Source organism: Elaeis guineensis, chromosome 6, assembly GCF_000442705.2.
Source record: "Elaeis guineensis isolate ETL-2024a chromosome 6, EG11, whole genome shotgun sequence".
Classification (NCBI taxonomy): domain Eukaryota; kingdom Viridiplantae; phylum Streptophyta; class Magnoliopsida; order Arecales; family Arecaceae; genus Elaeis; species Elaeis guineensis.
Window position 1 is genome coordinate 132,670,995 of NC_025998.2, and position 72,089 is coordinate 132,743,083.

The 72,089-nt window shown below is 36.9% G+C and overlaps 3 protein-coding genes and 1 pseudogene across 5 annotated transcripts; 3 read left to right on the top strand and 1 right to left on the bottom strand.

Moving 5' to 3' along the window:
- The first annotated feature begins 13,183 nt into the window (after nucleotides 1–13,183).
- Nucleotides 13,184–13,996, top strand: LOC105046417 (thioredoxin H2-2). Its single transcript, XM_010924995.4, has 3 exons — nucleotides 13,184–13,363; nucleotides 13,480–13,602; nucleotides 13,735–13,996. Exons 1-3 carry the CDS (start codon nucleotides 13,238–13,240, stop codon nucleotides 13,864–13,866), a joined length of 381 nt encoding a protein of 126 aa, XP_010923297.1. The 5' UTR covers nucleotides 13,184–13,237; the 3' UTR covers nucleotides 13,867–13,996.
- A 2,787-nt stretch (nucleotides 13,997–16,783) lies between these two features.
- LOC105046477 (uncharacterized) lies at nucleotides 16,784–21,260 on the bottom strand (annotated as a pseudogene).
- A 26,703-nt stretch (nucleotides 21,261–47,963) lies between these two features.
- LOC105046416 (protein NRT1/ PTR FAMILY 2.11) lies at nucleotides 47,964–53,303 on the top strand. Its single transcript, XM_010924994.3, has 4 exons — nucleotides 47,964–48,174; nucleotides 48,517–48,734; nucleotides 51,427–51,980; nucleotides 52,292–53,303. Exons 1-4 carry the CDS (start codon nucleotides 48,063–48,065, stop codon nucleotides 53,187–53,189), a joined length of 1,782 nt encoding a protein of 593 aa, XP_010923296.1. The 5' UTR covers nucleotides 47,964–48,062; the 3' UTR covers nucleotides 53,190–53,303.
- A 7,644-nt stretch (nucleotides 53,304–60,947) lies between these two features.
- LOC105046414 (protein NRT1/ PTR FAMILY 2.11) lies at nucleotides 60,948–65,086 on the top strand. 3 transcript variants are annotated; one of them, XM_029264957.2, is made up of 4 exons: nucleotides 60,948–61,173; nucleotides 61,535–61,752; nucleotides 63,142–63,710; nucleotides 64,082–65,086. In XM_029264957.2, exons 1-4 carry the CDS (start codon nucleotides 61,065–61,067, stop codon nucleotides 64,992–64,994), a joined length of 1,809 nt encoding a protein of 602 aa, XP_029120790.1. In that variant the 5' UTR covers nucleotides 60,948–61,064; the 3' UTR covers nucleotides 64,995–65,086. The 3 variants fall into 3 exon arrangements, with proteins under 3 accessions (XP_029120790.1, XP_010923294.1, XP_073116015.1); XM_010924992.4 differs by having other exon boundaries at nucleotides 60,949–61,173; nucleotides 63,157–63,710; XM_073259914.1 differs by lacking the exons at nucleotides 60,948–61,173; nucleotides 61,535–61,752 and adding an exon at nucleotides 61,782–62,815 and having other exon boundaries at nucleotides 63,157–63,710.
- Nucleotides 65,087–72,089: the final 7,003 nt, after the last annotated feature.

The window sequence follows — 72,089 nt, forward strand, 5'->3', positions numbered from 1 at the left end:
TTCTTTTCAATGAATGAATGGAAGAAAATTTTTCTAAATTCCAACTCTCTTTTCTGTGTTTGCAATGTCATAGTTTTACTATTTAACTATCGAACATCGATCGACAAGCCGAACGTTCATTAGTACTTGTAGAATTCATTTGTTAGTCGAATGTTAATATACATACTTTACTTTTAGGTATTAGAATAAACAGTAATAAACCAAATATCCTTCGACCGACCATAGTCAAGTCGATATAATTTCAATATGTCTGGATCGTATTAGCATAATATTTTGCTTAGTTAAAACTAAGTCGGCATAATAATCATTCGACTAAAGTCAGCTTTTACCGTAAAAAGTTGAGATATAGTCGGTATTGAGATACAGTTGGTATTTTAATTTTTATAGTGAAAGCTGAAATATAATCAATATATCAATTTTTACAGTGAAAAATCGAAATATAATCGATAGGTGCTGACCGTCTATCTATCGGTCTAAAATCACTTTATAGTTGGTCGAAACTTTTGTGATTCTGAAATTCAATATTTTATTCTGAATACTGTATATATGAACAGCTTTATTGATAATATATCTTTATGTTGTCAGCATTTCATGTTTGAGGAATAACTGCTCCCTCAAGGGTTTCTAGCCGATATACATCCGGTCTAAGTATTTCGATTATTCTGTAAGGTCCTTCCCAATTTGGAGATAATTTTCTCTGATTCAGAGATAATTTTCTTTGGTTCAGAGATTTTGAGACTTCGACTTTTTTAGGATCAGATCTCTTAGACAGAAGACCCTCGGCTAACTTTTACATTATAATACCAGTTTCTCTTTGCCGATATACTGCCATCCGAACTTGAGCTTGCCGTTGGACTTTTGAAAGCAAGTTTAGATTAGCTCTCCGACATTCTGAATTGCTCGGCTCATTGTATTGTTCTACTCTTGTTAATGGTAGTTCGATCTCAAATGAGATCATCGCTTTTGTTCCATAAGCTAGATTGAATGGCGATTCTCTTGTTGGTATGTGAGGAGTCATTCAGTATGCCCATAAGATCGGATATAATTTTTCTATCCAGAGGTCTTTAGTTTTATTTAGTATGATTTTGAGTCCATAAAGAATTATTCAGTTTGTTACCTCCATCTCTCTATTAGATTGTGGATGGCTGACTGATATTAGTTTGTGCGTAATATGAAATTTCGTACAGAACTCTGTGAACTTAGAATTATCAAATTACTGACCATTGTCACTAATAATGGTATGTGATAGACCGAATTTGTATATAATTAATTTTTGAATGAAGTCTTCCATTTTACTCTCAGTGATTTATGCCAGAGGTTCAGCTTCCCCCACTTAGTGAAGTAATCGATGGCGATCACTATGAACTTTCTCTGACCAGATATCGGAAGGAAAGGACCAAGTATGTCAATTTTTATTATGCGAAGGGTCATGGTGCAACAATTGATGTTAACTGACTGACCGATTGGTGTTGTATATTTATATATTTCTGACATGGTTTACACCTTCGAACAATTTGAGTTGTATCTTTCTTCATGGTAGATCAATAATATCCTTCTCGTAGGACCTTGTAAGCTAGAGATTTGCCCCCAAATGATTTTTATAAATCTCTTTATGAACTTATCTGAGTGCATGTCGGCATCTGTCGGTCTCAAATACTTCAGTAAGGGAAGAGAGAACGATCTCTTGTATAATTGATCATTCATCAAAATGTATTATGAGTCCATCCATCTGAGTCGTTTGACTTCTGATGGATCCATAGGAAGAGTTCCATCTGTCAAATACTGGACAATCAGATCCATCCAGCTTGATTTATCAGTGATTTGTAGTACTTCCTCGACTTTATCAATATTCGGTTGTTTAAGGTATTTGATGAATGTCCGACCTAGCGAGTTGAAAGAAGTGATTACGAGTCACGAAAGTGCATTGGCTCGAGTATTTTTTGTCTTTGAAATGTGAAAGATCTCAAAATATTTTAGGATTGATGTAAGATCCTTCATCTTCTGAAGATACTTCATCATAATGGGGTCTCGGACTTCAAACTCACCCTTAACCTATCCAGCAATCAGTTGTGAGTCAGTGAAGACCTTCAGATTGTCGATATCAAGCTCTTTGATAATTTTTAAGCCGGTCAAGAGTGTTTTATATTCGGTTTGATTATTTGAAGCTTTAAAGTTGAATCGAAGGACATATTCAGTAATAATTCCTTCGAAATTGGTGAGGATGAGTCCGGCTCTGCTGCCCTGTGCATTAGATGCTCCATCAATATGTAGCATCCATACCGACGTTAAGTCAGATTTGAGAATCACGGTCTGCTTTATTTTGTCGTTAGCTTCATCCTCAAGTTTATTATCAGGTATTGTACACTCGATGATAAAGTCGGCCAAAACTTACACTTTCATTGATGGATGTGGATGATATTCTATATCAAATTTGTCAAGCTTTATTGTCCACTTTGCCATTCGATCTGATATATCAGATCGGTGCAAGATTGCCTTCAACGACTGATCTGTCAAGATGATAATAGGGTGTACTTGAAAATATGGGCGAAACCATTGCGATGATATGATTAGAGCATAGATCATTTTTTTCGCTATTGAATATCTCACTTCGATATTGTGAAGTATTTTGCTAGTATAGTAGATCAGTCATTGAATTCAATTTTTATCTTCTTAGACAAGCACCGAATTTACTGCCTCCGTCGATGTCATCAAGTAGAGATACAAAATTTCTTCAACCTTTGATTTTGTAAGCAGTGGTGGAGATGTAAGGATCTTTTCAAGTCTTTGAAGGACTGTCGACACTCATTTGATCATGAAAAGTCTTTTGCTTGCCTTAAGATTTTGAAAAAGGACAAGCATCTTTTTATCGATCTTGAGGTGAATCGGTTGAGTACGGTGATCCTTCCATTGAGTTGCTATATCTCTTTCTTGAAACTAGGATGCTTCATATTGATGATAGCTTTTATTTTCTCAAAATTGGCCTCGATTTTTCGTTGAGATACAAGAAATTCGAAGAACTTCTCAGAAGTTACTCCGAATGCACACTTTGTCAGGTTCAATTTCATCTGATGTCATCAAAGTGTGCTGAAGATTTTTCTAGGTCCCGAATATGATTAGTAGCTTGAGGATTTTTTACCAGTATGTCGTCCACATATGCTTCCATATTTCATCCGATCTGTGTCTTAAAGATTTTGTTGACTAACAGTTGATATGTGGCTCTAGAATTTTTTAAATCGAAAGGCATTACTTTATAGCGGTAGATACTTTTGTCAGTTATGAAGGCTGTGTGTTTCTCATCTTCGGATGTCATCTGAATCTGATTGTAGTCTGTAAAGGCATCCATGAAGCTTAAGAGTTGGTGTCCCGAAGTCGCATCAGCTAGTTAATCAATCTTTGATAAAGAAAAACTATCTTTCAGATAATCTTCATTCAGATTTATGTAGTCGATGTAGATTGTTTATTTTTCATTGGCCTTTCTTACCATCACTATATTAGTGAGCCAATCGGGATAAGTAGCTTCTCTGATGAAGCCAGCTACGAGGAGCTTGTCGACCTCTTCGTCGATGACCTTCTGTCTTTTAGGAGCAAAAGATCTTTTCTTTTGTCTCACCGACTTAATCTTTAGATCAATGTTTAGTCGATGGATTATTACTAAGGAGGAATGCCGGCATATCAGTAGTCGATTAAGCAAAAATATCAATGTTTGCCCTGAGTAGATTTATTAGTTGCTGTTGCTCCGTATCAGATAGCTGTGATCCAATTTGGATCATTTTCTCAAAATCTTCTTCTTTTAGTGGGATGGAAACTAATTATTCGGTTGGTTCACCCCATTCTTCATTCTCTCTTTGGTATAATTTATCAATGTATAAAGAGTCTTCAGGTTGATTATTTTGTATGAAAACTAGGAAGCAGCATCAGATAAGTTGTTGATCTCCATACATCTCTCAGACTCTATTTCTTATCGAGAATCAGACTAGTAGATGATAAGTCAAGATTACTACTCTCAGGGCATTCAAATCAGGTTGTCCGAGTATGGTATTATAAGTCGAGAAAATCGGACAACCGTAAATATCACGAGAACAATACTTTGTTATGGTTCAATTTCTACGGTTAATGAAAAATAATTTCTCCCTCCACAGTGACTGCATTTCCTATGAAACCGATCAATAGCATCGAGATTCTTTTAAGTCGATCAGTCGGTAGTCGCATTCGAGAGAAAGTCGAGTAAAACAAAACATCCATCGAGCTTTCATTATCCACTAAATTTTTTTTACATCATTATTAGCTATCATTGTCGAAACAATGATAGTATCATCATGGAGAGTTTGTATTCTTCGAACATCATCTTTCGAAAAGATAATTACATTGTCGAGTCGTCATTTCTTCACCAACTCTTTTTTGGAAGTTGCCTCACAGTTCTTCTATTGCCCGAAGATCATTTTGATTACTCTCATCGTTGGTTGATTGTTGATTATCTTCTCAGCTTGCGGTTGAAGTTGTTGGTCGATGGGTGGTTGAGTCGGACGATCACGTCAAAATTTTTTAAGGTAGCCTCATCTAATTAGGGCTTTTATCTCATCCCTGAACTGGATATACTATTCGATATCATGACCGTGATCACGATGGAACCAACAGTACTTCTTCCTATCTCTGCTCCTTGATGGTGCTTTCATTGGTGGGGGATGTTGTAAGTATTTTTCTCCTTCGATCTCCATCAGGATCTGCGTACAGAAAGCAGAGAGAGGAGTGTAGGGGTTATACTAGACATAGTTGTTCGGCTTCGGACTCCGTCGTCGAGGTGAAGCTCTTTTAGTGATAGTCAGCCTTCGATTGGAGTTTTATTTTTTTTTAGTTTCTTCTTCTGACCTTTTTCATCTGTTTGGCGTCGATCAGAAGTAGCTTCATTCGTGCGAATGTACTTATACGTGCACTCCAGAAGTTCAACATAGGTCCAAGAGAGAGTTTTATCTAGAGAGTAAATAAATCTGGATCCCCTCAGATCTCTCTTCATGGCCGATATAGTCATGTCTTCGTTGAGATCCCTGACTTCAAGTGTGGCCGTATTGAAGCGAGCCACAAAGTCCTTCAATGTCTCTGTCTCACCTTACTTGATTGAGAAGAGACTGTCAGATATCCATGACGGCCTTCGACTAGTGCTGAAGTGGGCTATGAAAGAATACTCGAACTGCTCGAAAGAGTTAATGCTCTCCGACTGAAGTCCGAAATATCAGGCTCGAGCAACCTTCTGAAGAGTTGTCAGAAAGTCAATGCATAAGAGGGCATCGGTTGCCCCCTGGATCATCATGAGAGCCTTATAGCTCTCCAGATAGTCGATTGGGTCGGTGGAGCTATCGTATGACTCCATCAACGGCATCTTGAATCGAAAGAAAATTGGTTCATCCAAGATGCACCGAGAGAGAGGCTCGACAGTGTAGAAGTCATGATCATTGGAGGACTTCCAACCTTCCACCTGAAATCAGACGAGCTGACGATCAATTTTTCTGAATTTGCATTTATAGTCATTAAGTCATCGTTGGAAAACTCCAGGGGTGGAACCCCCTTAAGAGATCAAAGAAGGAGAAGTAGAAGGTGTCCGCGATCGTTTCTCCTTCTAGATATTATGTGCACGAGAAGGAGAGGAAGAACGCCATGAATGATGAGTGGTACGGTGAGAGTGTCGAGACGGTCGCTCTGGAGATGAGGAGGGTGAGCACTGCGGAGGATGGCGGCTATGCCTAGATGATACTAATTGAGCCACCAGTTGCTCTACTAGTGGTTGCTGCTGCTGCTGGATTTGTTGCTACTGGAGGCTTTGAACCATCTTTATCAAAATCTTCATTTGCTGCATAAGTGCAGCAATCTGTGCGTCCATGGTGACCATAGGATATGAGAAACTAGGCTTTGCCATCAGAGGTGGGGGAGGAACATCTTATCTCACCTATCCAGTCGAATGTTGTACTCTAGTTCTTGACATGGTTGGCTGTAGTTGCCCTCTACCTGACGCGCCAATCTGTTGTGGCCAATCTTTTGTCGCCTGCCGTCGGTGAAGAGCACCTGCAAGATAAAGTTCTCACAGACCAGACTCGTGTCCAGTGGAGACCCTTCGATAAAGTCAGAGAGGGGCTTGGCGAATAGCAGATAAAAATATTTAGAGTGACAGAGTCTTCGTCTAGAATTGTCTTATCTATTCTGTTCATTTACCTCCCTTTTATAGATGATTCTGATGTAACCGTCGAATACGTGGTCCTGCTTTTTATGGCGCTAAATTATCGGACCATAATCATGGAGTTAATGGACTGTTTATTCTCATTAATGTCTGTGATACTAGTCGATAATCGTTCATAGCGGTTAGGATATGTTGAGCAGATAGACCGACTATATGTCGGTAATACTAATAAGTCGGTAGTAGACCCAAATGAGCATCGATTGGTAATTCTGATATGCTGATGATCTTCGATCGAAAGTTAACCAAATTATTAGTTGATGGTTGATAGTAGCCGATTATCTGTCGGTCAGTCGATTATGAGTCGGCATAATGTGTTCATATGATCGATGTAGAGTCAGAGTCGGGGGTCGGTTGACTTGTCATAACAGATAAATTTTCTATTCATCCATCCTCTCTCCTATCCGTCTTTTCTTCCTTATCCATCTTTTCTCCAATCCATCCTCTGTTTGGTTCATCTGTCCTCCCTCCCATCCATCATTCCTTTCTCATCCATCCTTCCTTCAATCAATCCTTCATATTAAATAGAGCATCAGAGTCCACACAAATCTCATTTTGGAATGTGAAAGCAGCCCGGCACGATCATAGTTTCCTACAAGAAAAAGACTTGTATGATGCGCAGGAAGTGAAATAACACGTAGGAAGCCCATTACATCATATACATTAGCAAATCTCACATACTTGAGCAATCCTATTACAGTTACTATTATAGCCCAAGCCCAAGCCCGATTTAAAAGACCCAAGCCTATTCAAAAAAAAAAAAATAGAGAAAAAATCGGGAAGAAGACTCCCGATAGGAGTCTTCTTCTCCGATGAGACCCGGGCGAAATGGAAGTCCTAGGACCTCTCGAAGTCCTAGGGCCCTCTATAAAAAGACCTTCCCTTTCCCTAGAAATCGATCATCGGCCCTCTTCCCCTCTCCTTCTCCCTGATTTTTTGATTTGGAGCTGCGGACACTCCTCTTGTTCTCGCCGTGATTGCTCGCCGGTGGGGTCACCGGAGGCCGAGGTGAGTTTCCCTTCTCTTCCTCTCTTCCTTCCCCTTCCTCCTGTGCCTTTGTGCGCGGCTGCCGGCGACGGGAGTCGCCGATTCTTGATCAAAAAAGAGACCCCTGTTTTGGCCTCTTTTTCTTGAATTTTCTGGTGCCGGCGATCGCAATCGACCGCCGACCATGCCTCTCCGTGACCGGGGGAGTGGCCCCCCTCTGCCGCCGGCCTCCACCGTGGCGGCCGCGGCCTGAATGGTCCGACAAAGGAGGGGACTGCCGGTCCCCTGTTCGGCCTGGAAGGAGCTCGAAAGAAGAAGAAGAAAAAAGAGAAAAGAGAAGAAAAGAAAAGAAAAGAAAAGAAAAGAAAAGAAAAAGAAGAAAAAAGAGAAAAAGAAAAGAAAAGAAAAGAAAAAAAAAGAAAAAGAAGAAAAAAGAGAAAAGAAAAGAAAAGAAAAGAAAAAAAAATATATATATACATATATAATAAATAAATAAATAAATAAATAAATAAATAAAAAAGAGAGAGAGAGTTTCTCTCTCTTCTCTCTCTTCTTTCAGTCTGAACCCTTACTTCTCTCTCTGGAATTGGACTTTCTCTCTCTACTTTTTCTCTAGATTATTTCTCTCTCTTGATGGATTTCTCTCTCTCTAAAGTTATTCCTCTAGGATTAGCATAGTGTAAGGCTTCATTTGATGATTTTGATCGAGTTTAGGGAAGAGTCTGATTTTAAGTGAGATCTTGATTTAGAATTTATTTAGATTGAATTTTGAATTAAAATTAATATAAAAATATAATTTTAGATAATAGGCACTGAAGAATCTTCTAGAAGTTAGTCGATCTATTCATTCAGTGCTCCGTGAAAGGTAAGTAATGAATCATCTTCTCGAGATATTTCATATTTATTCTGAAAATAAATAATTATTCTCTAAAATTATGCATGAATTATGAATTATGTTTTGAAAGAAAGTACTTTTGAAATATTATGGTATGTCGATTATGCACATGTTCAGTGAAATATTTATGATATATTATGATACAAAGTGTTTTGATACAGATCGGATTTATGCTCTTAGCCTAACTATGTTTTAGTGGGCTCCGTCAATGGAGATTATTCGTTGGTACTCAGTGGACCCTGCCAGTGGGGGTTGTGCGCTGGTGTTTGTGGACCCTGCCAGTGGGAGTTGTGCGCTGGTATTCTGTGGACTCCACTAATGGGGGTTAAACATTGGTCATAGTCGAGGCTGTTGAGTTACGAGTGTTTTGAATCGAATTAGATTTATTATTATATTATATGTGAATATTTAAAAATATTGGATTTGCATTAAATCAACATGAAATATATTTTTATATTTAATTATAATATTATTCTTGAAAATTATATAATATCTGAAATATCTAGTTGAGATATTTGTTACTTACTGGGCTGTCTAGCTCATTACCTTTCTTTCTATTTTTCAGATTCAGATAATTAATTTCGAGTGTGGGAAGAAATATGGGGACAGAGCTTTTAGAGGCGAGATTTAGCATTGTCAACTTCATTGAACTTAGATCTATTATTTTATTTTTAGTAAAAATTTATTGGATGTAAGATACTTATTTTAATTACTTGAATTAAAGTTGAATAATAATTATTTGAATTTATTCCGCTGTGATGCATTGATATCGTGATGAGATGCCTTGCATGCTTATGGAGAGAGTTCTTCATAAGTATGCGGCGGTTGCCGCGACCTCCTGCTCGCGATCTCGGGCCGGGAGCGTGACAGTTACCATAAAGTATCATTCAAATACAAAAATTCTTGTTCATTAACAAAGCATTTGAAGTATGTCAATCACTAAATAACAAAGGATGAACTTAATATTCTTTTATCGCCAAAAATATCATTGCGATTATCAAACTTATACTAAAATGATGATATATGACAACCATGACCTGGATGCATCTCTTCAATCCTTTGTTCGGTAAAACAAAATTTTGAGGTAATATGAATGAAATCAGTAATTTTAGTTAAGAAATATTTTACAATCAACTTTGTCATCTTTCATTCCTTCTTGCTCAACTAATCGCCATATTTACATACTTGAAAAAGTTTTCATCTGTGACATTGTGCATTGCAACTTAAAATCCATCTGCCAAATGCTGAACGATGATATGGCTTGGTATGATGAACATGTATGGATAATAATCTCTTGAAGTCACATTCGTGCATCTTCTTCATTGCTTCTTCCTGCAAATAATGTTATAACATTCAAATAAAAGTTTTTAAATCAATATATTTATAGTTATTCCAGTAATTTTTTACTTGAGTCAGGGGCCGCCTGACAATCAACTCAGCATTCTTGTCAAAAACTATGAATATTCAACCTCCCAGTTAAGTCCATTACCTCGAGAAGTATCTTAAGTTTTTACAATGCATTACATTGTGCCCTGCCTCCAGTATATCTCTCCAATATAACACTAGGTTTTATATTAATAATGAATTACACAATTGGCTCTATTTATGTCACCACTCTTTTTTTTTTTTTTTAATGTATAGATGAGAAACACATGCAATGATTCTAAAATATGGACACCGGAAATATTAAATGATGAATGTCAAATTCTCGACATAATATGTTAATAAATTTCATGAATTGCCATGAAGTAGAAAGTGGGTATCTTGTGTAATTTTAGTGCGACACATTTAATTTTCGTACATCAGCTAATAATCCAAGACCTTGATACTAATTATAGAAAATATTGCCAACTATTCTCTTGTAATTAACCTTAAGAACAAATTGTCTTGCTTAAAAAATTATCAAAATTATAACTTAATAATATAACAATTATGTTAAATTTTATCATGTCTACATCTCCATTGTTTCCTTTATTTCTGGATTTATTACTATCTTATTAAAGATAATTGTAGATAAACTGTCACGCCCCGAACCCAACATCCGGATCGGATACGTGATGGCCGCACACTCCTTAGAGCAAGCTCTAAAGAATATACAAAGCCAAATTAAATCATTATAATCTTATCAACCATAATATTTAATGTCAATAATAATTCATAAAACTTACATAATTACAATTAACATTCCTTCAATCCTCTGATCAGGTATCAATCTATGCATCCGCTCACTCATAAATTCATACCATAGTCAATCATGAACATCTTGTAACTCTGAGAAGAAAAGAAAGATAAAGAGATGTGAGCTTTACAGCCCAGTAAAAATTTCCATATCACACCAATATAATAATATAATCTGAAAATAAAGATAAGCAATAACACATAAAAGTTGATGTTCACTGTCCAGAATATTGCAAACATTTATAGATTATCTGTTTTATCAAAAGAGATGCATTATCATATGTTAATAAGTGAAACAATTTTATTCAACGATTGTTTTATGTCTTATCTTTCTATTTTCTTCTATTATCATATCGTTTTTAATCCTTTTCTTTTTGGCTTTGGCTTTGGACTACCAGGATCATGCGACGATCTTTTATTCGGATCAATTTCTGTGATCTTCCTTGGATCGAAATATTCATGATCTTTCTCGAATCAAAGTGGCCATAATCTTTCTCGGATCAAATTATTCATGATCTTTCTCGGATCAGATTCTTCCACACATAAGCCTGTGGGGGCTGTCCCAGACATAAGCTCCTGACAGGCTATTCCACATGACAAGACCAGTCCAAACTATATTTTTCTTTCTTTTCATTTTCATAAAATTATAATATTTGACTTCATTAATCAATTCAAATTTTACAGTGTAATAAATATGTCATACCCATATAATCATGCCATCAATCGCTGATACATATGTATTGATATAACATACTCATGCTCAAAATCACATAAATAAATAAGTGTCTCAGATATAACAAATTCATCAATCTCAAATCCAACGATGCAAAATCAATGAGATAAAACCAACGATAAAATAACATATATAATGATGATCATGTACAGGGATTCTTACCTTTACCGGTGACTGATTCAAGTATAGAAATCAATGTTCTTCTTTGATTTATGAATTTCTTTAATAAAATATTTCATTCGATATCATATGCAGACAATCATCTCTTCATAACCCTAATCAAATATAAAAATCATATATGGAAAAATTATCCGATAATCAATCCTAATAACACAAATCTAGGACTTTTTCAAGATTAACCAAAATTAGAATTTATCTAAGTATCTGGATCCTCCACTGATTCATAAGACTTTTAGAGAGAGAAAATCTATGAAGAGAGAGAAAATTCTAGAGAGAGAAAGTAGAGAGAGAAAGTGGAGAGAGAATCTTCGTATCCTTCAGATGAGGCAATCATGGTCGAGATCATCAGAGGTCCTATCAGGGTGACTTAATATGAATCAAATGTTATAAATTTCGAATAGGATCGGACTGGGATCAGATCTAATGCATGAATTTTGGAGCAATCTCAAATCAACATATTTTTATTTCAAATTTATCCTAGGATCTGTGATGCAATCAGAGAGAGAGTAGGAAGACCTTAGAGAGATAAAATCCATAAGGAGAGAGAAAGGTCTAGAGACAGAATTTAGAGAGAGAAAATGTAGAGAGAAGGTAGAGAGAGGAGAGAGGAAAGAGAGAGAAAGGAGAGAGAGGAGAGAGGAAAGAGAGAAAGGAGGGAGAGGAGAGAGAGAAAATTTTTCTCTCTTCTTCTTTTTTTTATTTTTTTTCTCTTTCTCTTTTTCTTTTCTTTTTCTTCTTCTTTCTTTTTTTTTTCTTTTTCTTTTCTTTTCTTTTCTTCTTCTTCTTTTCCTTCTTCTTCCCACGGCCTCTTCTCTTGGGTTGAAACAGAGGACCGGCAAGTCCCCTCCTTTTGACCGACCGTTCGGGCCACGGCCGACACGGCGAAGGCCGACGGCAAAGGAGGTAACCCTCATGGGTTTAGAGATGCCAAACGGTGGTCGGTGGTGACCACCGACGTCGGAAAAATCGAAGAAAAACGGACAAAAGTAGAGGTTCATCCGCAACAAAATCCGGCGACTCCGGTCACCGACGAGCGTGTGTACCGGCACAGGAAGGAAAGGAGAGAAGAGAGGAAGGAGGAGGAGGCTCACCTTCGACACTGGTGAGGCTTTCCAGCGAGAAATTGAGACGGGCACAGTAAGGGTATCCGCAGTACTTTTCCTGACAATCACCGTCATTGACCCGAGATTCTCCGATGAGAGGGAGAGAGGAGGGTTCTCCTCCTTAAATAGAGCCGGAGGAGGCTCTTTCCGGCTCCGATTGGGAGCCGGTAAACGGAGGAAGAAGACTCCCAAGGGAGTCTTTTCACCTTTTTTTTTTTTTGTTATATGGGCTGTGGGCTGATTCTGGGCCCTATTGGCCGGGTGTTACATAAACCAAACCCTAAAAGAATTGAGAAAATCAATTTTTATTGCAATGCAAAAAAAAAAAAAAATTAGCAATGCTTCTTGGAAACCTAGAATTATGGACATTCCAACATGCTTCTTCTTTTTTTTTTTTTTTTTAGAGAGACTGAAGAGAGCATACACAATTATCAGTCATTTCTATTTGAATGCATAATTTGGATATCCAGCACAATCAAGAGAAGAGCATCACATTATTGGAGAATTTGCACTATAGATCAAGAGAACTTATTCTCTATACCACATACATCATAAAGCGGCGCACACTCCCACTCATAACTGCTCATTCTTATGGGTCTCGTTCATGAAGTGCATATCGAGAATAATTTCTCGATGAGAAGGAGATTCCGAGCAGGTCTTTTTCTCTCTCAAACCAAATAGCTTTCTACCCAAAAAAAAAAAAAAAAAAAAAAAAAAAAACACGTAGCTAGTCCCACTCCGGTGGGAACGGACTTTGAGCGTAACGCGGGTCGTCAGAGAATCCGAAACCGACATCCAGTTGCCGGGGGGAAAAAAAAAAAAAAAAAATGAAAGAAGAAAAAGACGAGGACGGGCCCGGCCAGCGGCCTAGCGCTATTTAAGTGAGCGCAGGCAAATATTCGGGGACGGTAGAACGAGCGGTGTAGAAGAGAGGGAAAATGGGGCTTTTGTTCTCTTCCCGAGCCAAACCCGCCGCCGCCGAGGGCGACTCCCACGTCGTCGCCATCCACTCCGAGAGTGCCTGGAACGATCATTGGAAGTCCCACAAGGACTCCTCCAAGCTGGTATTCTACTCCTCTCTTCCCTCCGGCCCCCATTTCATCCCATCCCTTCTACATTTTAATTACTATAATCGCTTCGTTTCTTGAGTTATCGATTTGTTAATGGCTTGATGGGCAAGATGGTGATCGATTTCTCGGCATCCTGGTGCGGGCCTTGCCGATTCATCGAGCCGGCCTTTAAGGCCATGGCAGCCAAGTACACTGACGTGGTCTTCGTCAAGATCGATGTCGACGAGCTCTCGGTATTGGATTTTTCTTTTATTCTTTTTAAAATAAAAAAAACTTTCTGGTTGCGGAGAGTGAGATGGGAGTAGGATTTGAGGTTTCAGAATTTTGATTTGATTTTTTTTTTCTTTTCTAAATAAAATTTTCAGGAGGTGTCGGAGCAGTGGAAGGTACAAGCGATGCCGACGTTCGTGCTGGTGAAGGGAGGGAGCGAGGTGGGGAGGGTGGTAGGCGCGCAGAAGGACGAGCTCGAGAGGAAAATCCAGCAGCTCAGGGTTTAGCAGGACGTGCTAAGGCTTTTACTTAACTATGTAATATATGTTGTGAACTTTGTTGCTGTCTCCCATCGTTAACCCTTCTCCTTCAATATAAAATACCTCTTAAATAAATGGGAAGAAGAACTTTTATCGAGATTGTCTGCTTATGGTTTTGTTAGAGCGGCCTATCTGCTCTCCTTTTCTTGTGTGGAATGCTAATTAATAGTGTTTATTAGATGAAAGCTCAAAATTCTTAGAGGAATGAGACATATGGTCCTTCACTCCATTTTTTTTTTTTTTTGGAAAATAATGGAGCCTGAGGATATGTATTAAGGAAACTAAAATAGATACAAAAAAGTAACTAATTACACAAAAGTGAATCAAAAGGACCAAAACCTACACAACCAGGAGTAAGAGCATGTAGAATTTATAGAAGAAAGGGGACAAGACCTATAAACAGAAAGAGCATCTGTGATGGCATAAATACAATTGTCATATAGCACCAAACAAGTAAATAATGATGCACCAACTTGTAGATATTTGTAATATCTCTGTAGAGTGCGAGAAGTTGGTAGTCGAAAGTAGATCCTGTAGTGTTCCAAGTTGTATGCAGCCACAAAATAACAGCAGAACCTTGAAGATATTGTAGCATTTGTGGATTGGGATATAGAACATGCATGATGACCATTGCATATCCAATAACATACAGTGAGAACTCTGATGATATAAAGCTGGCAACATGGGAAACTTAAGGTAATTGGAACATTGGAGGAATCATGAAAAAGCAGCCAATGAAGCCATAAGCTACACAGACTTATCCAGCCATGGTCCTTGACTCCAATTAACTTCACTCCAATTAAGGGCTTGCGTATGACGCTTATGAAAAATAAAGGCTGCCCGAATATTGATGGCTAGAAAGTTGCTGATTTTATTGGACCCTTTTGTTAGTGGTGCAAGAAAGTAAAATAATGTTGGATGCTCGAAGAAAGGCATCGGAGTACAAATTCAAAAACATATTTTATACATTGCATATATGACACATTAAGATGTGAAGTATGTTAGCATGATTTTAGGTGATGACATGATTCTTATCGATCAAATATTCTAGAGATCACATAACAACCACAATATTTTTTTATTAAATAAGGTTTCAAATATTTTTTTGTTAGCATGATTTCATACTATTTTTCTTTGTTAGTATGATTCTATATTAAGTGATATTATTTTTTTATATGAAGTCTGTGCACTAGCTATTATATATATCTTGTAAGATATAGTGTATGTGATTGAAATAAAGATAATAAAATCTTTTTCTCTCTATCTTTTCTCTTTGCTTTTTTTTTTCAATAAATATTTTAACATGATATCAGAGCTGCCGATAACCTAATATAAAGACATCATTTTTTTTGAAATTCTGTATTTTTTAGTGTATCTATATATCATCTATTTTTAGTAGATTAACACTCAAATTTTCACCGTCCAATTCAAGATATATATATTTTTTTGGATATTTTTCTATCTCTGGCTCCTTGGTTGCCTAGTTTAAGGCTTTTTTTTTTCTTTGGATGTTTTTTCACCTTTGCCTTCTTCGTCATCCAGTTTGAGATTTTTTTCTTCTCTTTGGATATTTTTCTATGTGTGCCTTCTTCATTGCTAAGTTTAAGGTATTTTCCTCCTTTTCTATGAGATTTTTGTTCGCAAAGATTATCGGCTTTCATCCGCCTTTTCTTTGAACACTGTCTTCTTTTTTATGGTGTTTTTGTCTGTGATGATTATCGGTCTTCAACTACCTTACTTTGAGTGCTGATCTTTCTATTATGGCATTTTTTTTTCAAGAATCATCGATTTTTGGCTGTATGCTCTTTGAGTGTCGGCTTTTAATGCAACCACCATCTTCTATGTCTTCTCATAGTCACATCATTTAAATTAGTCACATCAATAAATATATCAGTTTACCATGCTATCTTTTGAGTATATTCATGATTTAGTTTCCAAACTTAAGTTGGCACATATAGTACCATCTTGAGTTCAAGGGGACTGTGAGATTATTTAAGATGATCACATAATTTTAGGTGAGTCTATGATTTCGATGATCATATGACAACCCATAATATTTTTTTTATTAAATATCATCCCATAATATTTTTCTTTATTAGCATAATTCTATACCATTTTTTTTGTCAGTATAATTCTATATCAACTGATATTATTTTGCTTGTACAGAGTCAGTACACTAGTACATATACTTTCTAAGATGTACCATATGTTTTTGAAATAGAGATAATAACATTTTTCTATCTATCTTTTCTCTCTTATTTTTTTTCTTCAATAAATACTTTAACAAGGTAGGAAGTATGTCTGGTGCTAAATTGGAGCGGAGGATTATGGGCTCTCTGGAGCATCAGATGGACATAGGTTGTATCTTTTGCATGAAAGAAGGATTAACCTTTCTGCGGATGAATCAACCACTAAATCATGCAATGGTCACTTTGAGTATGTGCAGGTAGATGAAAAGAGTCAGAGTGCTTTGAGATCTGTAAAATGCATAATCCAATGGTCAATATAGTGAAAAAAAAGGATCAATCATTCCTTCACGCAAATGTACCATATGAACCTGCATCATATATATGTACCCATTATGCTAATAGCTTCATTTTTTGAAGGAAATGGAGGAAGCAAGAAGCATCCCCCAGCCGTACTAAGAGTAGAACAGAATGTACAGAGTAGAAGAAAGGTGAGAGTTATAGAATTTCACAACAGACGAAGAAAGTAGAGCTTTTGGAGGCAGTGGGTTAGAGGCAACGAAGAAGGCTATATTTGGGAATTATCTCATCAGGAGGGAGCCTAATGAATCTCGCACAGATTGGTGGCTGCCAATGGTTTTCTTAATGCAAAAATGTTCCCACCGCGTAAAAGGAACAGAGCTTTCTGCAAGGTCACATTAATGGAGCTGGATTGCTTCTGAAGAAAGATGCTCAAATTCCCTTTTAGCCATAGGTGCCAGCAAACTGCCATTGCCTACTAATCCCAACCTTTTAGCCATAGGCGCCAGCAAACCTTTTCTGTATGTTGCCCATAAGTCCATGATATCCTTAGGCCAACTAGTGGTGTTAAGCTGAGTTTGGAGAGCAAACCACATGCTCTTAGCGGAAGAACATTTAATCAGCAAGTGGGATATAGTCTCCGGTCTAGCTTCATGGAGGAGACACCTGAAGCCACTTCCGCATCCTTTCTTCTCTATAATTTCGCCACATATGTAAGTCTTTTTTCAAGAGACAGCCACAAATATACTTCAATCTTCTCCGGTGCTGAAGTTCCTCAGGTGACTCCGTGCCATAGTAAGCCTCCACTATTTGGAAACTTAGAGGAGCTTCCAAACCGGCTGAACCGCTGTTCTAGATGGTGCTAAAGGATGGAAAAGCTCCATAAGAGATTCATATTGATTGAGTTCTGTTGCAGACAAGAGTTTATGGCTTGGCACTTGAGGTATTATCCATTTTGGCCTATGAGCCTCATGATTTTGTCCTTCAAAAAATATATCATATGGGAAAGATGATCCTTTCTATATAAATCAGAGTTTTTTTTTGACTCACAACTAGTGTAGCACTAATAATATTCTTCCTTCTACATCACAACAAATTCTTTCAAAGTAAGTGCTAATAGCTTCAAAATGGAGAGATGTATGAACCGGTGATATTGACTGGTTCATTGGTGCGTCTCTTCCATCTCAGATCAATCATAAAAAGCCTCCCGTCTTTAAGGTATGCTACGTTGTAAACGCATTCTATTTTTATAAGCAGTGATAGTACATGTTCATAATCACAAAGAGAATGATTAGTCTTGGAATCTCTTACTGGGTACCAGATATCGGCTCAGGAAAGGAGGAATTTTTTCAGCTGAAGGTGGAACAGTTAGTTCTAATATGTTCCTTGTAAGCCGTGCAGCTAGCAGTAACATTGTTGAGCGTAGTGACCTATTTTTCATCGAGGTCTCATTGTTTTGCTCTCGAAAAATGATCATTTGCATGCCCAAGTCGACAGAAAAGGTTAGCATAAATTATGTTTCTGATTTTTGAACTAAGTCGAATTTTCTTAAATGATCCATAAACTACAAAAGTTAAAGTTCAGTCCTTGAACTGATTTAATGTTGCCCTCAGACGTAATTTCGATTGTTTTCTTTCATCAAAAATCTGATGTGATAATCATTGATCCTTATATGATATTTAAATTTTAAAAAATCATTGATCTACAAAAATAATGATTATTTCTTCTCCAATCCTATTTTCCTTTCTTGTTCTCTGATTATCTTCTGATCTCTCTTCTTTAAAAAGGATGGGGCCATGGAGGAAAAGGGGTTTGGAATGGGAGGAGAAGACGATGAAAACAACATCAGCTCAGTGGAGGCATTGAAAGGAGGTGATGGGAGATAAGTGGAGGAGAAGAATCGAGCAAAAAAGGAGGATGGGACCATGGAAGGAATTAATTAAAAGGGTTTTCCTTCTCTCTTCTTTTCTATTGAGATTTTGGGATGAGAAAAAGAGAAATGGAATATGAGAGATCTAATGAGGAGGTGGATGTGGAGAGTTTAGTGAGATGGAGTGGTGAGAAATAAAGAAGAAAGGGTTGGGAGTTAGGAGGATGGGGCCATGGAGAGTAGGGGCCATGGAGAGATGGGGTGGTGGGGAGGAGGAGGCAAGGGCCATAGAGTAAGGCTTTCTCTCTCTCTCTCTCTCTCTCTCTATTTTTTTTTTAAATTTTTTCCATTAGGGTTTTGAGATAAAAATAAGATAGATGGGAGATCAAAGATGTGGGAAAGGAGATGAAATTAGGATGTTATCCATGTTAGCAGTATTTTTAAAAATATTTTAGACCACGCCAGCTCTGGTCGAAATCACACTTGAGGGCAACACTAAATTAATTTAGATAGTTCGGAGACTAAATTTTAGCTTTTTTATAATTTAGGAATCATTTAAAAAAATCTAACTTACTTCAAGAATTAAGAACATAATTTATTCAAAAGATTATTAGTGGAATGCAAGAGTACAATACATCAAAATAGGCTAGCACAAGCCTAAGCTGCTCAAAAGATATAGCATTGGTATTTTTTTCCCCAAAAAGCACATGCCTAGACCATCCTAAAATAGTAGAAATTATTTCTTACACTGCACGTCTGATGAATAGAGCTTATTGGAACAAGCAGCTATGATTAGTGGCGTGCATAGCCACACGGTGCATGCAGTGTATGGAATATTTTTTTCTCTAGAACATATATATATTGATCGGCATTAGATATAAAAATATCCTTCCATCTTTGATGCAATGAGTCCACCATCTCTTATAGCAGGACTCCACCATGATCAGCCATGAACTATGCCATCCGGTCAATAATTGAAACTTGAACTACATGTGCCATCTAGTGGTTTAGTTAGTCGGCGGTAGCATTCTTTGAGCCTTTCAAGAAAATAGATCGACGAGTGCCATCAGTCAGTTTTTAGTCATGAGTGGGTTGTTGTAGATAAAACTGAGTAGGTTAAAACGAGCCATCCTCTCGGAGAAAGTATGGAGCCTTTCCAACTAAGTAATTTTTAGTCCATCTAAGTAAACCAGAGCTGTTTCATCAACAAATTATTGCTTACACTACATACATCATGTGGCTATGCACGTAACTAATAATGATCATTGATTTTTATGGGCCCTATCCATCAAGCATGTATCTCGGTGCGCTATCATAAAAAAATTAGCGATTGTAATTGGTTACATGCAAGGCCACGTAGATAATCATTTCTCCATTTCATTGGACAACTTATCATGGTTCAGCTGATGTGGCATGTCTTTGATATTTTATTTTATTTTATAGGACAACTTTCTTATGATTTTTGTCGGGTTCGAAATCTTGTGTGCTGTGAGTTAATGACGGTTTGAATTTAGCTTGGTCAATCGGGGAGGACATGCAAAAGTTTAGGAGCTTAATGGGCTTAATTAGCCCAGCAGTCCAACAAGTCCAGCCTACTCCGAAAGAGGTTTGGTCCAGCTGACTCTATCCTCTTTCTTGGGAAACTACAAATAACCAACATATTTTGATTGGGCCATTATGCCTATAGCCGGACTGTCCTGTGAGAAAGTCTCTGTGCACTGCATGCGATGCAATAAAATTGATATAAAACACACCATCTAATCATATTGAAGCACGTAGCCATCACTTTTCAATATACATTTAATGCTTATAGTTCTACTTTTTTATTTAAAATTTTGAGTGATAAAAATATCCCTCATACACTACATGCATTATGTGGCCATGCATGTAACTAACAATGATCTCTAGTTTTTATAGGCCCAATCTATCAAGCATGTATCTTGGTGCACTATCATAGAAAAACTAGTGATCATGATTGGTTGCATGCAAGGCCACGCTGTACGTAATTTAGGTAATCATTTGGTAAATGTATGTAAATAGCTCTTCAACTTTTTTCAATTGCGCTCCGAAGTTCCTCAACTAAAAAGGTTATAGTTTATGTCCCTTGACTCATAATAAGTAGGCTACGAAGCCCTTTCGTCAACTTTGTCCATTAGTTTGCTGACCTAATTTTATTTTAATATTTAAAATCATCTAAAAATAATATTTTAATATTTTTTAAATATTTTTTTGGCAAATGCAAATAGCCCCTCCTTTATAATATTTTTTTTCTTTCTTCCTCGATTCACCTTTGCCTCCCTCTACTTCTCTGCGCCTGCCCTCCCATCTGCCCGTGATCACCACCCCTCTGCCCTCAATGCCGTCGAACCTCCGCCTCTCTCTGCTTCTCTGCATAGGCCCCCTGTCTGCCCACAATCTCCACCCCTCCACCCCTGATGCCGTCGACAGCCCCTCTTCAACACTCTCTGCCGCCATCTTCATTGGAGAGTGCCCTGTGCTTGTTGCTTCTTCCTCCTCATCATTAGAGTCTGAGTACAGAAGTGCATTGATTTCTTCAATGTCTTCATGCATCTCCTCATCGCCATGGCGATCAAAAATATTGGTCTATTATTGCCTTGCATGTCCGATGCTAGATTCATGGACATTGGACTCACAAACGGGGTGCCCGATGAGCTGAAGATTAAGCTCGTTTGATCCCCCGAGTGATCGAAAATTAGGAATGTCTTTTGAGAATCAACAAATCTTGTCGGTCTATGGGTGTGGACGTAAGGTGGGATCCATGCCAGTGTCTTTGGCAGGGTTCTCTGTGCTTGAAACACAGGGAAAGGAGGGGCAGCATTGCCATAGAAAGCACACCCATAAGGGTTGAAGTAGGTAGGAAACATCATGGAATTGGTGTTCTGTGGCCCGACAGCAGGTTGCTGGAGACTACTCATGCAGTTGAAACTACTAAATCACCATGATGAATGTGGACAGTAGATGCACGGATCGACGTCTTTCCCCATCAACAAAAATCACCAGAGCAATCACCTAAAACACCAATTTAAATAAATAACATCGCCAAACAATCAGAAGGATAAATAAAACTGTATAGCCAAAAAAAAAAACTTAATGGATTGACAAAAGCATGGATTACTAGGTGGAAATCAGTTAAGATCGAATGTCCTATCCATAAGAATCTCTTCAAGTAACTGCAAAGATTCCAGCTTTATTTGATGAAGCAAAGGAGAGAGCTGGTCTACGTAACAGGCTTGACGAGATGGTGGAAACACTCGACCTGGACTAAGATAGAGATTGGATTCTTAGTATCTTATGCTATTAGAGAAAGCTTAAAAAACTCGAGCTTTGATCTTTAGAACCCTCAAACCAACCCCGACATCCACGACAAAATAGAGATAGAGAGAGTTTGCCCCCTCCTCTTCTTCTGCTCTTTTACCTGGCAATCCAATAATGGCTAGAAGCAAGCTATGATCCTAACGATTATGGTGGAGCCACCGCCCCTACCCCTGACGGCCCCGGTGGTCTTCCACCTGCTCATGCCGCCGCCCCCCACCTCACCACCTCTCGCGATCACGTCGCCCCCCTTCTTACTTCTTCCTTGCTGCAGCCCCCCCACCCACCCATGCTCATGCTGCCCCACCCCGCAGCCTTCCCTCCCCTCTCTCCCACCCCCCCACCGATGCTCGTGCCCCTACTCTTGTGCTCGTGCTGCCGCCAAACCCCCCTCCCCTCCCCATCTTGTGGCTTCTTCTTTACACGCTCTCGTCCACCGACGGCGGTCCGTGGCTTCTTCGTAGTCTTCTCCCCTCCCGACCTCCGGTGCAACACCCATCCCAAATGGAGAACTATTTTTGGATAAAAAATAGTGGATGTATAAAAAAATAAAGCCGGCGACCAGTTAAAAAATATTAAAAAATTATTTTTAAATAATTTTAGGGATTAAAATAAAATCACGTTAGCAAACTAATGGACAGAGTTGATGGAAGGGCTTCATAGCCCACATATTACGAGTTGAGGGGTCTCAACTATAAGATTTTTAATTGAGGAGCATCAGAGTATAATTTGAAAAATTTGAGGGGCTATTTGCATACTTTTACATCGTCATTTCTCCATTTCATTAGACAACTTATCATGGGATAGTTGATGTGGCATGTCTTTGATATTTTATTTTATTTTATAGGACAACTTTCATATGATTTTTGTCCGGTTCGGAATCTTGGGTGCTGTGAGTTAACGAGGGTTTGAATTTAGCATGACCAACAGGGAGGACACACTAAAGTTTAGGAGCTTAATGGGTAGTCCAACAAATCCAGCCTACTCTGAAAGACCTTTGGTCCAGCTCACTCTACACTCTTTCCTAGGAAACTGCAAATAACCAACATATTTTGATTGGGCCATTATGTCAATAGCTGTACCACCCTATGAGAAAGTCTTTAAATACCGCATGCGTCGTAATAAAAATGATATGGAGCACACCACCTAATCACATTGAAATATGTAATCATTGCTTTTCAATACACATTTAATATCTGCAGTTTTGAATAATAAAAATATCTCTTATATTCTGAAAAAATTATGATATCTTGTGATCATATTATAACATCTTACGGTCAAATTATGACTTCCTATATAAAGGATGTCATAATTTTTCTTTTAAAAATCATAAAAAAAGAAGGACATTTTCGTTATTATAAATTTATAAAATTTTTAAATGATAAAAATGCCGCTTCCTTCTTTATGATATCCCGTGATCAAATTATGAGTAGAAAGTCATAATTTGACCGTAGATATCATAATATGGCTACAAGATGTCATAATTTTTTTTAGAAGAGGAGGAATATTTTCATCATTCAAAATTTTAAAAGAAAAAGCAAAACTGCATGTGTTAAATGCGCATTAGAAAGTGATGGCTATGTGGCTCAATTAGATAGAGTGGTGCATTTTTTCTGCACAAAATGCAGTGTACAAAGAATTACTCAATACCCTATTATGATCATTAGGCCCTACAAATACCATAATTACAAAACACGGATCATCAACATGGGAATCCCATTGTCTAATGTAGACCTCACTGTATCTGAGTAGAGCTCTCTCTATGTAAATATTCTGAAATAATGTATAGCTGTAATCTGGTGCAAACTTTATTTTTGCTGCTCCATCGAAATCCAATTTCACGCAACATATCTTCAAGTGGTTCTAACAAATTTATTTATTTATTGATGAAATGGGAGGTTGAACCACCCAGTTATTATCATCTTAACAAATTTATGGTTGATCTAGATTTAGGTCCACCGTCCTCTCACCAAATGCAGAAATCTAATCTTCTCGAATACAGACTCTTGGTTTAGACCTTGCTTTTTAATTTTAGCAATTAGGGAAACCTCAGATGGCAAAAGGGCCTAAAGTCAAGTATTTTAGTTAGATCTACTTTTTCAGCAATCCTGCATCCATCTTTCCAAGAAACAGCAATCTGGTATCAAGTAAGCGACATATTTTGTTGTATCAAAATGTTTTAACATGCCCAAAAACCTTCACGGTCAATTGTAGGAGGGAGATGTTAAAGATTTGCATAATTTGGCAAATTAATTGGACTCCATCAATGTCTTTAGGATAGTTTAGGCTTATTGAGATTATAAGCATTGGATGGTGACATGATCTACTAATATGTAAACTCCACTAGTTGGCCAATTATTAGATGGGATCAGGAAACCATATTTGGTCCGTAAGTTGCAAAGCAAAACTTCCACATTTCTAACATTTTAGTTTCCACGCCTAGGCAGCCCAGAGCAGATCTGCATGATAAACTTCTCTGCCCATGAGCTGGATCTGTTTTCTAACCATGCGTAGATGGACTTGGTGGCAGTAACCAAATTGGCACTCAGAGTCCACCAGGGGTGTCCATGTCTGGGTCATTTAGTATGATGCAGAAATGGGGAGGTAAAGAAAGCTTTTTCCACATCGATCAAGTTGGAAAGCTTGCTTAGTTTATGCTAAGAGCTGGAGGAGCTTTCAAGACACCAGTGCCTAGCAGTCAACACTAGAAGCCAATATCTACACTTTATTACCGGCCACGATAACGTGCTAGTGGCATCTATTGGAGATGCAATGGTAGATCCTGCCATCTTGGATTTTTTTTGGTGAACTGCCGTACTGGATTCACTCCTCTGGAATGCCCTCTCTGTGGGTGGCTGTCATATTCTATCGTACGTTTCACTCCATACGTGATTCAATTAAAATGAACATATTTGGGATTTTTTTTTGTGAACTGCCATCCTGAGTTCACTCCCCTGGAATGTCATGCTTGTGAGTGGCTGTCATATTCTATCCTATGTGATCCAATTAAAATGACCATATGTGGGACTTTTTTTGGTGAACCACCATCCTGGATTCACTCCTCTAGAATGTCCTATTTACGAGTGGCTGTCATATTCTATCATACGTTTCACTCCACGCGTGATTCAATTATAATAATCATATTTAAATTTCTTAACTCTATATAAATATTTAAATTTTTTTTAATAAATAAATAAATGATGTGAAACCATCCCATTTAAGTCCCAATATCCTTGCAAGATTCAGGATCCAAATCTACGCATTTATTTATAAAATACCATCGGTCACAATATTTCCTAGTCCATATAAATTATGGGTTGGATCTACTTTGATACCATTTATAAGAATCTAGGACCTCATCCAAAAGACTAGCTGTAAGATATTATTTAAATTTTTTGCTCTGTATAAGTATCTAAGATTTTTCAAACGATCATTGATATCAGATTAAATATGTGCTTGCATCGGTCCTCACAGCACATGCCCAATTAAACATATGCACCTTGTAGGACTAGCATTGGTACCTCACTTGTGTTTTGACATTTTTAATGGAATCTAGTAATCGGTATATACTAAATGAGATAAGTTGGAGAGAGAATCATGAGGAATTCTAACGTTGCATCCTTTTTGGTAACAAAAATTTCATACAGGAGCAGAAATTTAGGTCTAAGAAGATAGGACATTTGCTTTAAGGGTTATTCTCCCACTAGATTCATCAACCACAATAGAGCCACCAAACAAGAAGGGTAGGAAGTCTAATCCTAATGATGCATCTAGCTACAAAAAATATGTAACAATTCAAGATCTCACCTAAAAATATTAGTTGAAAAGTATTATTTAGATTTTTTGACTCGGTATAAGTACCCAATATCTTTTCCAGCGGATAACCAACATGGACTAATACATACTTGCATGGGTCCTCCTCACGTACTCATCCTGTTTAAGCCCTGACATCCTCACCAGACTAAGGGTTTAAAACTATATATTTATTCATAAATATCATGATTATTCCATGGTCAATCTTAATGAATCTGTGTTGCAGTGTTCTATAGTTCAAATAGGTTGTGGGATGAATTGGCTTGATATCATTCGTAATAACCCAAGATCTCATCCAAAAAGACTAGTCGAAAGGTATTATTTGATTTCTTGGTCCTATATAAATATCCAAAAATTTTTTCACCGAATAATTGATGTGGTATATGTCGGTACGAGCCCTCACAAGATGTTTGTCTAATTTTTTATACTAGTTAAAGTCTTTTACTAAGTTGCCTATTCAGTCTTCAATCAATCTTTGGAGTCCTTTTTTTTTTTTTAACTTTTCTTTTCTTTCCTTTTTCTTTTTTTTGAGCAAATTGGAGTTTCATTATTTTCGTTCAAATTCAGATTGGTTCCATATGCAGCTCAACCTGCATCTGACTGAGAACCAAATAGCTTGCTTCTAATACATGGTTATTCTTTGAAATAGTAGCTTTGTGCAAATAGATATGCATGAATGAGCATAGATCAGACTATTCTCCTCCCTCTTTCCATTGGCCACAGACCAAGTGAATGAAGAGATCTTGCAACCTCACCCCCTCCAAAACAAAAGCTCCCAAAAAAAAGGGTAACTAAAAAATAAAGATGTAATTAGCGTCTCATGAATGATGTTCCAATCATCTTTCCATTTAGAACTAAGAACAAGGTAACTCATTCGAATGCAAACCAACTGTCCAACCTACTTGTCGAAATCAATATTGCTTTGACCAAGTAAGAGAGTAAGGCTGCAAATAGATTAGGTTGACTCATGACCCGATCCGATCCGTGTAGATCTGATCTGAATCATTTTAAAAGGCCTATGGATCCGGGTCGGGATCTAAAGTTGAATCCGTTTTATTTTTTGGATTGGATTTGGATTTATTAAATTTTGATCGATCCGACCTGATGCACGGAGATTTTGAGGTTGATTTGAATTTTGAAATAAATGATCTGATGCAATCTGATCTGATCCGAACCTAATACGAGACTGGAATACTCATTTGAATGACTGAGCCTAAGCCTATTCCTCATCTCTCTTTATTCCTATGTTACATGAATGTTCATTTTGATCAAGGCTGCTTTAATATCTGTTGATTTTGAAAGTGCATTCTATTGATTTTTAGATCCTTATCTTTTAAATTTTATGAGAGTATTTTGAATTTGGATTAACTAAATTAGGGACAGTGATGAGAAAAATGTGATTAGGCTTTTTCGGTTCTTGGGTAAAGAGTGTGGGACATGAGAGCTCTAATAGTCTCATGAATCAAGATCAAAATTTACAATGCGAATAACATTGTTGATGGATCTACTTATTGATCTTGTTATTTATAATCCAGATCTAAACAAACTCGGATCTGGATCCGAACTGAACCCGTATTTCATGGATCCATCCGACCTGATCTGATCTTTTATTGGACTGGGTTTGGGTCAATATTCAGATTTGATCAAGAAACTGGGTCGGATCGGAGTCACTCATAATCCGGTCCAACCCAACCCATTTGCACCCTTATAAGAGAGTAATGATGCTGTAATTGAAGATTTCAACAGCAGTAGAAGATCATGTAGGACTGAAGTGATGTGATTTCGTTTGAGCGAAGTGACTGAGAAAGCAAGCAGTTGAATTGAAGATAGCGCTAATGATTATTGGATTTCTAAAGCAATAGATACATTCATAGAGGAATGCTATCTGCATGACCATGTACAGGTTAAGGCTATACTCTGGGAATAGCAGCGGCAACTCAGATCCCACATGAGGGAGTTCTCACCTACAATGTTGGCAACGTAGATACGGAATTCCCCTCCCTCTATTCGGCACAATACACATGACGTCTCCAACTCCGCTAGTAGTCTGCCGACCTTATTCTTGCACAAGTAACAAAGCCGATGTTCAACCATCCAACTGCTCCTTTGATCTTTTCTCTGCAACACTTTATCAAGTCTGGTAGTTCGCAGGAATGGGAAGTTTGTCAATAGCTGTTTAACTTTCTGGATTTGCTGTGCTATTTAAGAAACCATTCTTTAAGTTCAGAAGTGATCAAAAAGTGTCCTACTTTAGTCAAAACTAGAAGGTAATTCACAAATGGTACATGGAGAGAAAAGGAACTTTCAAGAAGTCTAAGAGCACTCACTCCTAACTCATGAAAAGTTACTCTAAAATTCGGCTCAAGTGCTTTGTTATTCTAGGATCTTCCTCAATGACAGCCGTATCATTTCACTGAGCAGTCTACATGAGTGGCATTCATGTGTAAAAGCACCACTAAGCTAATCATTTCATGGCATCCAAATGTGTAACAGTAGATGGGACGAATTGTTTCATCATCCTGGCATCTTGGGGTAATAATATTTTGATGGATAATACGGTGATTCGATTGCTATTTGCTTTGTTTGTCGTTTTTCTTTCTTTTAGGCAGATATGCATTGAGGATGCTATCGCTCAAGTTTCAACACTAGTCTAGACCTCTGGTTAGGGGGAGAAGGATGCCAACCAGCTGGTGGGCTGTAATAAATGATTGTCACTTAAAGTTCCTCTTTCACAGGTCATGGCAATACTTTACCTAAGATCAGCATCTCGATTCAAGACTATGACCCGTCCGGTTTGCACGTTCCAATTGAATAGAGCTCCTACTGGTTTGGACTCAAGCAAACAGACAAAAAGTAAATCTTTTCTTTTTTTCCCTTGTATCTTATATGATTCCCAATACATTTCCATCTTTCTTTTATTTTTATTAGTTTTTTATTTTTTTAAATTTTGAGGTGTAGTTGGACCTCACTAGATTTAATGCCTTCTTATCTCTCCTTGGCAGAAAAAATGGTCTACTCACTTTGGTCCACTCACTTTGATTCAGACAACATAACTAGTAGGACACTGTTTGGAGCTTAATCTGAAGTGACCTGCAAGTAGAGAGCTAATTGATTTGAAGTTGCTAATTTGAAACCTCTCTAACATCTTCTTTATGTATCTCTCCTGAGATAGCCACAATCTCTTATTCTTCCTGTGATGAGCAATCTTAATACTAAGTATTTGCTTCGTTGATCCCAAGTCTTTCATAGCAAAATACTTACTCAATTCAGCCTTCAAGCTCTGAATCCTCTAAGCATCATGACCAATAATCAGAATGCCATCAATATATAATAGGAGAGTAATGAAATTATCATCGTTAAACCTCTTTTATAAATACACAATGGTCAGAAGTGGTTCTTTTGTATCCATAATTTATCATGAAGGAATCAAATTTCTTGTACCATTGTTGAAGAGCTTGTTTCAAACTATACAAGCTCTTCTTCAATTTGTATACCAGGTTCTCCTTGCCTTTAGCTATAAACCCCTTTGGCTACTCTATATAAATTTTCTCTTCAAGGTCACCATGAAGAAATACTATCTTTACACCAAACTGCTCAATTTTCAAATTCAGGCTGGCTGCTAAGTCAAAAATAACTCGGATCGAAGACATCTTGACTATGGATAAAAAAATCTCCTCAAAATCAATACCCTTCTTCTGATTGAAGTCCTTCACAACCAGTCTCATCTTGTACTTTGGTTGTGAGCTGTGTTCTTCTGTCTTGAGTCTGAACATCCAATTATTCTTAAGTGCTCTCTTTCTCTTTGGATAGCTCTATCAAATAAAAAAAATGATTCTTATATAGTGATTTCATCTCTTCTTGCATGGCTTCAAACCACTTTTTCTTCTATACATGTGATATAGCCTCCTGAAATCATTTTGGCTCTCTCCCATCAATCACCATCATATACTTGTATGGAGGATATTTTTGAGAAGGCTGACGCTCTCTGATAGATCTTCTCAACTGTTGTTCTATCATTTGCTATGTAACAGCTTGCTTACCATACTCATTTGATATACTGTCATCATATGTAGGCTTGTCATTCATCACATCACCATCTTCTACAGTCTGTCCATCATCAATATCTACTCTGGCTTGAGACACAAAAGGTGGATTAACAAATAACTTAGTAGTAGACTCTAGCTTATCTGCTTTCTTTATATCCTCAATGGTTTGATCCTCAAAGAATGCTACATCTCAGCTTCTAATCAGCTTTTTCTCTACTGGATCCCATAGTCTGTATCCAAACTCCTCATATCCATATCCAAGAAAGATGTACTCTTTTAACTTACTGTCAAGCTTTGACCACTCATCTTCTAGAATATGAACAAAGGTCTTATATCCAAATACTTTCAGATGATCATAAGAAACTGATTTTTCTGTCCATACCTTCTCAGGAATATCACTGTCAAGGGCAAATGAAGGAGAGAGATTAATCAAGTCAACTGCAGTCCTCATAGCTTCACCCCAAAAGGAGCTAGGCAACTTCGAATGAGAAAGCATGTATCAGACTCCCTCAACAATAGTGTACTTCATCCTCTTTGCCACTCTATTCTATTGAGGTGTCTTAGGGATAGTCTTTTCTAATCTAATATCATGCTATCTGCAGTATCTCTCAAATAAACCTCGATATTTACCATCATTATCTGCTCAGATGTATCTTAATTTTTTCCCCTTCTCTCTTTTAACACTAGTATGAAATTTTTTAAAGACGTCGAACATTTGATCTTTAGATCTCAAAGCAAAAGTCTACAATTTTCAAGAATGGTCATTAATAAAAAGTAATAAGATACAGTGCACCACCAAGTATCTTTGTGGTCATGGAGCATACATTAGTGTGAATTAAATCTAACACATGTGATTTCCTATGTGAGGAGTGTTTATAAAATAAAATCTTATGCTACTTGTCCTGTAAATAGTGAGTGCAAGATCTCAAGTGCGTATCTTTTAAAAGAAGCAGGTTATGCCTAGATAGAGCATCAAGTTTCTTCTCACTCAGACAGCCAAGTCACTGATAGCATAAAACTGTAGAGATCTCCTCAACTATATTTATCTTTCTACTATACACCTTAGCCTGTGATCTGAAAAAGCTAGCTTTCCTGTCTTTTGCTATAACCAAGTAACCTTTGATGAGCTTTCATTTTTCTTCACCAAAGCAAATGAAATAGCCCTCATTATCTAGGATACAGATAGAAATCAAGTACAATCGGATATCAGAAATATACCTCATATTTCTCAATAGCAGTCTGTATGCGATGTTGGTCTCCAAGCAAACATCTCTCATGCCCACAATTTGAGCAACTGCATCATTTTTCATCCTAACACAACCAAAATCACCTTTGAAGTAGGATGAAAAGAAGTCTCTCTGAGATGTAATATAGTATGAGATAGCTGAATCAATTACTCAACTAGATTTCTGGCATGTGAGATTAATACACTCGTCATCACAGAAAATCATGACCTCATCATCAAATACAACTGTAATCGTACTTTATATCTTTTCTTTCTTTTCATCACTCTTATCCTGATCTCTCTTATGCTTTCTGCACTCTCTCTGAAAATATCCTGGCTTATTACAATAGTAGCAAGTGACACCCTTCCTGAACTTTGACCGACCTTTGGATTTTTTCTTGTCTTTCCAGTCATGGGAATCACCATCTTTTTTACTGTAGGAGGGTCTATATTTTACTTCTCTTCTTCTGCTCTGTAACTAATGCCTCAGAACTATATTTATCAATCCTACTCTTTTTGTCTATTTGCTTCGTTCAATATACTATCCTTCACCATAGTTAGGATAAATTTGTCACTAGCAATTAAAGGACTCAGTATCACCATCAATATCTCCTAACTGTTTGATAAGAAACTCAGCAAAATCAATGCCTGCACCTCATTATCAAAAGCAACTTCATCATAACCAACTGATTCAGGATCTCTTGGAAGTTATTCAAATACTATAAAACATTCTATCCATCCTTCTACTTCAAGTTTACTAGTCTTCTAATCAGGTAGGATTTATTCTATGCATTCTTCTGCTGATACAAATCCTTCAGCTTCTTTCAGATCTGGTAAGCATCTGTCTCTGTCACAACATCATGGATCACACTCATATCCACCCATTGTCTGATCATACCCATGGCTTTTCTGTTCAATTTTTTTCACTCATCAGCATTTATATTATCTACTATTTTTTTCATAATTTAATCGGCTCAAACAAATCTCAACAATATAATAAATCGTCTATCATCATCCACCACAAGGAATAATTCGATGAAGTTAATTTAACCATATTGTATTTATTCATCATTTTAACTAGTTGAAACTTGCACACTGATCGTCTAATCACTGCTTTGATACCACACTAATTGCCCCTACTATGATGGCCCAAGCTGCTTTGCTGATTGGAGATGGGAGGTCGGTTGATGTGCATCGAGATACATAGATCTTCAGTCTACCCCTCTCTCACTGCCCAACCTACGTCAGCATGGAGGTTGATGATCACCAGTGTGTTTGTGAGTTGTTCGTCGTCGATGATAGAGATTGGAGGACTGAGGATGTCATTCGTCTTTTTGACGGTCAGCTTGCTGACATGATTTTTACCATCCCAATCTCTGCCTATCGAAGCCATGACTTGAGGGTGTGGACCCGATCGTTCTATCTTAAGATTCCTATCAGGGACTTTATTGAGATGTGCAGGCATGCATCTGATAGGAGGATTGAGGCTGCTTGGATTTGGAGAGTGTTTGTCAACCCCAGGGTTAGATTTTTTCTTTGAAAAGTTGCCTAGGATCGTCTGCCTACTCGGACTCTTATTAAGGATAGAGGTATGGCGCTTCTGACAGACTGTCCAATTTGTGGGCTGGAGGATGAGTTAGTGGAGCATGCTTTACTTTATTGCCTGAGGACATGTCTGATCTGGGGGATGGCTGGTGGTCAGGCTTGGGGGAGTGAATACTGGATTCTGACTTCCTCCCTTCTTGAATACGATCTATCTGAGTATGATTAGGGGAGCATCCGTGGGTGGTACAATGGTGTATATTGCCTATTTGATTTGGTTATCCAAAAATAGTCTAGTCTTTGATATTAATGTGGTGCCTATGCATCAAGTTTTGGAGAAATTAAGCTTGCTGTTTAGATGAGTATAGCCGTTTTGACACTATCGACAGGTCCCTTGACACCCCGAGATCCTGGGACTCCCTTGCTACGCTTGCAGTGATCCGGTGAGTTCTTTTGATTTCTTGGATGCCCCCTCTCTCGGAGTTTGTAAAAATAAACTTTGACGATAGCATCAGGGATGGTAGAGATGGTACGCACTTTATTATCCAGGGTCCGAATGTCAGACTGTTGGCTGTAGGGGGATCGCATCTTTACGAACCATCTGTCCTCGGTGTGGAACTCCATGCCGCCTGTGTGGTCATCACTTGGGCGAGGGAGGAGCTTTGAGCGGAGAGAATCTTCATGGAGGGTGACTCTATCATTGTTATTGGTTGGATCCAAAATAAGGTGATGCATTTGGAAGTTCATCTACTTCTCTATGACATCTAAAGGTCCCTTCGTATCTCCACTATGATGTCTATTCAGGACGTCTTTTGGGAGGTGGACGTCTTTTGGGAGGTGCACAGGGCCACGGATTGGGTAGCATTCTTTGTCGCCGAGGATATCGATGACTAGACCCGGCGCCAAGGCGATGACTGCCCATAAGCACTTCGTGATATTTTGTATTCTGATTCTATGGGTTGTACTCATTCTAGACTAGTGTGATTGCTCGCTAGTACCAAAAAAAAAAAAAGAAAAGAGAGAAGGGATTTTCTATGGAGAAGGGGGGTTTCAACCCAGGAGGCATATGCCTAGCTGGTTGGGAAAAGGTTTGCAGACCAAGAGTTCTTAGAGGTCTTGGGGTGTTAAACTTAAAATTATTGAACCGGTACTTTTTATTGAAAAGATGGTGGAGATTTTATCAAGAACCACAAGAACTTTGGAAAACTCTCATTCATAAGTTTTATTATACCAAGATCATGGCTTCACAAGCACCTCTAAAAGCTCATCATCTTGCTTCAAATGCCTGAAAAAATGTGGTTAAAGTACGACAAATCTTCAATCAAAGCATTCATTTCAAGATAGGGGATGGGAAGCAAGTGGATTTTCGGCACAATTCTTGGGCAGGCCAAACAGAACTTAAGCAGATTTATCCAGAATTGTATCTCTCGTCAAGGATACAAACAATCTCTTTAAGTGAATTCTTTAAGCTATCATATTTTAGGAATATCTTCCATTTGCCTCTAAGCTCTACAGGTAACAAGGAGCTAGAAAATCTTTTGAACCTCATGTCAAACTTCTAAATGGTACAAAAACCTGATTCGGCAGAGTCCAAATGGAGCAATTGGTGCAAATTTGCAGTTAAAAACTGCTATTCTTTTTTCAGTCATGGGGGCATCATATCTTAGTTTGCAACAACGAATTGGAAGATGCCAGTTCTTACAAAAATTAGAGTTTTCAACTTGCTTGTGTTTAACAACAGAGTGCTTACATATGATAATCTGAAGAAAAGAAATATCCCAAGCTCACCTTTCTATGCTTTATGTTACTCGGAAGAGGAAAATATAAATCATCTATTTTTGATGTGTAGATTTTCAGCCGATGTATGGAACGAGATCACTAATAAATTATCAATACAGAGCGTTCCAAACAGTTACACCACATTGTGGATGGATCGTGGCAAAACAATCTTTCCAAGTTCCTTTCCCAATTCAGCTTGGGATGTTTTTGCAATTTCAGTCGTATGGAGTTTATGGAAGGAAAGAAATGGAAGGATTTTTAGATATGAAGCAAATATAAAGTGCAGAGTTCTCGATAATTCCCTGTTCTACCTAGAAGATTGGTTGGTTCTAGCAGGCGATGACAAGAAAACAAAGATAAGTAAGCTTCTACATAAATTAAGAGGTGGAAGTGAGGTGGGTGCAATCGAGTTCTCCCTACGATAGAGAGTATAAAATTGACATCCAACAGTCATGAGCAGTGTTCAGGTGCCGTATGGGTTTCTGCTCTTCTGGTGTAGATCTGTAATTAATCTGGATTTTTGGTAGTTATATTATGAAGTCCCGCTTAATGGAAACCATGGTAGGATTACCCATCGGAAGTCTGTATTATGTTGTGAGGTTTTAGCTAAGAAAGGATGATCTCTGGATGTCCTCTGTTAGTGGGAGTATTGAATCAGCTTTGCAATTTTTTTTTTTTTATGATGTCCCTACGGAAAGAAAAAAAGAAAGAACAAAGGGGCATCGGATAAAAAAAAAAAAAGGCTGCAAAGCTGATTGTTACCACCGCAGCGTAAAGAAGGGTGCCGCTTTGTCTTTTTAGGATGCCCCTCTGTCAAAAGCATTCGGACCACAGAGAAAACATGCTGGGGAATTTGTGGCTGGCCGAACTTTGGGCCACTTGGAGAAGAAAGAAAATATTTTTTGAATGAAGAGGAGAAAGAAAATATGATTAGACCTTCTGAGAGTAAGGGATTAATTATTGATGGCACATTTGGCACGTATGCAACTCGAGAATCTTCCCCCAAAAAAGATGCTCAGTTTATTCTGTTCTCATAAAGGTTCTGCATACTTTTCAGCGTTGGGTGCAACTCGGTCGACAGCGGGTTAAGGAAGCCCACCACAAGCTTTGGAGCTGCTCGCGCGGAGTCTCTCATCCCAGCTGCTAATCCCTAAAATTTGACCAGTTGTCTTCAAGATTGAGGCTTCGTGTTACACGCGTTCTCCTTCACGTATAATTTCTTTGTGCTCTGCGCATTCTTTTTACCGACTCTCCGGCCTTCTGCTACTGCTGATGTACATATCTCTACTTTTAGAATAATATTTGGTGGCTAATAGAGTCTAAGTTCCATAGCTTTCATTTCCATCGCTGCCAAAAAAGGGGATTTAATGTTACCAAATAAAAAAAAATAAATTACACAAATATCCCCTCAAATTTGGGTCGGTTGCACTTACACCTCTCGTATTTTAAAAAGTGTCAAATTAATCTCTAAAGTTATTGAAACATTCCAATAAAATCCTGTCGTCCATCTTCGTTCACGAAAAGCTATCACGTGACCATTACATGATACCTTACTTCTAGTAAATGACAAAAATGCCCTTAATGTCTGTTACTGATGGGATATAACTTATGGCACCAAAAATCTCAAATCAAGTGAGTTAATCATGCGATCTATTATTTTTTAAACCATCAGGAACTTGGTTTTTTGCATCAAAAGAACCCTAATCAAGTAGAGGAGGAGAAGAAAAAATTTCAATCAAGTGGAGAGGAAAGGCGGTGGTGTAGAGAGGAAAGAAATCATGGAGACTTCCAAATCAAGTTCTTCCAAAAATATGTCCTCTAGTGAAATCGATTTTTGCTATTATGGAACCAGATCACCTTTGAGAATCTCGTGGACCACTGCAAACCTTGGCCGATGTTTCTTTGGATGTGGGATGTATGCGGTATGTTCACATTTGCTCATTTTTGGTGGTTTATTCTATTTTTGGCTTTAATGTCCAAACCCAAATTGATGTTCTAGGTAAATTGGGGGGGGGGGGGTGGCTGTGGTTGCTTCTGTTGGTATGATCTGCGGATGTTACCAATTGACTGTTGCAGTGGAACAAAAAGCTTGAGACCCAAATTCAAGTTACAGAAGAAAGACAAAATGGGCCGTTTTCTTTATGCTAACATGCGTGTTTATATGTATTTGTATGCTAAGACATCTATGTTTTAGATGTTCTTAGTAAGCTAATTTTGTATGGATTTGAATGTTTGAGTTTCATCCCACAAATTGATGTTATTCTGTTGGGATATTTGAAGGCTAATTTGTAATGTTTAAGGAATTATGTAATGAGAACCCATTCCATTTGAAATAGATATGCGTTCATTGAAATTTTAAACTATTGATTATACATGTGCATATCATTCCAAATTAGATTATGGCATCATTGTAAAATGATCAAAATGGAACACATGTTGTTGAAGTAAGAACCGGTGGCTTAGTAAAAGGATTGTTTTTCCAAACATTATGACGTTGCGTAGATGTCCCCTATACTTAGGAATTGTAACGCTCACACCCCCTTCAATTTATATTTGTTACACTTATACCTCATATAGTTTACATTTGTTACAGTCACACCCCCTCTTTTTAAAAAAGGTGAATAGAGATACCTTGGCAGATGGAGTTATGGAACCTTGTACAAGATGTAATAGGCCTGGTACAAGATGTAACAAAACAAATCAAATGAAAGCTACCATCCAAAATTCATGAAAATGCCAAATAGAATCACAGACTTATTAGAATCTATCCTGTATCACAAGATGTAATATGATACATTACCACAAAATGAGATAAATAGAATCCATACATGTAAATCCAACCTGTATCATACTATATATTGCCACAAAATATCCAAAAATAGAATCCATATATATAAATTCATGTAAAGACATAATTTTGTATCACAAATCAAACTTTATATCTTAATCCATGATATGCATCAATACATTTGACATTCTCCCAATATGAAGTTAAACATCAAATACAATATCTGATCTGAATAAAATAAATCAAAAATGAAAATCCTAATATATCTAAAGACATAATTCTGCTGGCTGGGAGGCTTCTGCTGGTAGGAAGGCTTTGTGCTATATAGGAGAAAACTATTGGATAGTAAAGCCAACCTCCATCACCTCTAAAAATGTCAATTTGTATCAGATTAATACAATATGACACATTGCCATAAAATGATATAAATATAAAGTGATAATGTCTAGAATTATATATCATGTTAAAAACAACCTATATCACACTTTGTCAGTCTCAAGTTGAACATCATATCCATAGCTTGGAGGAAGCTATTGGATGGGAGAAAGTTGCTGGCTAGGAGACTGGCTGGAAGGCTGGTTAGGAGGCTTATGTTAGCTAGGAGGCTGGTTGGGAGGAGGCAGATAGAGAGCAGTTGGATGGAAGGATGTAGCCTGGGAGGCTAAAGTAGACTGGCTGCTGACTCCTGCTGATGTTTGTGATGGAGTAGCCTTCTTCATGAAAATAAATATTGAAAGTATTGAAATATTATAAAAATCTAGTTAAATATAAATTGAAAATAATAAATGAGCATTTCAAACCTGTGATCTATCTCTTTTCCTACTAATTTTGTTCCCACTCTGAATGCAACCAATATTCTGTTCTTTTTGCTTTGGCTTCTCCTTTCTAGGTCTCTTGCAAGTCTTTGAATTATGGCCCTATTTTTTACAATTTCTGCATCTTAAAGAACCACCCCTTCTTCTGATTCTAGAAGAATCTTTTGGCTCATTTGCCTCTTTTTTTGAGTCTACTTGAAAGGGCCCTTAGGGGAGAGGGACATACAATGGGGTATTCTGTCTTTAGCTAGGCTTTCATGCTAGGAACCAGCTCAATGATCTTCTCATAAGCTTTAAAAAAAATTTTTTTGGTGTACCATTCTTATAAGCCTTGTTATCAAATAGCCGTAACTTGATTTGTCTCATTCTTCTTATAGACAAAATCAAAATCCTCCTGTATACTATAAAGCTGCAGCACCTTTCTAAAGTGTACGGCATTACTAAATTTCATTCCAATAGAAAGTTTGATGATCCGTTTCATATCTGTAGGATCATTAAATTTGAAATAGTGTGGCTCATAGATCCCATTATCTGAATCTGTGTTACCATCCAAACTGTAGAGATGAAAACTATCACTACTCTCTACTTCCATCCTGTAGGTTGCTCGTTTTCAAAAAAATCTACACCTTCATGTAGACCAGAGTGCTGTGTTCATGATCTCAATTTTTCATCAATAATATTCCTATTCATATACTTATCCAATAGATCATCATCATCATCCTTTGAATCACTTAATTGACTAAGTGATCCACTAGTACTGCTTGAACTACCAAGTGAAGGCTCTCCCAAAAGGGCAGCTTTTTTCTATATTTTGCAATCCCTTTTTGTTTATTATCAACTTTGGACTTCCCAAATATTGGTGGTCTTCTTCCACCAACTCTTTTTACAGCTAATACTTTAATTCTAGTTTTTGGGGTGGAGGCAGTTGCTTCCTGAGTAGGCATCACGGCAGTAGAAGGGGGCATCTTCTGAGCAGCTTCTTGAGTAGCAGCAGACTAGCTTGAACTTGTAGATGATCTATGTATATTTGGACTATATCAGTCCCTCTCGTGTAAGCAAGCATATCCAAAATACCAGCATCAGCTCTCAAGCCATTTTTAAAAATATGACCTAGCATGAGGTAGTAAAAGTGGGCTCCATTGATATATCCTAACTGATCTAGCATATTTTATAGCTCTGTGATGTTAAATCTATTTAGATCACAGTCATCAAAAAATCTAGAAAAATCTCTACTATAGTGATAATTAGGATGATACTTAATGGACTCACCATAATGGATTTGTACCAAAAAAAATATAGTCCATCTCTATAATAAGAAAGAAGTGATACATGAAAAAATAGTTATCAAATATTAACAAACTTAAATAGTAGTTCAAAAGTAAAATATGAATCCATTTAAGAAGTCTTAACAGAAACTAAAGAAATTGGTTTTACTATGCAGTATATATTTAAGAAGTCTTAAAAGAATGTCAATATTCTATTGAACTTCGATAGGAGTGAAGCCAAGAATTTTTAAATGCTTTCAAATAAATGGCACATAATACAACAGAGTGGCACATGCTAAAAGGCTATATATTCAAAAAATCCATAGTGGGACCATGATAAAGGGGCAAATATTTAAAAAATAGAAAATACACCTATAGAGACCACAATAATAGTTCGAAGATAATTTAAAGCAACACAAATGGGATCACAAGAGACTATTTTTTATGCTCACATGTAACACAAGTGGGATCATAACGGACCTATGGCTGCAATCTCTATCCTATATGCATTTAACAAATGGAATCAAGCCAACAATCAATGGCATACTAAAATTTAAAGCATTCCAGTAAATAAACATCATAATGCAATAAATCATCATTAATCAACCTTAAAATGAAGAAAAAAAGAAGAAAGAATTACCGATCAATAATGAAGATAATATGCTTTAGAATAAGTATTTGGAATCTTCGAATACCACCAAAAGTCACATATGAGAAAGAAAAGACTGTTCGAGATATACGAATGGTGGAATGGCAGTTGAGTCATCCGAAATTCACCGGAGAGAGAGAGGATGATGGAAAAATGGGATCTGAACAAAAAATTCTTGGAATGAGGAGGGGTGTGGTCGAAATTTATTTCAAACAATCCCCATGATAGAGAGATATTTTTGTCCATTGAAACGGCAAGTGGATGCCATTAGTGATTAAGTGATTGTCATGATTTTTTTAAGATATTTTGATAATTTTAAAAATTTATTTAATATTTTTTAAAATATAAAAAATATAAATATAATTGATCCAAATTTAAGAAGATGTTTGTGTAATTTATTCAATAAATAAAAGGATGTAATGAAGCGAGGAAAATCTTAAGTTAACACATCACATCAAGTGCGGGATGCATGCAAAGATGGAGTATGGAGGACAAGGGCGATGAGCGAATAATTGATAGTCGCAGTCATAGAGGTCGTTGGTCTGCCCACGTGGTCCTCATCTTGTCTGACCACCAGGCGTTGTCGGCATCATTTTGTTTCTGTAATTTTGTCGTCATAACAATAAAAGAGAGAGAGACAGAGAGCGAGCTTGACCCGTTTCCTCTGTGTTCAAATTCAATGATTCGTTTTACACACCATCCTCTTTCATGTTTCCAGGGAGAAGGCAGTGAGTGAGCCACGTCTTTTTTTTTTTTTTTTTTTTTTAAAAGAAGACAACTTCTTCATTTCACAAATACTAATCTATGGTACAGAAGTAACATAACCTGCAAACCAGATGAAGTACCCAAAAACATAATACATTTTGGAAGTAAAAAAATAACATATAACAATCCAAGATACAGATAATAAAATAGATAAATGAAAGAACTAAACCTCATCCAAGATCTAAAAATAATAAATAACTAACAAGCCCAAATACTGAGAGTCTTCGTAGAGTAGTAGCAATTATAACTGATGCATCATTTATAGAGGAAAAGATATACCATAAAAAGCCAAAACCTACACATGAACAAGAGCCTGCAATGTACTAAAAGTAGATAATATACCCACAAACCCATCAGAAATATTATGGAATGATACATCATCTGGGACAGGAGAATAGCAGCAGCGTACAGTAACCGACCAAGAATATCCGAACAGAAAAAATGCATATGCGGCAAATGCCATCCCTGAATCCATAAAACAGAAAAAACAATGGAGGCCAAAATACTATACTTCAGAGGAAATTGTCTGCAGAGTGTCAAAACATAGTTTTGAACAGAAATATCAGATGCACTCAAAATCAATAATATGGTCAGAAACCCATCAAACACAACATGTCATGAATCATCATTTGAGATTAAGTGATGCCAGCAGCATAAAGCAACGAGATAAAAAGAAGCCAACCATCGATCGAATCTCCATCAGCAACAAAAGCACCACGTCTTTCATGGCGCCTTTGCCACCTTTTTTTTTTTTTTTTGGAGTGGTCGCATGTAGGAAGGATGAAGCAAGAGAGATATTATGTTAATTGGATGGAGAAAATTATATGGCAAACCGATAGCCTAGCCAAGTTTTTACCAAAAAAAAGATAAAAAAAAGGAAAAAACGATAACCAAGTCCTGCCATGCTAGAAATCTTGTGTACGTCGTTCACATTACCGGATTATCTTTGGAACCAGATGGAAAGAAGGTTGCTAGTGGGATTTTATTGCCGTCACGTACACCTGCTACGCTACTATGCCTTAATGAGCTACTTGTGTCCAATGTCTTGTCTGCGAGTGCCTTCCAAAAATATTTATTTTAGTGAGCAACTCGTTTCCTGCAAGCCGCGGAACAGTAGGTGGCAGGAGAGGGTGGTGGGTAGCGACTGGAGGAGGGAAGAAGAGAAAGTTTACATAATGTGTCTAATTTCTCTATTACCTTGCTTTCAAAAAAAAAAAAAAAAAATCCTCTATCACCTTTTCTTTCATTCAAAACTTAAAATAATCAATAATATAATATATATATATATCTAAAGGTGATCGCTGCATAAATATAAAAAAAATTCCCCTAGAAAAATAATTAATATAAATAATTCATATATTAGAAACTTATATTAATAAATTTGATATTTAATTTGTTTTGAAACTTTTGATGGTTGGAATGAAAATTAAAGATTGTTACAGCAAGCACAAAAGTAGGACACACACAAATTCGTACAATCATACAAAATAGAGAAGAGAAGAAAAACAAATACAGAATTTACGTGGTTCGACTGAAAAGCCTACGTCCATAGATAAGACACGAGAAAAAAATTTTACTATGATGAAAAGAGAGATACAATCACTCAGAACTCTGCAAACCCTAGCCGCAATTTGATTTTCCAAATCTCTCTTACAAAACTGTCGAAATTGACCCATGCCCTCCGCTATCACCACAGACCTCTCAAAAGATTTCATTCAGGTCGCAATGCAAATTTTTTGGATCGGATCATAGTTTGAATCCATAAAAAGTATTCAAAATTCAAATATGAAGATGTGTTATCCACTTACTTATTTTAGCTAGCAAGAAAAGGGCAACAATATCCATCTATTTTAGCTAGCAAGAAAAGGGCAACCAAGATTTGTTATCCAGTTGGTCTACTTACTCAAAAGGATGCCAAAGATTTGTTATACAGCTGATCTACTTACTTATTTTAGCTAGCAAGAAAAGGAAAAGATTTGCTATGAATCCTTTCTTAATCTATACAGCTTAGCTAGCATTCTAGATCATTCTTTTGAATTCTAGATAGTCTTTTTCATTTGTATAAAAAAAAGAGAACCTCCTCATTAGTTTTTCAATCAAGAAATATGAAGATAATTTTTTCTTCATTTTAGCTTTCTCTGTTTGCCTTGTTTGCATGGTATCAGAGCCACGATCATTGTGGCCTAAAATATTCTAAGTTTTGTGATGATTAAAACTCATGGAAGAGGAAGCTTAGTTTGATGTTCAGATCGACAGAGTTCCTACCGGTGATCCTTACAACCTTCCGAATTCTGATCATCCGGGCATGCTCCTGGTAAGCGCTCCCTTAACTGGATTGAATTACTTGTCATGGAGTCGATCGATGAAGATCACACTCAAGGCTAAGGATAAACTTGGCTTTATAAATGAAAAATATGTTATGCCTGATGTTGAATCACCATTATTCGAGAAATGGCAACGAGTCGATAGCATGGTGCTGTCATGGATTTTGAACTCTATCTCTAAAGATCTAGTAGAGGCATTTCTCTATGTAACTACTACATGTGAACTCTAGAATGAACTTAAACAAAAATTTGGTGAAAGCAATGGCCCGTTGCTTTACCAAATTAGATGAGAAATTAGCTCATTCTCTCAAGGAAATATATCGGTGATGGTATATTTTACAAAGCTAAAAAAGCTTTGGGATGAGTTATCTTGCTTGAGAAATTTTTCTATCTGTACATGTGGGGATGCAAAAACTGTTGCAAGTATTAAGAATGAAGATAGGTTGATACAATTTCTTATGGGTTTGAATAATAGCTACGATCATGTCCGCAACCAGATCTTGCTGCTCGATCCATTACCCGTCGTGAATAAAACATATTCTATGGTGCTTCGTGTTGAAAAACAGCATGAAGTTCTCTCTACTTCAGATTCGATGGATCATGCCAGGGCAATGATGGTTAAAAGATTGAAGGCTGAAGGTACAAAAGAGGCTAATATTTAAAAAAGTCAAAATTCTAGTAGCAACAAAAAGCGTGACTTTGCTAGAAAGGAGGATCGATTTTGTACCCATTACAAGGTACAAGGTCATATGTGTGACACATGTTTTAAACTACACGGCTACCCAGATTGGTACAAGGAATTGAAGCAAAAATGTGCTAATCAACAGAATCAGGCATACACAGCCCGAGTTCATGAAACCCCTATGGATGATGATCCACTCAATCCTCCATCTCAGCCAAGTGATCGGAGCGCTAATCTGTCCTCCGTAATTCAGCAAGAAATAGCAAAGTATATGAAGGGAAGGTGACCATGGAGCCAAACACTGTCGATTATTCAAATTTTGCAGGTAATGAACCTCATTGGTGTCTTCTTAGCAAAGATAATGAGAATATTGGTACCTGGATAGTTGATACAGGTGCAACCAGCCACATATGCTCAAATATACAAATATTTTCTCAACCACATAGACCACCTAACCCCTCACCCATATACTTACCCGATGGGACCAAACAAAATGTCACATGTATAGGCACTATTTCTTTACATCCGAAAATAACTCTCACAGATGTGTTGTATGTGCCCTCTTTCAAGTACAATCTTCTTTCAGCCAGTAAACTTCTACAATCTACTAATACTATGATTTTTTTTTTCCTTCTCATTGTACTTTGCAGGACCATTGGACTAAGGAGATAATTGCTATTGGAAAAGAACATGCTGGTTTATACAAGCTTGATTCTTTATCATTCACACACACTCCTTCACAGTTTGTTTTTCATAAAAGTTGCAATAATGTTCAATCTGTCACAAACTCTTGTGCTCTATGGCATGAACGTTTAGGTCATATATCCAAGTCTACATTGTTCAAAATCTCAAATATCAATATTTTTATTAAAGATTCTCTACCTTGTGAAGTTTGTCCTTTGTCAAAATAGCAGCGATTACCTTTTCCAATCAGTACAATTTCTAGTAAAACTGTGTTTGAATTGATACATGTAGACTTATGGGGACCATATCATATTCATACAATCACTGGAACAAGATTTATTCTAACCATTGTAGATGACTTTAGTAGAACAACTTGGGCTTACCTAATGAGAGATAAAACCCAAACCCTATCTCACCTCACTATGTTTTTGAATTTAACAGAAACACAATTCCAGAAATAAGTACAATTCATTCGCATGGATAATGGCTCAGAATTCATCAATGCCTCTTGCCAATCTATGTTCCAAGACCGAGGGATCCTTCACCAAAAATCTTGTCCTCACACACCTCAACAAAATGGAGTGGTTGAGAGAAAGCACAAGCATATGTTACAGGTAGCTCGAGCACTCTTATTTCATTCCCATCTACCTAAATAATTTTGGGGTGAAGCCATACTTACAGCTGTCTACTTAATAAATAGATTACCTTCCTCGATTTTAAATTGAAAAACACCCTTCGAAGTTTTATATCACAAATTATCAGATTATAAACACCTTAGAGTCTTTGGTTGTTTATGTTTTGCCACCAACACCAAGCCACACAAAACAAAATTTGAACCACGAGCTACAAAATATCTGTTTCTTGGATATGCATCTGGGTACAAAGCATATAAGATCTATGATATCAAATCACACACAGTATTTATGTCAAGAGATGTAGTCTTCCACGAGTCCATTTTTTCTTATAAACATGAGCCTTCCATTTCATCATCTAGTCAATATCCTTCATCCACAATTCCTGTACCCATCATACCTGTGACTACACAAAATGATTTTTTCACCCCTATTTTCAATGTTCCAGTTGAGTGTCCACCACCATCACCTCATCAAGAGTCATGTCTTACACCACCTATTGTACCTCTTATTGCATCTTTTCGTAGAAGTACAAGGACGGTCTCAAAACCAGCTTGGCTACAAGATTTTGTAGCACAAACTACACATGACAATTCTTTACCAATAGTTTTACCTCCTATTCAAGATGGTTCTGCAGGTACATCTTTTTTTCATAACCATTTCATTTCTGCTCCTACCTTTAATCATGATTATCTTACTTTTATTGCTAATGTATCAAGTGTCAAGGAACCATCTTCTTATCATCAAGCTAAGAATGATGTCCAGTGGGTTCAAGCCATGAATCAAGAATTAGATGCCCTCGAGCGCAATAATACATGGCGGTTGACTGAACTTCCAGCAGAAAAAAGACCCATAACTTTGAAATGGGTATATCGTATAAAGTACAAGTCGGACGGTACAGTAGATAGATTCAAGGCCCGGCTGGTAGCTAAGGGCTATAACCAGATTGAAGGAATTGATTAGATAGACAGTTTTTTATCGGTTGCTAAAATAGTTACGGTGCGCATTTTTCTTGCCATTGCTTCAGCCAAACAATGGCCTATTCATCAAATTGATATCAACAATACGTACCTTCATGGTTTCATTGATGAAGATCTTTATATGATACCGCCGGAGGGTTATACAAAGGCATGCAATGGCCAGGTGTGTAAGCTTATTAAATCCCTTTATGGGTTGAAACAGGCGGGGCATCAATGGAACAAATAGTTTACAAGCAAACTCAAGGAGTTTGGTTTCACTCAGTCATCTTCTGATCATTGTCTACTCATCAAATCCTCTGGAGATGATTTTCAAGCTCTTCTTGTTTATGTTGACGATGTCCTTATCACCGGTACAAATGAGCATTCCATTTTTTTCACTAAAAAGTTTCTTGATGCTGAGTTCACCATTAAAGACATGGGATATGTTAAATACTTTCTAGGTATTGAGCTTGCTTGATCATCAGAAGGTTTGTTTATCAGCCAACGCAAGTATATACTTGACATGCTACAAGACGTTGGGCTTTCTAATGCTAAACATGCCCCTTTTCCCATGGCAAAAGCTCTTCGTTTATCACCAAATATGGGAGATTTAATGCCAGACCCAGAAAAGTACCGAAAAGTTGTTGGAAAATTATTATACTTAAGTCTGACTAGACCAGACATTACGTACTCTGTTCAACAACTCAGTCAATTCCTTCAATCACCAAGGATTCCTCACTGGCAAGCTGTTGTACAAGTTCTCAAATACTTACGAGGATGTCCTTCCAAGAGAGTATTTTTTCCAGCAGCATCATCCTTCAAGCTTCAAGCTTATTACGATGCTGATTGGGCAGCATGTCCAACAAGCCATAAATCAATCACGAGATTTTGTATCTTTTTGGGCTCTACTCTTATCTCATGGAAATCAAAGAAACAAACAATCGTGAGTCGTTCTTCAGCTGAGACCGAATATAGAAGCATGGCCAGCACAACTTGTGAGCTCAAGTAGATTTCATTTCTTCTTCAAGATTTTCAGATTTTCCTCCATACTCCCATTCTATTGCATTGCAACAATCAAGCTGCCACTCACATCAGTAACAATCCAACGTTCCATAAACGTACAAAACATATCGATATAGATTGTCATGTTGTTCGGGATCATGTAAACAGCGGGTTTCTTCAAACTATTCACACTCCATCTCGTCTTCAATTGGCAGATGTATTCACTAAATCTTTGTCTGCTGCTGTCTTTGCATTCATATTGTCCCAGCTTGGTTTGGTTGATCTTCACCAGCCTCCAGCTTGAGGGGGGGATGAAGATGTGTTTTCCACTTACTTATTTTAGCTAGCAAAAAAAGGACAATAATATCCATCTATTTTAGCTAGCAAGAAAAGGGCAACCAAGATTTGTTATCTAGTTGGTCTACTTACTCAAAAGGGTGCCAACCAGCCTCCAGCTTGAGGGGGGGATGAAGATGTATTTTTCACTTACTTATTTTAGCTAGCAAGAAAAGGGCAACAATATCCATCTATTTTAGCTAGAAAGAAAAAGGCAACCAAGATTTGTTATCTAGTTGGTCTACTTACTCAAAAGGGCGCCAAGCTTAAGGGGGGATGAAGATGTGTTTTCCACTTACTTATTTTAGCTAGCAAGAAAAGGGCAACAATATCCATCTATTTTAGCTAGCAAGAAAAGGGCAACCAAGATTTGTTATCTAGTTGGTCTACTTACTCAAAAGGGCGCCAAAGATTTGTTATCCAGCTGATCTACTTACTTATTTTAGCTAGCAAGAAAAGGAAAAGATTTGCTATGAATCCTTTCTTAATATGTACAGCTTAGCTAGCATTCTAGATCATTCTTTTGAATTTTAGATAGTCTTTTTCATTTGTATAAAAAAAGGGGAACCTCCTCATTAGTTTTTTAATCAAGAAATATGAAGATAATTTTTTTCTTCATTTTAGCTTTCTCTATTTGCCTTGTTTGCAAAATCACATTAACAAAGATACTGCTGTCGTATCTCTTCCGAGCATTAAGTTTGTACCTAAAGCAACAAAAGCATAATACCAATAAACTAACTGTAGTTGGTAGAATGAGCACGTAGTTAAGTTCCTGAATGGTTTGTGAAGCAGTGGCCTTCATCAGTTTCTAGCCATTGGTAGCAGTCGCAATTAGTCCAGATGCATAGCACGGCTCCAGAGTCAGCCTTTTCCTTTCACCGACATTAAGGATCCGGATACCGAAAGCGACAAAGATTTTTTAGCATGCAAAATTAAGAGATTCAATTAAACATATAAAATATTATCTCTTTGGATTCCAAAACTGTCATTTTTTTGATTTCTCTCTGATGTGAGTGTGGGCCGCCAACCCCAGCCAGTTCTTTTTAAATACCAGAAACTAAGTGTACATGGTCATACCAAAACCTCACCAACTCTTCCTACAAATTAAGAAAATAATAGAGCTGGAGCAGAAAGAGAAACAGAGTGAGGGAAAGAGTTGGCGAGAGAAATGATGGCAATGACAGGAGAGAAACCCGGGCAAATGGAGAATCCAGAGGATGGCAGAGAAGCGGAGCCAGAAATCAAGTATAGGGGATGGAAAGCCATGCCATATGTCATAGGTATCAAATATATAATTTTTTTTTTTTTTTTTTTTGCCCTGATGGAAAGGAGTATAAGGAGCTATGGGCACCATAAGACGCCCAATTTATTAATAGAAAAGTATATAGATCAGTGTAAAAGAAGGAATAAAATAAGAGGATGTGTACAAGGTGTGTGTATGAAAAGGACAGTAACTGCAGAATTGATAACAGAAACCTCTGAAATAAAGGGGAGAACATATCCGTGTATGTAACATCCCATGCATCAAATACAGACGTGAACACAACTAGCTTTGATTTCCTTACAATAGCTAGCTACTTTCTTTCATCAACCAATTTATATGCGATGGAAAATATGTGCAGGTAACGAGACATTCGAGAAGTTGGGAACCATCGGCACGGCGGCGAACCTGCTGGTCTACCTCACCACCATCTTCCACTTGAAGAGTGTCACGGCGGCCACCCTCCTCAATATTTTCTCTGGGACTACCAACTTGACTCCTCTTCTTGGGGCGTTCCTCTCGGACACTTATTTGGGCCGCTACATCACCTTGGGATGTGCTTCTGTTTCTTCACTATTGGTATTGCTCTCTCGCTCTCTCTGTGTGTGTGTGTGTGTGTGTGTGTGTGTGTGTGTGTGAACCAGATTGGATCAGCACCACTATAGCTACGAGTCTCAGAGCATGCGTAGGCGCTCGTCTGCTTGCGTGTATGTGCAGTATGTCTCGTAGAAAACAAGCCGAGCTTAAGTTGTATTTTTCAATACTCTGATTATAGACTAATTGGCCTTCAATTGTCACGAGCCCATAAAAATATGTGTACGTTTAGATTGCCAAAAGAAAACTGCAGTTCAAACGGCTCAAGTTGGTCTTGATGCGTAATTTTTATATGCTTGGCTTCAGCTAAAGCGTTGGTTGAACGCCTTGGTGATGTGATTGAGCCACACCTGAGCTGGGAGCATGACTTAGTCCCTTGTTGTCATACTCTTTGGAGCTCCAATCCCAGCTCAGGATGTGGATCATTATTCAATCTCTATTATTATAAAATAAAAGATTTTTTGCGTGTATATTTTTCTAAACATTCAAATTTATATGAATATCTTTTCAAAATTGATATTTATATGTACATCTTCATAAAAAATTTATTTTGCATGCATGTATATCCTTTTTTTCTTTATTTTTTTGTATTTATCCACATCATTTAATACCGTTAAAAAATTAATGGTTTAAAATTTAAATGACTAAAATATCCTCTTGGATATATGTGCAAAAAAAAATTTATAAGGATTATTTTTTTTGTATATATCCACATCATTTAATACCGTTAAAATATTAATGGTTTAAAATTTAAATGACTAAAATATCCTCTTGGATATATGTGCAAAAAGAAAATTTTATAAGGATGTATATACAAATAGCACTTTCATGAGGGTATTCATGCAAATTTGAATATTTAGAAGGATATATATGCAAAAAAAATTAATTTAATTTTTATCTATTTCATCTAGATAGATTCAGGCCCTCTTACTCTATGATATAGTAACATATTACATAATATATATATCAACACGATGACGATATTATATAATATTTTATATATTAGAATACTATATTATATTTTATTTTTATACAAGATGGGATGATTATGTCCATCTTATAGTAACATGATATACCTTATACACTTTACAAAGATATTTTCTATAAAAATTTTTAAAATAAAATATAATAAGATTATAAATTTTTATTATTACATAATGTCCAAATCCACAACTATATATGTTCATTCTATGCAAATATACAAGCTATTGATTTAATATCAAGTTTAGATACTATCTTAGAAGCATATTATTATACATTAGAGGAAACATTGACGGTTACGATCTGTTTATTTTCTAAATAAAATAATTTTGATCTATCATGTAATACAAAGATCATTTTTTATGTAAATTAATAAGTTAAGTAAATTTATTATTTTAGTTGTATATGTTAATTTTTCTCTATTAGAATAAGGAGAGAATTAACAAACCAAGTAAGATGGATTTATGTTAATGGCTTTTTTGTGTGTATGCCCTTCCAAATATTCAAATCTGCATGAATACCATCATAAATTGCTATTTATGTATATATCTTTACAAATTTTTTTTTCTATATCTATCCATAAGGATATTTTAATCATTTTAATTTTAAATTGTAAATTTTTAACGGTATTAGATGATATGGGTATATATACAAAAAAAGATATTTTATGAGAGTATATGTGCAGATATCAATTTTGAAAGAATATTTATACAAATTTGAATATTTGAGAAGGTATATATGTAAAAATTTTAAAATAAATATTTAATTTAGGGAGTTTCATTGTACTATAAATCGAGTTGTTTTCAATTTTATTTTTCATTCTTTTTCTCGCAGATGAAGAGCAGTTCTATATTTATTTATTTGCTTTGTTTAGCTCGGACTCTTAGAAACATTTGAATCTCTCTCTCTCCCTCCCTCCCCTTCTCTCTCCTTTTCTGGCACTTATTTCTACTTCATGCGATTCATGTGCATTGCACCTGTAAGGTCTAGTACGCACAAGACTCGAAAAGCTTTCGCTCTCTTTATATATATATATATATATATATGATGTTGATGGGGATAGGTTTCTGTTGAAAAAAAAGGATATCAGTGCCGATAGGCTGAGATCCTCCCCGGTTTAGTGTTGAATCGGACAGATCGATTCAACAATTATGTCCACCCATGTTGTTCTAGACTGTGGTAATTACATGGATACATTGGTTTATATAATATAATATATCTCATATAATATAGGATCCATGTAATCACAAGCACCGTGTGATACACAAATCTACAATTGCACGATTAGTCTTACCAATTTTGCAGTATGTGATTGCAAGTTTCTAAAACTCAAGACTCTTGATAATAAGTTGGCTCTATTTGCTGATGTTGCTTGCTATAAATACTGTCCATTCTGTCTCCATATGGATATTAAAGAGTACAGATCTCAGATGCCATGCACATATGGATACTGTCCATGACATGGGATGCATGGCCATCAAACAATGTGCGTGGAGTGCATCGGATGACCCATGCTCATATGCTGCCGTCCATCTTGTGATGGCATAAATCCACAGATGCACCGCATCACACGCACCATAGGGATCTGCATTCAATATTAAATGGTCGCAAATAACAAAATATCCAACACATTTCTTAAGATAAAGAAAACAAATTGACGTCAAAATGTTCTAACTCTGACAATCATCGTTTGAAGGGCATGCTCCTTCTCACTCTCACTGCTGCAATTTCCAAGCTGCACCCTCCTAAGTGTGACAATGGCCAACAATGCGTAGGCCCCTCGTCAGTACAGCTTGTTGTCCTCCTCTGTAGTTTTGGTTTCTTAGTGATCGGAGCTGGAGGCATTCGGCCATGCAACCTAGCCTTTGGTGCAGACCAATTCAACCCCCATACGGAGATCGGAAGAAGGGGCATCAATAGCTTTTTCAATTGGTACTACTTCACGTTCACAGGAGCCATGATGATCTCTTCCACCTTTATCATCTACATCCAAAGCAACGTGAGCTGGTCACTGGGTCTCGCCATCCCCACCATCCTCATGTTCTTCTCCTGCGCTCTCTTTTTCCTCGGGACCAGGCTCTATGTGAAAGTAAAGCCCGAGGGAAGCCCCTTCACCAGCATTGCCCAAGTCTTGGTAGTGGCATTTAGAAAACGAGGGTTGAAGCAACCTGATGATCCGGAAACGTCTCTCTTCAATCCTCCCCATCTTAGTTCTCTTGTTTCCAAGCTTCCATTCACCAATCAATTCAGGTAATTATAATATCGCACCCTTCTTTTTCTTCAATTTCATATGCACAGGAACACTAAAGTGAATAAGAGGATTAATTTGTTCTAATCAAACTTAAAAATGAGGATTCTGAAGCATATGATTTGGAAACTCCTTGTAGCTAGCGTAATCAAGTCTGAATCAGTTCCAAGTCATGCTGGAGATGGACCTAATCCAAATTATCCAATCCACTTGTGGCGTTAATTAGGCCTATTTGTCTAGCACCTTGCCCATTTAATTTTTATTATACTTTGTTGTTCCCTAATTGGATGGTTAATATAATTAATTGTGTCAGATTTCTCGACAAGGCTGCGATCATGACTCCCATGGATGCAATCAAACCAAATGGCCACGCTGCAAATCCATGGAGACTATGCAGTCTCCAACAGGTTGAGCAGGTAAAATGTTTAGCAAGAATCATTCCCATATGGGCTTCAGGCACCATCCTCTTTGTTGCACTTGTCCAAGAGTCGAGTTTCGTGGTCTTTCAAGGCCTTCAAGCCGATAGACATTTTGGGAAGAGTAAATTTGAAATACCAGCTGCTTCTTTCACTGTATTCTCCATGCTGGCCTTAACAATCTGGATACCTGTTTATGATCGCATTTTAGTCCCTTGGCTTCGAAGGGCTACTGGTAAAGAAGCTGGCTTCACATTACTCCAAAGGATGGGAATTGGAATTGTTCTTACGGTAGTCGCCATGGTTGTCTCTGGACTGGTTGAAGGGCGGAGGAGGAGTTATGCCCTTCATCGGCCAGCCCTGGGGATTGCACCGAGTGGTGGTACGATATCATCCATGTCTAGCTTCTGGTTGGTACCTCAACTGGTGCTTCTTGGATTTGCTGAGGCTTTTAATTTGATCGGTCAGGTTGAGTTCTACTACAAACAGTTCCCTGAAAACATGAGAAGCCTCGCTGGAGGTGTGTTCTTCTTCGGGCTAGCATGTGCCAATTACTTGAGTGGCTTCATGGTGACAGTAATTCATCGAACTACCGGCCACAATGGAAAAGATAATTGGTTAGCCAACGACCTAAACCATGGAAGATTGGACTATTTCTATTTCTTGATTGCTTTAATGGAAGTAGTTAACTTCGTATTTTTTATTGTTTTCGCCAACTGGTATAGATATAAAGGTTTAGAAGATGGCCATGAGATTGCCTTGGAGAAAAGCAAGTCAAAATCTTCTCTTGTTTAAACTAGAACCGAGTGACGAGATATATATACATGTTTGTTACTGTATGGTATTCTAGTTGTCACAATATTGGTAAAAATTATAAATGAAAACAGATCGGTGATGTTATCTCTTAAATTCTTTTGCACATTCCATTTTGTTTACTTCTCTTGAGAATAGCAAGTAATTAACCAGTCAATTTCTGTTGCATTTGTTTTCCATGTTTTGAAGGTCGCCAGAGAATTTCGGGGATATATTCATTGCATTCATGTGCCAAACTCTATGTTTTTCATGGCTCCAAACCATGTTTTTTTTTTTTTTAAATAAAAAAATTAATGTTTCCTTTCTCCTTCATGGATAGAAGTTATATTCAGGAACTTCTGAAATCCATTCTTTCTTTTAATTTGCCTTGCACGAAAAAAATCAGGGGAGTGATTATGACCATCTGAGGTATGATTTATTCAATTAGTTTGCTTCTAGAGTTTATTGCTTATGGGATTTTGTCCTTATATAGGCTTTGTCGATGCAATAGCAGATTAGTGAGACCATCTTTTTTCAGAAGTATTAGTGAGAGCATTTTAACTGCGGAGAAGAATTTTATTGAAAATTTTGGATAAAAATCTCCAATTTTCATGTTTTGCAAATAGAGAAGGCAGACATTTTCCTATGGTTTGGTTGCTGCAGTTGGTGAACAATTTATGTTTTGTCAAATATTATACCCTGCATCCTCTTCTTACCAACTCTTCTGTCTGCCGCTTCTGATGTACATATCTCTATTTTTTCAATTGTATTTGATGACTGTAGGGGATGGCAATGGTGGAATCCAAACAACAAAATCACAATTCACCAATGAACCAATGAATTAGATTAAACCATCTATGATCAAGATATGCAAGAATATGGAGAAATGAGAACACTAAAGTACAACAACACAATATAAGAAATTACGTGGTTCACCCACTATCGGGCTACGTCTATGGGCATGGAAAAGATCAAAATCCACTATCAACTTGGAAGATTACAAAAGTTTGAGAATAGTTTACCACTTTATAATAATGAATTTACTACTTTCTAATAAAAAATCTTTTTCTTATTACACCTCCTAAGCACCCTTTAGATCCTATGAACCCTGCTTCGGAATGCTCTAAGAACCCCTCCAATCAATTATAAAAATTTGGATATGCAAGAAGAACAACAGAACTCACTACTATCTAAACCCTCTCCTCATCTCTCTTCTTTATTCTAAGTAAAGAGAACACTCAAGAGAGGAATACACCTTGACTTAATCTCACTTGATACAATAGAAGCTCTTTTTACTAACTCACCTGAGCTCAACTAGCTAATGCATCAAGTAAGTCCAAACCCAACTAACCCATTGCATGACTTTTTGAACCAAACCCAAAATAAGCATAATAAGTAATTGGTGAATTTGATATCATCAAACTCAACAATCTCCATCTTAACAGCAAAGTCACAATTCTCCATATTTCTATGCTAACTAGATGCCTCTATGCTCCTTTCATTTTGAAGCCCAAAGAAGATAGGCTGTATTTTCATTTTTCTACTTGTACTGGCTTCGTAAGCATATCGACCACATTCTTATGAGTGTTCACTTTCAACACCTCACCTTGTCATTTCAATGACCTATGTAACAGTATTGTACATCAACATGTTTGATCCTTTTGTGATAAACCGAATTTTTTGTCAAACATATAGCGCTCATACAATCACATAGTAATATCGTGGAAACCATCTTCATATCAAGTTCTTTTATCAAACCTTGAAGCCACATCGCTTCTTTACTTACTTTCATTAGTGCCACGTACTCGATCTCTTGGTCGACAAAGCAATCGTTGCTAGAAGTTTAGACATCCAACTAATTGGATCATTCTCATTTTGAAATATATAACACATTATCGATCTTCTTTTATCAAGATCATCGATAAAATTTGTGTCTACATAACCTTACATTGGACTTGAACACTTATTATAAGTGATTGCATAATCACTAGTCCCTCTCAAGTAACAAAGTCTCCACTTCGCTGTCTCGCAATGCACCTTCTCGGGATTTACCATAAATTGGTTAAGAATGCCAACCGCATAAGTAATATCCAGCCTCATGTATATCATAGCAAACATCAAGCTGCCTACTAATAGGGAACTCGATCCTGCATCCGCTTCTTTTCATCCTTCATCTTAGGATATTACTCCAAAGACAACTTGAAGTGAGATGCAAATGGTGTCCTCACCATCTTTATTTTGCTCGTATCAAACTTTTCAAGCAACTTCTCTATAAATCCCTTTTATAAAAATGATAATGTATCATTTTGCTTATCTTGCCAAATCTCCATATCAAGAATTTGACATGTCAGTCTGAGGTCTTTCATTTCAAGGTCTATGTCCAAATCTTCCTTGAGATCTTTAATCACTGCCCTTTCTTTGTATGCTATAAGCATATCATCTATATACAATATCAACACTAGAAAGTTATTATCTTTGAAGAACTTTAAGTAGACACAATGATTATACTTACTTTTTTAGAATTTTCGGCTTGACATAAATGTATCAAACTTCCAATACCATTACCTTGATGTTTGTTTAAGCCTATATAATGATTTCTTGAGCTTACATATAAGATGCTCTTTATCTTTTTCTATGAAATCTTAAGGTTGATGCATATAAACCTTCTCCTCTAAATCACCATGCAAAAATATCATCTTAACATCTAATTGCTCAAGTTTCAAGTCATTAGTAACAACAAGACTAAGAATGAGTTGAATAGAATCCAACTTAATAGTAGGATAAACACTTCAGAAAAAATCGATACCTTCTTTTTGTATAAATCCTTTGGCAATTAACCTTGCCTTGCACCTTTGAATCATCGCATTAGTTTCCCTCTTTGTTTTATAAATCCACTTACAACCAATCATTTTTCAGCCCTTTGGTAAATCCACCAAATCTCATGTTTGATTTTTATGAAGTTTTATTATTTCCTCCATAGCTTCTTTCCAATGGTTGGCATCGGTAGCATTAACGGCCCCTTGAAAAATATCAGGCTCTTCCTCCACGATTAGTGCCCAAAGTATACTTGGGTCCACAAAATCCATTAGATATGTAGGCATGTGCTACTCTCTTGTTGAATACCAAGATATATCATATATTTCTCCACCTTCATAAGAACTTTTCTTCTCTTTGGAACCTTGCTCAACTTGCTCTTCAACCTCATCAAACTCAACTGGTGCATTTTTCGATTCAACACCTTCGTTTGGTGCATAATTTGAAGATGAAAGTTCAAAACTTTGAGTTTCATGTCGGATTTCTTTCTTCTTTTTACTTTTATTTTTCATGCTTCTTCTTAACATATTTGATTCATCAAAGTACACATCACATGTTGTGATAATTTTGTAGGCCACCGGATCCTACAATCGAAATCCTTTCACAACTTTTGTATAGACAAAAAGAATACACTTCCTTGATTTTAGATCTACTTTAGTTTTTGATAATTAGGAACCAATGTATAAGCATGACAACCAAATATTTTTAAGTTAGAATAATCACAAAAATTTTTGAACCATATCTTCTCCGATGTCTTTTCAATAAGTGCCATGAAAGGCAAGTGGTTGACAAGATAATATGCCATAGACATGGCCTCAGTCCATAACTCATGCTCCAAACCGGCGTTGTTCAACATACTACGAGCCTGCTCCATCAATGCACGGTTCATTCTTTCTGTAACTCCATTTTGTTGTGGATTATAGGGGTTAATCTAGTGCCTCAAGATACCCTTCTCCTTGCAAAATAGTTCAAACTCTTTATATTGATACTCCAAACTATTATCCGGTTGGAGAACTTTAATATGACGTCTGGTGAGATTCTCTATTTCACCTATGAAATACTTGAATGTTTCAAATACCTCACCCTTTGACTTGAGAAACTTAATCCAAATTTTTCATGAAAAATCATCAATAAATGATATGAAGTAGTTGAAACCACTATATGAAGTAGTAGAAAAGCTCCACACATCCATATGAATATAATCATGTATACCTTTACTTATGTGAGACTCAACTTTGTAGCTCCATTTATGATGCTTTCCATAAGTACAATGCTAGCAAAATTTAGAATCACCAAAAGTAATACTTAGAATAAGCTTCCACTCTACTAGAATCTTCATACCCTTCTTACTCATATGACCCAACCTTTTATATCATAACTAGAGGAAAAGGTCATCATTCCCAATCGCATAAGATTCATCTATTATCATGCTCCCTACTAGTTTATACAAATTTTCAACTCGGATGCCCTTCATAACAACCATTGCATCTTTGAAAACTTTAATAACTGAATTTGTCGCCTTTCTTGTCTAATTTGGAAAGAAAAAGCAAGCTTTTCTTCAATCCATAACATTGCATATATTTTTAAGCATCCGAAGTATTCCATCAAACATCCGCAAGTACACCGTACCAACTCCAACCATCTTGCTACTTGAGTTATTTTTCATCAAAACTATACTACCCTCACATCTCATATGTGCTAAACTATGAATAATGTGGATATATATGATGGGTTGCATTACAATTAAGAATTCAATTTTGATGAAATGCCAAACTTGAACCTACTATCAAGATTTTATTATCGATACTACCCGATGTTGACTCTTCTACTTGATGTATTTCATTGTTCATCTCAAAGCCATTCTTTTTACTACTTGATTTACCAACATCCTTTTTGGAATTTAAACCTTTTCAATTTCTACAATTCTTCTTAAAGTGCTTGATTTTATCATACAACGAATAAATCCCTTTGTTATTTTGATCTTTAGATTTTGATTTATATTTAAATTTGCTCCTTGAAGGATTTCTTGATGTGCTTTTATGTTCTCTTTGACAATCTCTCACCAAACTTTTTAAACTCTCCAAAGTTGTCTTTTTTTGGAGCTTATTAGCTAACAAAGTATAGAAACGGTGTTCATGTCAAGAGAATCCTTTTTGGTATAACTTAGACTTATAATTAATGTGTCATAGGAATCTGCTAATATACATAGCAAAGGTATGGCCTTATCCTCATATTTCATGTTCTCTTCAATATTTTCAAGCTTACAAATGATGTTGTTGAAAATATTCATGTGCTCGAAAATTTTAGTACCTTCTTTCATTCTCTAAGAGTATAATTTTCTCTTCAAGAAAATCTAATTGGTGATTGACTTTGTTTGGTTCAAGCTCTCTAACTTCATCCATAAGTCTAAAGCCATCTTCTCTTCAACAATATTAAAGAGAATTTCATCCTCCAAACACATGCAAATAGTAACCAAGGCTTTCAAGTCTATCTCATCCCAATCATCATTTGACATCAACTCTAGTTTCTTGTCCTTCCTAAGTAGAGCCTTGTGATACTTTTGTTGTATCAATAAATTATGAACTTTCAACTTTCAAAGCTCAAAATTTCTCTTTCCATCAAATTTCTCCACTTCCAACCGATTTGTAGCTATTAAGATAATTCGTTGAACACCTTGCACTCACAATTTGAAGCTCTGATATCAATCATAAAGGATGACAATGGTGGAGTCCAAACAACAAAATCACAACTTACTAATAAACCAGTGAAACCACCCACGACCAAGATATGCAAGAATATGGAGAAATAAGAAAACCAAAGAGAATGCCAATAGTACAACAATATAATATAAGAAATTACGTGGTTCACCCACTATCAGGTTATGTCCACGGGCATGGAGAAGATTAAAATCCAGTATTAACTTGGAAGATTGCAAAAGTTTGAGAGGAGATTACCACTCTATAATAATGGACTTACTACTTTCCAATGTAAAAATTCTCTTCTTGTTACACCTTCTAAGCACCCTTCCGATCTCACGAATCCTACTTTGGAATGTTCTAGGAACTCCTCCAATTAATCTTGAAAGCTTGGACAAGCAAAAAGAATAAGAGAACTCATCACCATCAAAACCTTGTCCTCTCCTCTCTTCTCTATCCTAAGGAAAGAGAACACTCAAGAAAAGAATGCACCTTGACTTAATCTCGCTCAGTATAATAGAAGCTTTTTTTTCTAACTCATCTTAGCTTAACTAACTAATGCATTAAGTAAGCCTAAATCCAACTAACCCATTACACGAGTTTTTGAACCAAATCCAAAATAAGCCCAATAAGTTAATTGGTGAATTTGATATCACCAAATTTAACGGTGACTAATGGAGTCTAAGTTGTTTGGGTTCCATTCTCATTCTCATTCTCATAAAAAAAAAAAGAAAAAAAATTATAATAGAGGAAGGAAAACCTTCTCTTAACACATCACATCAAGATCATAAAGATTCCAAAGATAGAGAGCGTGGACGACAGTGGTTAAGAAGCCAATAATTGATAATCGCTGTCACGGAGGTACTTGTTCTTCCACACGCGGTTCCCTTCTTCTTCTCTGATCACGGGTGATGTCGGCATCATCTAGCTATTGTTTTGTCGTGGAGGAGAGAGATTTTGACCCGTTTGCTTTGCTTTCACTTTCGATGATTCGTTTACACACCATCCCCTTTCATGTTTTCAGGGAGGCTCGATCTCTGCAATTTTGACACAGAGAAGCTAGCGATCCACGTCATTCAGAGCGCCTTTGCCACTCCTTTCTTTGGAGAGGCTGTGAGTAGGATGGATGAAGCAAGAGGGATATTATGTTAATTGGATGGAGGAAGTTATACGGCAAACCGGTAGCCAAGTCCTGCCATGCTAGAAGACTCGTCTTCGCGGTTCACATCACCAGATTATCTTTGGAACCAGATGGAACGAAGGTTGTTAATGGGATTTTATTGTCGGCCCCGTACAACTGCTACGCTAATATGCCTTAACGAGCTACTTATGTCCAGCATGTGTTTAATTAATTTATTATAATAAATTTAATTTAATTTATTTTGAAATTTTTAGGGATGGCAACGGATTGGGTTTGAATCCGATAATGTACTACCATCTCCAAATCCAAACTTAATTCCATGTACCCAAATCTACCCGATATCCGATCGGATAAAAAGAGAGATACTCATCCTCATAGCAAATGGGTTCGGGGATACCCACGAGTAATTCATTTTTCCATACTCAATCCATACCCGCCCTATATCCATCCCATACCCAAAAAATAAACAACCAAAATAATTTTATGCATATTATCAACCAAAACAGAATTATCAATTTGACATAGAACATAATCTGTAAATCCAAATTTATAGAAATAGAATTACAATTCAACATAAAATATATAAACAATCAAAATAATTTTATGCATATTATCAACCGAAATAGAATTATCAAAATAAAATTATAAACATATATTTTCGGATATCGGTTCAGGTATTATCCAAATTCGTATATTCGGATTGGGTTCGGATTCGGATTTGGATAGAAAATAATATTACCCATATCTTATTTATATTCGTGCTATAGTTTTTAAATTTTATCTAAATTCGATCAAATTTTATTTTTTAAATTTGATTGAATTTAGATAGGATATATATCCATGGATCGATTTTGCCGTACCTAGAGATTTCTGATGGTAACATCATGTTTTGTCCTTGGAATCGAAATAAAAGATACGGCCACCGGGTCTCTTCCAAGAACCAAGTTCCTGTCTAAAAGCTACAAAGCATAATACCATTAAAATTGACTTTAGTTGGTAGAATCCGCACGCAAGTCCCAGAATAGTTTGTGAAGTATTGGTCCTCGTCACCCGTCAGTTTCTAGCCATAAGTAAAAGACCGCCCACCCCGGAAGGTTCTTTTTAAATACCAGAAGCTAAGTGCACATGGTCACACCAGAGCCTCACCAACTCTCTTCCTCCCAAGGAAATAATAAAGCTGGAGCAGAAAGAGAAACAGAGTGAGGAATAGAGTTGGGGAGAGAAATAATGGCGATGACAGGAGAGAAACCCCGAGAAATGGAGAATCTAGAGAATGGCACGGAAGCGGAACCAGAAATCAAGTATAGGGGGTGGAAAGCCATGCCATATGTCATAGGTATCAAACATATACATTTTTTTTTTTTTTTTTTTAAACCTTGATGAAAGGAGTCCAAGGAGCTATGAGCTCCATAAGACACCTAATTTATTGATAGAAAAGCATATGCATCAGTGTAAAAGAAGGATTAAAATAGAGGATAAAAGGAGTCTGAAAAAAAAGGAAGTACAAGGTCGATCTGTGTATGAAAAAGACAGTGACTGCAGAAGTGAAAACAGAAACCTCTGAAACAAAGGGTAAAACAGATCCGTGTATGCAACATCCAATGTATCAAATACATACATGAACGCTAGCTTTGATGTCCTTACAATAGCTGCTTTCTTTCATCAACCGATTTATATGCGATGGAAAATATGAGCAGGGAACGAGACATTCGAGAAGTTGGGAACCATCGGCACGGCGGCAAACCTGCTGGTCTACCTCACCACCATCTTCCACTTGAAGAGTGTCACCGCGGCCACCACCCTCAATATTTTCAATGGGACCACCAACTTAGCTCCTCTTCTTGGAGCCTTCCTCTCGGACACTTATTTGGGCCGCTACATCACTTTGGGATGTGCTTCTGTTTCTTCACTATTGGTATTATTGAGCTCTCTCTCTCTCTCTCTCTCTCTCTCTCTCTCTCTGTGGATAAGCTTGCATCCGCACCACCATAGCTATGGCCTATGAGGCTCAGAACAAGCGTAGGTGCTCGTCTGCTTGCGTGTATGTGCTGCAGAATGTCTCGTAGAAAACAGGTTGAGGTTAAGTTGTATTTTTTAATACTCTGATGGTAAACTGGTTGGCCTTCGATTGCCACTAGCCCTTACAAAAATATGGGTACGTTTGGATGACCAAAAGAATAGTCCAGTTCAAATGGCTCAAGTTGAACCGGATACGTATTTTTTATGAGTTTGGCTTGCGTTGCTTGAACCCCCCTTGGCGGTATGGCTGGGCCACACCTTAGCTGCTAGCGTGACTCAGTCCCCTAACGTACTTAAACTCTTAGGTGGTCCAGTCCTACCTCAGGATGTGGATCATTTTTTTTGTTTTTTGGTAGAAGATGTGGATCATCTTCAAACCTCTACTATATATTATAAAACATGTACTTAAAATAGGGTGTTCCATTCCACTATAAACCAAGTTGTCGTCAATACTTTATTTTTTATATTCTTTTTCTCACAGATGAAGAGCAATTCTGTATTTATTATTTGCCTTGTTTAGCTCGCACTCTCAATAATATTTGAATCTCCCTATATATTTTTCTTTTTCTTTTTTTTCTTTTTCCTTGCATTTATTTATACTTCATGCGAGCCTTGTGCGTAAGGTGTAGTATATATGTACACACAGCATTAGAGAAGCTATCACTCTTTTATGTATATAATATATAGATGGGGTCGACAGATTTCTGTTAAGAAAAGAGTACCAACATGGATAGGTTGAGATCTTCTCCAGTTTAGTGTCGAAATGGAGAGATCCAGTTCTACAATTATGTTCATCCATGTAGTGCTCTGCTATGGTGCTAACATAGATCCCATGGTTTATATGAGATAATATATCTCATTTATAATATAGGATCCATATAATCACGACCACCATGTGATTCCCAAAGCCGTGATTGCACGATCAAAACCTTGCCAATTTTGCTGTATGTGTTCTGAAGGTAAATTCTCTATTGCAATCACATTTGTACAAACTATATTCCTTAATAAATCAGGTGACCTATGAGTTATGCTAAGTAACTGGTCACCTTTCTTTGCCAAAAAAAAAAAAAATGCTGTATGTGAAAGTGAGGATCCAAAACTCATGACACACTGGCAATAAGTTGGCTCCGTTTGCTAGTGTTGCTTGCTATAGATGCTATCGATCCTATCTTGATATGAATATTAAATGGTCGCAAATGACCAAGTATCTGACAATTTCTGAAGATATACTAGATAAGAAAATAAACTGACATCCAAATCTTCCGACTCTAATTAACAATCATAGTTTTCTTCGTTGAAGGGCATGCTTATTCTCACTCTCACTGCTGCAATCTCAAAGCTGCACCCTCCCAAGTGCGACCAAGGCCAACACTGCATAGGCCCCTCCCCAGTGCAGCTTGCCGTCCTCCTCTGTAGTTTTGGTTTGTTAGTGATCGGTGCTGGAGGCATTCGGCCGTGCAACCTAGCCTTTGGTGCAGACCAATTCAACCCACATACAGAGTCGGGGAGGAGGGGCATCAACAGCTTCTTCAATTGGTACTACTTCACGTTCACAGGAGCCATGATGATCTCTTCCACCTTTATCATCTACATCCAAAGCAACGTGAGCTGGGCACTGGGTCTGGCCATCCCCACCATCCTCATGTTCCTCTCCTGCACTCTCTTCTTCCTTGGGACTAGACTATATGTGAAAGTGAAGCCCGAGGGAAGCCCCCTCACCAGCATTGCCCAAGTCTTGGTAGTGGCATTTAGAAAACGAGGGTTGAAGCAACCTGATGATCCGAAGACGTCTCTCTTCAATCCTCCCCATCATAGTTCTCTCGTTTCCAAGCTTCCATACAGCGATCAATTCAGGTAACTATAATCACACCCTCCTTTTTCTTCAATTTCGTATGCACAGGAGCACAAAGTGAATAAGAGGATTAATTAGTTCTAAACTTAATGATGCACGAGGATTGTGGAAAAAAAAAAAAAAAATCAAGCAATTCAAGTATGATCTACCAGCTATAAAATGCCTGCAAACAAACAAATTAACTTAAGCATATGATTTGGAAACTCCTTGAAGCTAGCGCTGTCAAGTTTGAATCAGTTGTAAGTCATGCTGGAGATGGACCTAATCAAATCCACTTCCGAACCAGGCGTGCTATCTTTCTAGCACTTTGCCCGATTACCATTTATTATATTTGTTGTTTCCTAATTCGGCGGTCTGCGGTTTATGGTGTCAGGCTTGTTGACAAGGCTGCGATCAGAACTCCCATGGATGAAGTCAAACCAAATGGCGACGCTGCAAATCCATGGAGACTTTGCAGTCTCCAACAGGTTGAGCAGGTAAAATGTTTAGCAAGAATCATTCCCATATGGGCTACAGGCATCATCCTCTATGTTGCAATTGTCCAAGAGACGACTTTCGTGGTCTTTCAAGGCCTTCAAGCTGATAGACATTTTGGGAAGAGTAAATTTCAAATACCAGCTGCTTCTTTCACGGTCTTCGCCATGCTAGCGTTAACAATTTGGATACCTGTTTATGATCGCATTCTAGTCCCATGGCTTCGAAGAGTTACCGGTAAAGAAGGTGGCTTCACATTACTCCAGAGGATGGGAATTGGAATTGTTCTCTCGGTGGTTGCCATGATTGTCTCCGGACTCGTGGAAGAGCGGAGGAGGAGTTATGCCCTTCACCGACCGGCCCTCGGGACTGCACCGAGTGGTGGTGCGATATCATCCATGTCTAGTTTCTGGTTGGTACCACAGCTGGTGCTTCTGGGTCTTGCTGAGGCATTTAATTTGATCGGCCAGGTTGAGTTCTACTACAAACAGTTTCCTGAAAACATGAGAAGCCTTGCTGGAGCTGTGCTCTTCTGCGGGATGGCATGTGCTAATTACTTGAGTGGCTTCATGGTGACGGTAGTTCATCAAACAACAGGTCACAATGGGAAAGATAATTGGTTAGCCAGCGACCTAAACCAGGGAAGATTGGACTATTTCTATTACTTGATTGCTTTAATGGGAGTAGTCGACTTCCTATTTTTTATTGTTTTTGCAAACTGGTATAGATACAAGGGTTTAGAAGATGGCTCCGAGATCGCATTGGAGAAAAGCAACTCAAAATCTTCTCTTGTTTCAACTAGAACCGAGTGACGAGACATACTTGTTTTGTACTGTATGATGATATTCTACTTGTCACAATATTGATAGAAAATATAAATGAAACCGGCCAATTAGTTTGCAGATATTCCATTTTGTCTACTTCTCTTAAGAATAGCAACTTAACTGGCCAATTTCTGTTGCATTTGCTTTCCGTATTCTGAAGGTCGCCGTGGCATTTTAGGGATATTCAATGTACTCACATGCCAAAATCTAGGATTTTCATGGCTGCAAACCGTGTATTTTTCTAAAAAAAATTGACATTTCGTTTCTCCTCTAGGAATATAGGAGTTATATTCAGGAACTTCCTTTTTTTTTTTTTTTTTTTCTTGGTGATGTAATATAGGCTAAGGGAGATTTATCCCATTAGCCTTTACTGAGATTTAAAAGGTAAAGTTTACGAGGTAAAACAGGATATTTTCAAGAAGTGACATGTTAGTGATTTTACAGAGAAGAACGTTATAGGGGCAAAGAAACTGCCAAGTAGCTCCAAAAAAGATCCCATCCGGCTCAAAAGAGCAACCAAGGACACTAAAATCCGATTGCAGATATCTGGATCCAAGAGCAGAGCCAAATTTGTTCAGCACAAGGTACCAAAACGCACAGCATTAGCAGACCCAAAAAATCAATGCAATAATGCCAAGAGCTTTCCATCCTAATCCCCATTTGTCAGCATCCAGGAAATCCAAAAAAAACCTGCAAAGAGCATCAACTAAGAAGGAACCCTAACTTTTTGAACTCCTTTAATTTTTTCTATAGCTTAGAGAATCAGGTAACACCTTTTGATCACACGATAGATACCAACACTCTAGAAGATGAAGGATTTTGTGAGCAGTAGTTGTTGTGATTGAAGGTTATTTATTAAGAAAGATGTGGGCATTCTGCTCCTTCCAACGGCATCAGATGAAGCTCATAATTAACAATTGGCTGCTGCCGATCTTTGGCAAAATGAAGTCTCATCCAATTGGCATTGAGGAATTTCTTTTTAATTCATTGTTTCTTTTATTTCGCCATTCATTTCAAAAAAAAAAAAAAAACAACAACAACAAAGTGATTATGATCATCTGAAGTGTGATTTCTTCAATTTGCCTACTTCTGGAGTTTATTGCTCATGGGATCTTGTCCTTCTATAGGCCTGTCGATGCAGTAGCTGATTACATTTTGACTGCAAAATAGAATTTTATTGAAATCTTGGATGAAAATATCCAATTTTCATGTTTTGCAAATAGGGAAGGCAGACATTTTACAATGATTTGGTTGCTGCAGTGGATGAACAATTTATGTTTTGCAAATATTGTACTCTGTACATTCTTCTTACCAACTCTTCTGCCTTCTGCTATTTTTGACGTACATATCTCTACATTTTTCATGATATTTGGTGGCTAATGGAGTCTAAGCTCTTTGGCTTCCATTCTCATCCCAAAAATAAAATGCAATAGAGGAAGGAAAACCTTCTCTCAGGACATCACATCAAGTTCAGAAAGCTTCCAAAATGGAGGTCGATGGTGAAAGAGCCAATAATTGATAGTCGCAGTCAGAGAGTTAATTGGTCTGACCCACATGGTCCTCATGATCACTGGCGATCTCGGTAATCATCTTGTTTTTGTAACTTTTTCATCATAATAATAAAAGAGAGGGAGAGCTTGACCCGTTTCCTTTGTGGTCACATTCAATGATTCATTGATCCACCATCCTCTTTCATCGTTCCAGCAAGTCTTGATCGCTGCAATTTGAACACACACAGAAAGAGAGAGGCAGTGACTCACGTCTCGGAGAGGCTGCAAGTAGGATGGGATGAAAGCAAGAGAGATATTATGTCCATTGGATGGAGGAAATTAATTATACGGCAAACCGATAGCCAAGTCCTGCCATGCCGGGAGTCCTGTACGTTTACGTCGTTCACATCTTGGAACCAGATGGAAAGAAGGTTGTTAGGGGGATTTTATTGCCTTCATGCACAACTGCTGCGCTAATATGCCTCAGTGAGCTGCTTGTGTCCAATATCTTTTAATTAATTTCTATTAATTCTAAATTTAATGTTTAATTTGTTTTGAAACTTCTGATGGTACATCATGCATTGTCCTGGAATGCAAATGAAAGATACTGCCACCAGAACTCTTCCGAGCACTAAATTTGTATCTAAATTAAAGCTACAAAGCATGATACCATAAAATTAAGTTTAGTCGGTAGAATCAGCACGTCAATCCCTGAATAGTTTGGGAAGTATTGGTCCTCAGTTTCTAGCCGCTAGTAAAAGTCGCACTTAGTCCAGCTGCATAGCAAGGCTAGCTCCAGATCAGTCGGCATTTTCCTTTCACCAATACTATCACCAAATATTCTCTCTTACGATACCAAAACTCAAGATTACTTGATTTTCCTCTGATGCGAGTATATCATAACGAAAATAATATTAGACAACAACTAGCATGAAGGTCCAAAATAATTTTTTGGATTTAAAATAGTTGTCAAATAACAATTACCTGATATAACCTTAAGCAGCAGTTTTATTAACTAAAGGCAACAACTATGACAAAGATAATAAGGCAACAGTTTTTTTTTTTTAATTTTACTTAGGCAGCAAATTAATTATCTATCTAGCTTATATGGTTGGTACCTCAGCTGGTGCTTCTGGATCTTGCTAAGGCTTTTAATTTGATCGGTCAGATTGAGTTCTACTACAAACAGTTTCCTGAAAACATGAGAAGCCTTGCCGGAGGTGTGCTCTTCTGTGGGCTCTTGAGTGGCTTCATGGTGATAGTAATTCATCAAACAGCCGGTCATAATAAGAAAGATGATTGGTTAGCCAGCGACCTAAACCATGGAAGATTGGACTACTTCTATTTCTTGATTGCTTTAATTGGAGTATTTAACTTCATATTTTTTTATTATTTTTGCCAACTGGCATAGCTACAAAGGTTTAGAAGATGGCTCTGAGAATGCCTTGGAGAAAAGCAAATCCAGATTTTCTCTTGTTTAAACTAGAACTGAGTGACGAGATATACATCTTTGTTACTATATGGTATTTTATTTTTCAAAATATTGGGGAAAAATATAAATGAAACAGATCGATGATGTTATCTATTAAATTCTTTTGTACATTCCATTTTGTTTACTTCTCTTGAGAATTGCAAGTAACTAGCTAATTGTTGTTGCATTAGTTTTCCATGTTTGGAAGGCTACCTAAGCATTTCAAAGATATTCTTTTTTTTTTTTTTTAATGAAAAGGGAGGCAAGGTAGTAGTCCCAACTTTTATCATTTTTTTTTTTTTTGATGAAAGGGGAAGCAGATGGACTGCCACCCTATTTTATTGAACAGGATAATTAGAGAATGTGTACAGAAGGAAAAATTGGAAGAAGGTCTAAGCTACAAAAGATCAAAAAAAGAAAGAGTCAAGCCATCTTTTAAGATGCACAAAGATCAAAAAGAAGGTTAACTGCTTGCATTTGAGTTCCAGCTGAAATCTGAAATGAACAGAGGGTAAGAGGAAGAGCAAGCTGGAATATATGCATGGGCTGAGATCAACTTTTATCAAGGGGGAAATAGTATTTAGAAAAGGAGTGATATCAAGTGAAAAGGTGCAAAAGAAGAGAGCATTCAGATGGGCTTTTATGGACCGACGCCCAAAGCGCTTCGGTGCTTTTTCGCCATGTTTTATTTTCTGACTTCTTTTGTTGCATTCATACTATGCTTGCATGATTGCTCCATCTTATCAAAAGAAAAAAAAAAAAAAAAAAAGGACTATAAAAGCGGAGAAAGAAAGAATGAAAGATTGAAGCATCTCAAGCTTTAGGAAGCCTCAAATGTGGAGAGCCACCCAAGCAATGTCTTCCTTCTCCAGCTCTTCTTTTCCCATAGACATTGCTAAGGAAGACGCGAGAGAGAAGAGCTTTCAAAGCTGTAGACCGCCATGGACCGAACCTGAATGCTGAATATGGAGAGTCATTACAAAAAAACAATCTTTTTATGATAAAATTATTATGAAAAAGATATTCATCATAAATAATTTACTATTTACGATAAAAAAAAATTTCATCGCAAATAGTTGCATATCAGCGATGAAAAAAATTTTTTATCTTAAATATAAATTATTTGTGATGAATATTTTCGTCGTAAATAATGTATCATTTATTTTAATTTTAAATTTTTAAATATTAATAAAAAAAATATTTTCATCGTAAATAATTTAAGTATTTAAGATGAAAAATTATTTTTCGTCACCAATAAGTTTATTTGCAATGCAAATATTATCATCATCAATATTTGAAAAAAATCAAAAATCAAAAAATTAAAAAATTATTAATTATTTATGATAAAAAATTTAATCATAAATAATTAAATTTCATCGTCAGTACCTAATTATTTACGATGAAAATATTTTCATCGTCAATATTTAAAAAAATTAAAAATTAAAAAAATCAAAAGTTGCTTATTATTTGCGATAAAAATTTTTCATCATAAATAATTAAGTATTTATGATGAAAAAAAAATTACATCATAAATATTTAATTATTTATAATAAAAATATTTTTATTCTCAATATTTAAAAAATTAAAATTTTAAAAAATTATAAAATTTAAATTTTTGATTTTGTGTAAGGCAACTGAATCTATTTTTTATAGTAGCTGTATACATCTTTTGTCCTTTTATATAGTAAAGTAGCATATGTGAGTTATGATCCAGATCAAATTTTTTGTATAAAAAAATTATATAAAAGTGGATGATATTCACGGAGTAGAATAAATAGATCCTTTTGAATGAAATAAGCTATACATTTATTTGCAACGTAAAATTCATCTGTTCATCATGGTCACTATTGCTAGTGATATCAATGAATCTTTCTGATGGAGTATCTGTCTTAAGCTGCATAAACGGAGCCTCTTTTCATGCAAAAATTATATAGTTAAGAAGCGTATTTTAGCATGACTTTCAAGATCTCAAAAAGTACGATGCTTTACGTATCGATCGACGCTCAAATGTATCTCTGTAGGAGTTTCAATTATAATAAGAGAAATAATATGAGCACTTATCTTCCTAGGAATGCAAAGCATAAATATGAGCCTATGCTTTATAACACAACTTACACTATCCATAGATCTGCTTTGATTCTGGTTAATTATACTTTAAAGCTCACATAATTTCTCTTGAATTTTTCAAGCTCGATCCTCACATGCAATATATGAGCTTTCAGATCTCTAACTTTCTGTCCTTATCATATCCTCCAAATCTCAATCTTGATGAATTTCTCTCGTGATCTCAGAATCATCGCGATATTCTCATACTCCGACTTTCGGAATGAGGACTCCAAAAAAAAGATGAGCTCCTTAGAGATCGAAGGCCTCAAAGCTATCGATCTCTCATAATGCCCATTCTATTGCGAAAGTTGAAGAGCTGTTCTTATAACCATTATTAGCGACGTAAATTAAATTTTTCATTGTAATTATATTTTTTATATAATTTTTTGGAGAAAAAAACTTTTTTAGAGAAGAAATCATAAATTAATTATTTATATAAATTTTTTTGATTAATAAAAATTAATTTTTTTGATGAAATTATTTTGAAAAATTTTTTAAATCAAAATTTTTTTAGATTAAAAAAATTAATTTTATTTTTCATCATGATATTTTTTTAATGTCATTTTTTTGTTAAATTTTTTGGATGAAAAATTTTTTGGTGAAAAAATCTAAAATTATTTTTTTTTGAAATTATTATTGGAAAGATTTTTTTAGATTGAAAAAAATTGAAAGAATTTTTTTTAATTATTAGTGACGTAAACCAAATTTTCATCATAAATAGTCTTTAAATTTTTTTTAAAAAAAATTATTTGTGATATAAATTTATTTTCAGTCTGCAATCATATTTTAAAAATATTATTTTAATCAATTTTTATGAAAAAAAATTTGTTAATGAAAAAATTTTTTAATTAGTGATGAAAAATATTTTCATCGATAATACTATTTTGAAAATATTTTTTTATTTTTTGAAGAAAAAATTATTAGAGAGAAAAAAAATTTTTTGGACGGTATTTATTAGTGATAGAAATCATATTTCTATCGCTAATACCCCCATTAACGACGTAAATTTTTATTTCCATCACCAATAATTTATTTCATGAATTTTTTGGGTGAAATTTTTTTAGAAAAAAAAAATTTTAGTGGAGAATTTTTGACAGGCCTTATTGGTGATGAAAATTATTTTTTCATCGTAAATAAGCATATTAGCGATGAAAATTTTCATCGCTGATAGTTCTTCATTTATTACATGTCAAGTCGACGTCGCATTCCTTCCGAGTTCTCCCCCCTCTCTCTCTCTCTCTCCCCTCACGAAACCCTCTCTCTCTCCCTCTTCGAGCTCTCCCCCTAATCTTCCCACCGACGATCGTGTCTCCACCATTGCTGCCGCCGTTGTCGTCTGCCATCGTTACCGTGGGCTTCTCTACCGCCGTCGTTGCTGTCCGTCGGAGATAAGGCCTCTCCCTCTTCCTCTCTTTAATCATCGCTTTCCGCCCACCCTTTTTTTCTTTTTTGGTTGATCAGGCCATCGACGAGCAACGTCCGATGCCCCCACCGGTACGTGTCGGTGGCCACCATAGCATGGAGCCACCGTTAGGGGGGAGGGGGCGGGGAGGGGGTTGTAGGGGTGGGGGTGGGCGGCCGGGGGCGACACGAGGGCCGGGGGGTTGGAGGGCAGAGGGGGGTGGCACGACAGGTGGAGGGGGTTACAGGGGGCTGGGAGGCCAGAGGGTGGAGGGGTTTCATGGGGTGGGGGTGGGCGGCCGGGGGCGACACGAGGGCTGAGGGGTCGGAGGGTGGAGGGGGTGGCATGACAGATGGAGGGGGTTCCAGGGGTTGGGAGGCCAGAGGGTGGAGGGGGTTTCGTGGGGTGGGTGTGTGCGACGAGGGGGGGCACGGGGTCCAGGGAGTCGGAGGGCGGAGGGTCGGGGGGTCGGAGGTCGATTAGGGTGGGGAGGGAGGAAGGGAAGAGAGAAACGAGGAGAAAATAATAATAATAAAATATTAATCAAATATTTTATTATTTGATTAATGATAAAATATTTTTTTTATTATAATTTAATATATATTTTTTATTTA

Coding starts and splice junctions, on each gene's coding strand:
- LOC105046416 (XM_010924994.3), top strand. CDS start 48,063: ATGATGGCAATGACAGGAGAGAAACCCGGGCAAATGGAGAATCCAGAG. Junction 48,175..48,516: donor AGCCATGCCATATGTCATAG/GTATCAAATATA, acceptor AAATATGTGCAG/GTAACGAGACATTCGAGAAG. Junction 51,981..52,291: donor CCATTCACCAATCAATTCAG/GTAATTATAATA, acceptor TAATTGTGTCAG/ATTTCTCGACAAGGCTGCGA.
- LOC105046414 (XM_029264957.2), top strand. CDS start 61,065: ATGGCGATGACAGGAGAGAAACCCCGAGAAATGGAGAATCTAGAGAAT. Junction 61,174..61,534: donor AGCCATGCCATATGTCATAG/GTATCAAACATA, acceptor AAATATGAGCAG/GGAACGAGACATTCGAGAAG. Junction 61,753..63,141: donor CTTCTGTTTCTTCACTATTG/GTATTATTGAGC, acceptor TAACAATCATAG/TTTTCTTCGTTGAAGGGCAT.
- LOC105046417 (XM_010924995.4), top strand. CDS start 13,238: ATGGGGCTTTTGTTCTCTTCCCGAGCCAAACCCGCCGCCGCCGAGGGC. Junction 13,364..13,479: donor ACAAGGACTCCTCCAAGCTG/GTATTCTACTCC, acceptor TTGATGGGCAAG/ATGGTGATCGATTTCTCGGC. Junction 13,603..13,734: donor TCGATGTCGACGAGCTCTCG/GTATTGGATTTT, acceptor TAAAATTTTCAG/GAGGTGTCGGAGCAGTGGAA.